At 39.0% G+C, this 71,586-nt stretch overlaps 4 protein-coding genes across 4 annotated transcripts in view; 3 read left to right on the forward strand and 1 right to left on the reverse strand.

The window, feature by feature from the left end:
• Positions 1–3,571: 3,571 nt before the first annotated feature.
• LOC122844100 (FH1/FH2 domain-containing protein 3-like) lies at positions 3,572–17,399 on the reverse strand. The gene is made up of 3 exons (XM_044139291.1): positions 16,871–17,399; positions 7,786–7,895; positions 3,572–3,740 (listed from the first exon to the last, which is right to left on the reverse strand). The coding sequence occupies exons 1-3, from the start codon at positions 17,033–17,035 to the stop codon at positions 3,572–3,574; spliced, it is 444 nt and encodes a 147-aa protein (XP_043995226.1). The 5' UTR covers positions 17,036–17,399.
• An 8,083-nt stretch (positions 17,400–25,482) lies between these two features.
• LOC122843921 (sodium-dependent neutral amino acid transporter B(0)AT1-like) lies at positions 25,483–34,925 on the forward strand. The gene is made up of 12 exons (XM_044139055.1): positions 25,483–25,888; positions 26,298–26,438; positions 26,746–26,883; positions 27,006–27,187; positions 27,283–27,393; positions 29,721–29,833; positions 29,922–30,050; positions 30,133–30,289; positions 30,375–30,579; positions 30,677–30,836; positions 32,352–32,514; positions 32,604–34,925. The coding sequence occupies exons 1-12, from the start codon at positions 25,684–25,686 to the stop codon at positions 32,808–32,810; spliced, it is 1,911 nt and encodes a 636-aa protein (XP_043994990.1). The 5' UTR covers positions 25,483–25,683; the 3' UTR covers positions 32,811–34,925.
• Positions 34,926–50,381: 15,456 nt separating this feature from the next.
• LOC122843922 (sodium-dependent neutral amino acid transporter B(0)AT1-like) lies at positions 50,382–57,062 on the forward strand. Its single transcript, XM_044139056.1, has 12 exons — positions 50,382–50,583; positions 52,663–52,803; positions 52,897–53,034; positions 53,133–53,314; positions 53,575–53,685; positions 54,195–54,307; positions 54,409–54,537; positions 54,633–54,789; positions 55,644–55,848; positions 55,924–56,083; positions 56,197–56,359; positions 56,825–57,062. The coding sequence occupies exons 1-12, from the start codon at positions 50,385–50,387 to the stop codon at positions 56,978–56,980; spliced, it is 1,854 nt and encodes a 617-aa protein (XP_043994991.1). The 5' UTR covers positions 50,382–50,384; the 3' UTR covers positions 56,981–57,062.
• A 7,117-nt stretch (positions 57,063–64,179) lies between these two features.
• Positions 64,180–71,586, forward strand: part of slc6a18 (solute carrier family 6 member 18) — a 7,740-nt gene continuing 333 nt past the window's right edge. The window contains exons 1-11 of the mRNA XM_044139059.1: positions 64,180–64,672; positions 65,197–65,337; positions 66,446–66,583; positions 67,015–67,196; positions 68,309–68,419; positions 68,517–68,629; positions 68,709–68,837; positions 68,932–69,088; positions 69,235–69,439; positions 69,519–69,678; positions 70,873–71,035. Coding sequence (XP_043994994.1) covers positions 64,531–64,672; positions 65,197–65,337; positions 66,446–66,583; positions 67,015–67,196; positions 68,309–68,419; positions 68,517–68,629; positions 68,709–68,837; positions 68,932–69,088; positions 69,235–69,439; positions 69,519–69,678; positions 70,873–71,035 — 1,641 coding nt within the window. The 5' untranslated portion in view covers positions 64,180–64,530. The remainder of the gene's footprint in view (positions 64,673–65,196; positions 65,338–66,445; positions 66,584–67,014; positions 67,197–68,308; positions 68,420–68,516; positions 68,630–68,708; positions 68,838–68,931; positions 69,089–69,234; positions 69,440–69,518; positions 69,679–70,872; positions 71,036–71,586) is intronic.

Raw genomic sequence — 71,586 nt, forward strand, 5'->3', positions numbered from 1 at the left:
AAAGAATTACAATAACTTCAGTTTAAGACTAAGAAATTCTATCTCACATTTTTCTTATGCAGCAGATTTTTACTTGGACGGTGGTTTCTCCTTTTTATTTTTAAGTTGTTTTATTTTTCCCGTACACTAAGCTACTGTCAAGAAAATATATTTTCCCCCCACTGATTCGTTTGCATTTACCGTTTACCAAACCTGTTCGTTCTCCTAACTTGAAGCACTGACATTGACAATTCGTTCAACGTTGAGAAGGTGACAAAAAAACGAACAATTTTTCCCCCCACATTCACCCCAGTGGATCCCTGAAGCCCCTCTAGCCTCCCCCTGGGTCGAGCCATTAGACGTGTTGACGTTCAGAGCTCTACATGTTTCTGTGCCGTCAACGCTTTCTAAAGATAACACCTCGCCGTCTTTCCACCTCTCTACGCCCTCCTAACGCACAACGACTCCGCCGTGAAAGAGACAACTAAAATTAAACCTCAAACAAGAGGCTCTCATTAGCAGAGGGGGAAATAAAAAAGATGCAAGAGCGTACAGGGGTATAAACAAGATCTGAACAGGAAAAATAATGAGCTCCTGGTTGAGCTAAAGCTGACACCTTGGATATCGGATACCCGCCCTGCATGAGAAAGACAAAACAGCCAGATTCCCTCGTGGGACAAAAAGCGTCTCTTTCTGTATGCGGAGTGGAGTTCGTCCCAAAAATGAACCTGGCCGTTTTGCTGACCTGACCACTGTTTCCCCTCGTTTTTTTGTTTTTTTTTCATCCACAACATAAAACCTCATTAGCTCTCATATACACTGCCACACCCTCACACACACACACATCAGAGAGCTTCTTTAATCCCAAGAAGGGGAGCCTGCATGTAATTTGATCTTTCTAAGAAATCCTCAGGAGAGTCGTGTTTTCCATAGTCATGCTCTGGTTTTTTTCTTCTTCTCACGCTTATGAAAAGAGGCGAGCGGCGCACCGGGGAAGGCCGCGGGTTCTCCCTCATGTCCGACATCGACGCGAAAAACCGCAGGCGGAACTGAGGCGATTTGTGGAAAACTCTTTTCTTGGGTTTGAAAATGCCTCGCGGAACCGTTCGTACGCCCGGAACTCTTTTCACGGCACAACCAATCGGACGAGTCGCTTAATCCCAACCCACGGCTCGCAATCGACTGCCTAGCGACCACGCCGCGTCCTCCCCACGCAAACAATCTGGACGTGACAGATTTTTCATTTAGCGGAGAGTCGGTTGACCGCTGCTGAAGGGATTTGAAGGTCAAGAGCCAGAGGGATTACAGAATAGTCAGATGCGTGGACGACTACAAGTTACGGGCCAGGAGATCTGCTGAGTGAATGGATCTGTTTAGAGTGTCTGTTTATTGCAACATTTCAAGCATACAGGCTTCATTTTATGGAGAGCTAAAAGGGACAAAATTAAAAACAATAAATACATCCGCAAATCATTAATTAAATATATCATGAATTAAAATAAATGTCTAACTGATATATTTGATTCTGGATCGGATTTCAGGTAAATGATTGAGAATTATCTCTACTGCTATCGATCCCTCTGATGCGATATATATTGTTACTGATTTATCGTCCAGCTCTACATCACCAGGAAATAACTTTGTAGGGGCGGAGTTAGAGGCGGACCTGTGGGCGGAGCTAATCCTTTTGAACTCCACTTTTTGATTCTTTGTACAACAAAATTGATAAATTAATTGTCTATTAAATACAATTCAAAATGATTATGTCATGGAACGGTTGGCTAATAATTTATTATGTATATCTTTTTATATGTCAGAAAAAATATATTTCAACCATTTAGGTCGATACTCAGTGTTGCTATTTCCTGAAAGCCTTCAAAAATATAATGCATCAAATATTATAAGGAAGAACCTTTTATCAGAAGAGACCAGAGGTTGGTTTTCCTCAAAACTTATGCATTAAGTTTGCATTACATACATCAGCGTGATTTATCAGTGCACGGTTACGACCGTGTAAACCCATGGGATCAGAGTTTACAGCGTACAGAAACTGAATCTGACATTTTTACTAGATGTTGCAGCACACATAAAATATCTAATATTCTAAAATCAATCTCATATGTTTGATGCAGCCTGCTCAACTGCGTTTCAAAAAATAAATTATATTATAATTTTCCTACATGAGCAACTTTTCTCTCCCTGACATCCGACGTCCCGGTTTAGAGCGACCTTTCACCTCGTCACGTTCTCAACCAATTGGCTGGAGCGATTCTGTGATCCAGATTTAGCACGGCTATCAGTGGCACGGGGAATGCTGGCCAGTCATGGAGGAAGCAGAAGAGAAGCGTTTACCAGGTAGAGAAAGCGAAAACCTGCAGAATAGCGAGCAGCATTTTGGTTCTAGTTTAAAGTCAAACAAATAAGTGTCCTTCCTAAACATTATTCAGAAACCTTATTGTGGAAAGTAGCAAGTGCTTGAACATTTATTTATTACAATAAATCTAAACAACAGCCTCAGATTCTTCATCTCATTTATTTTCAGTTTGTGTTTTTACATTTTTACTCCCCGTGTTGCCATCTGACATCTGCAAGGTTGGGTTTTTTTTTATTTTTTTTATTGCTAATTGGCTAGCATAAAAATGGATGGATTTTAGACTGGAAATGGAGATGACTAGTATGCTGTCCTCTGAAATTAAGTGAGTATTTAAGGATCTGCAACCTCCACGAAATACAAATAGCAACTGATGTTTATTGCTACATAAGCTAATGGGGATTACGGAAACATCGCTAATCATGGAGAAGTATAAAATGTTAAATAAATACTTCTTGTCGGGTTTGAAAAAGTAAAATAGATTCTTAACTCTCCCTGTCTCAACCATTTTTAATTGTCACTGATTGTGTTTCTTAAAGACATATCCAAAACACCTACAATCAGTAGCTAACAGATGCTAACGGTGTAAATAAAAATATCGCTAATCACAAGGAAATATAAAATGCCATTTAAATCCTTCCGAGTTTTGACAAAATAAAATAGATTTTAAGTCTCTCTGTCTCCCAATCATTTCTAAATTGTGGGTCTTAAAAACATATTTTTAAAAAAACAGCTAATATCAGTAGCTAACAAGTGCAAATAAAAACATTGCTAGTCACAAAGAAGTTTAAAATGCCAACTAAATCTTTGTCTCTGGATTTGGAAAAAAATAAATGAGATTTTAAGTCTCTCTCTCTCCCAGCCATATTTGAATGTTATTAACTGAGTCTTGAAAACATATTCAAAACAGCTAAAATCAGTAGCTAACAGATGGCCGTAGCTGTAGAGGAACTGGAGATCTGACTTCACCAATATTTGATTTGTGCATCTCTATTCTCTAAACTTCTGCAGTAAAAGGAGTGGTGAGCTGCAGTGTGTCAACACCTACCTCAAAGCTCTCACTGCTAATTTAAATCAGTTCACAGCCATTTGTTCTTAAATGATGGTAAAATTAGAGACATTTTCACACGCTAATCAACGGCGCACATGATGCCGCTTTTCAGGTCTTTAAAAGTAGGTCGAACACACGGTGTGACGTGTGTCTTTTTAGGAGACGGTGTTTCAGGTGACACGTGTGTGTGTGTGTGTGTGTGTGTGTGTGAGAGCGTCAGGAGAAATAAAGAGTGTCGCACAAAAGCAGAAACTCATCATACAGCACTCACCGATGCAGGCATGAACACGGACGGTCAGCTGGGTCCGCAATATAACACTGTGCTTCTTCCCTCTGGACCTGAAACAGTGGGGAGGACAAATCAACCATAAAAATGACGAATAAATAATTATTGATTTTTCTTTTTCTTTTGGACACATGTAATAATTTATGTTGCTGTGTGAGAAGTGACAGAGGTTTTGTATTTTGCAGTGACCTGCATCAAATTTGCGCCCCTATACTGATACACATCTGAACCTGGAGATTAGACAGCAGAAACGCAAGGAGACACAACAAACGTTTACACACATCCATCCATCCATTTTCTTTACACCCTTGTCCCCATTTACACACACACACACATATGCAAAAATAAAAAACACACACACACACACACACAAAAAACTCTGCATGCCAACATGTTGATGTGCTTTCACACTCAGCAAGACGTCCCCTGATCTTTCTGGACAAATCAGTGTCTTCCATCACCAACATGATAAAATCCAACAAAAGCAGGGAAAGCACCGCTCTGACAGTGTGTAGTACTGCTGCAGTGCTGCTACTTATGCAAAACGAACAGAGAAGCAAAATCTAAAGAAGAGAGCAGACGGATTTCTGTTATCAGCTGCGAAGTGAAGGAAAATATCAACACAATCCATCAAAGTATTCTCTATAGTCTGTTGCCTCAGCAAAGCAACAATAATGTGGAGCGGATTTTCAAAATAAGCAAAGAAAAACTTGCATAAAGTGGATAAAAAAAAAAAGCAGCATTAAAGATCAGAGACTCAGTCTAGTTCAGATTTATTTTTAATGTTTTAATTAATACAAAGGCAGATAAATAAACAGCTCAGAAGGAGGTCAGTGACATAATCTCAGCGATTTTCTCTCCCAGGCTGAGATGTCCGTGCCGTGAAAGGACTTTGTTTACTGCGAGCTGCGGTGAGCAGCGTCCCGCCACAGCTGGAGTCCTGACGCATATTTGACTTGTGGGAAAATTCGGAGTGAAAATCTGGTGACCAAAATGCTTTATCGTGTATTAGAAACTGCAGTTCTCTGGGCAACGGGGCTTTTTTTTTTCTTCTTCTAGGCCTTCCATCCATCTGAGAAGTTGAAATATTTAGTATAAAAATAATCCAGGTAAAACCATCTATTTTGGCGTGTGTTGTGTGTGTAACATAAAATGGGGTTTTTGTCAAATGCAGGTATTGGAATTCCCCATTACGTAACCGAACAAAGAGCCACGTCCAATCAGGAATTAGCCTCGCCACATGTTGTTGATTTTCAAAGTAGTTCCAAGATCTTAAACTAGAGAACACAAATTAAACCAAAAATAAAAAAATAAATAATTAAATAAATAAGTCATTCTGACTGTGAACAATTTACAAATTTGAAAAAGTGTCCATCTTAAAAAGTGACCATGGGGCAGGAAAGTCATACCAATACAAACCAGTCAGAAATACTTATTATAAATTATTATTCACCTGTCCATCCTCTGGACTCTTGGGCAGACGGATACTAAGAAATGTCCACATGGAAACAAGCACGCATACAAACAGACACAAAGAACATCGCTCATCTGGGGGACAGCCAGCACCGATCACGCTGCCGTCCCCAAAAAGATCAACATACCGCAACTCTCCACGAACACACAATGTCCCAACCGTGCCAGCAGCCCCCCATTAGCAGCTGCCGTGTGCATGCGTTTATTTCTAATACCTTGTGGGGACCATTTTCCTGACACATACTACGTTGTGCGGACCAAAGCCTGGTCCCCACAAGGGGAAGTGCTGTTTTGGGGTCAGGGGTCAGATTTAGGACTAAGGTGTGAATTGCGTTTTGGTTAGGGTTAGGGTAAGGTTTAGGCTGTAGAAAAGAATGGAAGTCAATGGAAAGTCCTCGCAAAGATAGCTGTGCAAACATGCGTGTGGGTGTGTGTGTGTGTGTGTGTGATACTCAGGGGTCTAATGGGAACACGCTTCAGGCGCAAAAAACAAAACCAGACAACAAAAAAGTTCCTCTAAAGTTTGGTTTAATTAATTAGCTAAAGATGGATGGGGCTGCTCGTTGTTAAGCTAGGAGTTAGCTAGCGAACGTGGTTAAACGCATTCATGATTGTTTAGGGCTTTCAAACGTTTTGCTGCTTACAAAGTATCTTTTGTGTAGTTTCTTGTGCAACTTTCTTAATTTTGTCTCATTTCAGGTGTACTAACTCACAAGTAACTTTCCAGTAAGATGTGTTAAGTCAATAATTCCTTAATTTTGACATAAAAAAGAAGCACTAGCTCCCCTGACAGATTTCTAATCTTTTGTACATGGGAAAAAATGTCTTGTTATAAGTGAAGGCAACTTGCCAGTGGGACTACAACTTTATCATCAATGTTAAGAAATTATTGACTTAAAACAAGCTCCAGTTATGTCTTAATTTAAACGTACTGAAATGTTTAGACTAGAAAGCAAGTCAAAATTACTTTGTGTCTTTGTTTTTTCCTGCAGTGTGCTCAATGTTTGTTTTTTTATGTCACTGAATATCTTCCTAACCTCACCAAAGTATTTCCAGTTATAGAGAGAGAAAACACACAAGCTATTAAGGCTAACTTTGCTAAAAGGACATAATTTGTTTGGGTGTCTTGAAAACGGGGCTGTGAAAATGATTTCTAGTCACTTGTTTTTGGAAGGCACATGTATCTGTAATGGTCATCGTTTCTAAGCGAGGACTCGAACGGGAGACTTAGAACCTACCCTACCCTAACCCCTAACCCTAACCCTAACCCTATGAAAACATTAAGTAAAACTGAGTCTAGCGGCTAGATTACGGCTGGACGATTCCCAACAGCGTGATTTCTCTTTCTTGTAAGAAGGAAGAAAGCGGAGTAAGTTGTCTTTGAGCCAGCTGACCATCAGTGCACGGCAACAGACGGGAGAAGGTCAGTGCTGCGCTACTCTTGACTCTTAATGGCTTTGGCCAAAAATGATAAAGATCTAACATTTAAAAAAATATATATATACTAAGACAAAATTATTTCAGGCAATGTCTGCGCAGAAGTTCCACTAAGAAATCTCACTGTTAGTTGCTACGATATTCAAATTCAGACAACTTTATTAATCCCAAGGCCGTGCATTCACCGCTAACATTGATCCACTAACTAGAGTCACTGACTAATTGAATAACAATGTGGCGTGAATAAAACAAAAGATAAACACAATAGAAAAACAATATTAGCAGACAGATAAATTAATAAATTTTTTGCAGTATTTTTTTTATAAATATGTTAAACATGAAATTTATTTATTTTATTTTTGTAAAGGTTCGATGTTTTTTATACACGTATATTAAACCTAAAAATAGGAGTACAATTGTTCTGGAATTGAAACATGAAAGCAAATTTCCTAGAGCAGTTGTGGGGGGGGGGAAAGCAAACAAACAAAAACTAATCAAAATATTAACTTTTCGGGATTGTTTCCGCTTGATTACGAAAAAAATAAAAAAATAAAGAGAGATGACTCCTCGGATTGTAAAAGGTCTCTGACTGTTAGTCTGGAGTATAAAATCCTAATAAATTACATTGGATTTGTGGTTGCAAGTGACAAAGTGTGGAAAATCTCAGTGGGTATTAATACCCTCGCAAATGGCAACGAATGTTCTCATAGTTTCGGGTTTTATAGCAAATCCTGAAGCCTCAAGGGAGAGGTTTCTCTTGGCTCTAAACAGAAACACAAACTGGAAAACTACGGCGATGTACGTGACGACGTTTTGTTGCTACAATTTAGTGTCAGCACAACCTGTCCTTTATACCTTCCAGTTTTCTTTTTTGAAATTATTTTTATTTTACTACACTAAAGACCAGTGTGTCGTTTATTAAAAGAAGAAAAAGAAACAAGAGAGAAGAGTTATTGCTCTGGAAAGGAAAGGAGGGCACATCTGACCTGCTTTACAGAGTGCTTCATACTTTCCATGAACTTGTGCTTCCCAAAAAAAAAAAAAAGAAAAGAAAAAAGTCCACATCCAGCAGCTTGTGATTCGGCTCGTTATGTGAGAAAAAAAAAAAAAAAGGAACTCAGAGAATATGTTTTGTGAGGGGGCAAAGTGGCGGAAGAGCCTCTGTGGTGCTGAGCGGAAGGGTCTTACCCTGCATCGTCCGCCTGAAACCCCTCCAGCTCGTCCCTTTGCTCGGCCAGCGAGGACTCCAGGTCCAGGTAGGTCCCATTGTGGGACAGCTGAAGTGTGCAATCGTCGAGCTGCAAAAACACGAGAGAGACACGGCCGTCATGAAACACGGAAACGGAACCAAAAACAACCGAAAACGTCTCGTCGCTTCCATTTCACCGCAACTCACACCTCGCTTCCCGGCCGCCGGAAAAGGCCAGTAAAGTCCATCTGGTGATTGACGCAGGCGACTCGACCCGCTTTTCCAGCGGTCACTTACTTATGTCTATTTATGTTTCACACCCTTGAATTAGAAGAAACAATGTGAGACTCTGAAATAAAGCCGCTCTATTGGGTCGAGCCAATGTCATGTACAAGTTGTCGGTGGAGGAGCGGCGGCCGCTTGCAGCGGTGGGGATTCTGCTTTTGGCATTACGGCGGAGCTGCTGAGGGAATTAACTCGTAATAAAGCTGCAGGGACGTGAAACCAAAACCAGAGTGCAACAAGGGGCAGCTCTTAGTGCATGTAAATACCAGCTGCGGGAAATGTGAGACTTGAATTTTGCTTCAATTGGTTTTAGGCGAGAAGATCCAGCATTTTTAGCTGTCTCTGCATCTGTGAACAGGGTGCAGGGGGTTTCACCCAAAACCTTTCTCACATGTGTATGAGTTAGCACAGTCTGTTTCTCGTAAAAAACAAAAACAAAAAAAAAAAAAAAAAACTAAGCTCAGATCTCGCACCTAGACGCTGTTCAATCGACAAAATAGAAAAAAAAAGCACCCCACCGGCGTGGATCTTTTATGAGCGCAGTCACCAGGTGGGAGCAGGTGCAAAGAACTATGGAGACGACTCACAAAAAGCAACTTACATCATTGTTGCAGACGAGACCCTGGGAGTGTTGTTCCCGGTTAAAAGCCGTTCGTATCAAACCTTCCACACCTGTGACTGGGTCGTTCTGATTCTGGTTCTGGTTCTGCTGACCCCAGAAGCAAATATGAGGAAGCAGCATCCAGCTTCTACGAACCACAAATCCAGAAGAAACGTCTAGAACAGCAAACAGCTGAAACACTGTCCAGAGTTGCTTTTGGTCAACATGATGTGCTTTTGCTTGATGATTCTGATGTAGACAGTTGACAAAATGTAATGTTTGTTGCTTGTTTCATAGTTGATGACTATCTGACGATTTAAAAAAAACAACATTTTTTACGTTGTAAGGACCTTTGTACCTCCTGGTCGCTGAAATGTGCGATACAAATAAACTTGACTTGGAGATCAGAGGAGTCATCCATCGGTATTTAGCAGGTCGGTGGTATCGTTGGGAATCTCACAAGCTTAGGTGTGCCACTAATAAACTCCCACCCACACACACACACACACACACACACACACATACCTCCACAGACGACCATTCAAGTGGCCTGACGACACTTTGTGACCAGGGCAAAACCTGCTCCTGCTCCCCGTCTGTCCGTCCCTCCCTTTCACGTAGAAACAGGGACGGACTATCAGACGGACTCGCAGCATAAATATAACTCTTGCTATATTTACTCTGTTCTGAGGCAAGCGTGCACTCGGGCCGCAGAGGGTGAGTGAGTCCACAAGGACCTCAAGTCAAATGGGGGCACAACCAAGACAGACACCAACGTTGGCATGTTGTTGTTTGATTTGAACATGTCCAGATCATAAACAGACAGGGCTTTTTTTTTTTCTTTTAGGACTTTTGACCAACGATTAGCAAATGGAACATCAGATTTCTGGACAAATATAAATAAATTGAGTTGAAATCGAATGTTGGGACATTCAAATTAAACTGGATTGAGAACAAATTGTCATTATTCATTGGTGCTGATAGACTGGGTGAAGGACGTTCACCATTTTTATCATTTTGTTAGATTTTCTATTTTAATGGAAATGTTCCTAATTTAAAAAGACTAAAGTCACAAACCCTAACCTCATAAGCACACACCAAAGTTGTTTTTCTTTTTTCTTTTGCTGTACAATTTAATCTTCCACCAGCACAGTTCCAGACATCCGTCTTTACCGAACTTGTTCCACAACGTTGACAAATACAATGCAGAGAACATATTATTAGCTTGCTTCCCCAGAAGCAGCCGGCCTGGTCGCTAAGCATATCTAAAAGAGAATCCCACTGGTTCTCCAGTTTGGAACTGGAGCATAATTGGGTTTGATGCAATCCCCACATCCGAGTGCCAACCTCAGAGTTAATTGGAACGTAACACACCACCCATAGTGGAGTCAGAATCCTCTTCTTCTGGAAGTTTCTGTATCAAGCAACACACCTTCCTTGGTTGTTGGTGGCTCTACAAGCAACTAAATTATTCGTATTTGTCTTGTAAATAATTAATTTGTAAATTTCTACAGAGTACCAATAAAAACAGGTACTTCTACTACAGATTGAGATGCAGTCAGCGTTTTTTCTCAGGTCTTTTTTTTAATCACTCTCCTCTTAAGTCAATCCAAGAAGGAGCACCCCTAATCTTACACAATAATCAGGCATAATGACAGCAGTCCTGCAAAAGTTTCCCTCTCTTTCCCTCAGAAGAACATTAATCCATCTGTGTCAACTAGCTAATCCACTTAGCAAAAGCACCCCTGATGCACACAGGTCCAACTGCAGAGATGTTTTGGCCCGCTAAACACCTGGGATTTGTGTATTTTCTCAAACAAAGCACACTACGGTAGCTGGCAAAACACAAAAGAAGCAAAGAATTGCAAAAGAAAATGGTTACAAAAGAAAAGCTAGCATACAAAAGAGGAACCCAGAATGCTAAAGCTAGCTTAGCATCATGTTCAGATAAAAACATTTTTTTGAGGGGGTAAAAGGGAGGTTGGTGTTCACGGCAACATTAGGTCAATGTTAATGGGAAAAAAAGTGAAGCAGTTTTTAAATTGTTTTCTGTGCACATTTCAACAAAAAATATTTACGGGTTGTTTACAGAAAGTGTCAGAATTTTATTCTATGGCCAAAATTATGCTGGTTTGCAGGGCTTTATGAAAGAGAAATCTGGGTTTTCATGCCTAAAATCAGATACAACACAGTGAGGTAAGGTGAATCCAAGTAAAGTTAATCCCAAATGTGAAGCCATTGTTGTTCACACTTTCTATGTGTGTGAGAACTGGTAAATCTGTCCAGGACTGGGACAAAAGGACTGGAAACAACAAGTGGGGGGTGGGGTGGGGGGTCATGTCCTGCCCCACTGCCCCAGTTTTTTTTTTTTTTTTTTTTTTTTGCTGCTGTGAGAATTAAACAAAAGCATTTTTAATCCCATTCCACAGTCGTTCTCCAACATCACCTGAATTTTCACCAGGTTTTTCTTTATAACTGTTCTCTTATTTTTTTTCTTTAAAGGTTTGATTATTCCAATTTTGACCAGTTCATTTGTTTGTTTGTTTTTTTCTCAATTTTTTTCTCTTTTTAATTTTTTTTATCCAAAAAGACAATTACTTGCAGGTTAAAATAAAAAAAGGTGGCAATAGTGGGAGTTCTTAGTCTTAATGACCTAATGCAAAGGTGTGAAACTCATTTTCATTTTGGGCCCAATGAAGATTATTAAGGCTCTTAAAGGGCCGGTTGTGCCAAATGTATTGATAAAACCATTCACAAACTGTTAATATATGAATGAATTCCTAAAAATAAATATTATTGTACATCTTTTCAGTCCCTCCAGGACTGCATAATTCATTTTGTAATTTTTTTGCAATTAAAAAAAACAAAGCGTTTGTGACACTAATTTGGAAATATTTGCAACATTTGCACTTATATCGATGACAGCATATGTGACTTTTTATTACTTGCTGTATGGATTACGGACTATAATCTGACATCAGTCGAAGCTGAGGCAGCTGTTCAGTACAAGTAAGAAAGTTTTTGACAATTTTTGAGAAAAATCTGCAATTACCTTCCAATTATATATTAGCTCAAAAAAAGTCAGAGGATCTGTTGATTTTGCATGAATTTCCACAATAATTCTCAAGGAGCCCGAGGGACTGATTGATTGATGTAATTTGGCAGTAAACAGATAAAAACAGCATTGATTTTATTGATAACTTTATGTTTAAGCACACTTAGTGTTTAGTCTAGAATCTAGGGGGCCACATAAAAAGCTACGGCGGGCCGGATTTGGCCCACGGGCCTTGAGTTTGGCAAGGCCCAAATGAACAGGAGGCGGGGGAACTAAAACATTGATACAGAAAATGTCAAGCGCAGATAATAATCGACTGAATTTTCCTTGATGGATTCTGACTTTTGACCTATTGAAAGACGCATCTCTACTGGAATCTGGTTGGCAAATCAAAGACGGAAGAAATCGACTCTCATTAATTGATGCATTAATGAGAATCTTGCAATTCCATCATTTTCGATGGACTCAAAACTCTTACATCATCCACCACAGCACCCGACCTCCTTCTCTTCTATGTCACATAATCTTTCAAATAAAAAGATCAAGAAAACGTCACAAACACACCTCCTAATACAGCGTCAACCAAAGCCAGTCTCTTCCTATGAACTCTTGTCTCGGGGGATGCAGGTATTAATATACCAAAAACACGTCTCGCTGTTTGTAGATGGAAGAGAGTCGGCTCCACAAAACGGGGGCCAGAGGAACATAATGACCGATCTGCTTTACACCCATTTAACCAATTTCTCCCAGAAGGAGTGAAGCAAAGGAAGGAAGAAAAGCAAAAACACAGGAGGGCGAGAGGCGGGATGTAATTACTTCCATGTTAAAATAACACCCAGCCTGCCGATGATCGTGGTCAGTCGACAGTTATAGATGCCCTTACGTAATTTAGCCGGCGACTTTTAGCGACGCAGGAGATTCTGTTCTAGAAAGAGCGTGGGGGGGAAGGCTTTTCCATGTGGCCATTAAGTCTCTCAGGGCTGCTTTAACAAGAGCTATTCGCTAATTCAATAAAAGTCGACCTCTGAAGTGCAGGATTTACTGGGGATTTTTTTGTGTTTTTTTTGTAGGGGAAGGGAGTTTCTTACTGTAAAAGTGTGCAGGGAAAGTATTCATGCCCCTTGGGCGCATTGTGTGGCATTACATCCACAGACTTCAGCGTATCTTACTGGGAAACTGTTTGGTGGACAAAAGCATAAACGACACTGAAAAGACAAGAATGCACAATTTTCAAATTGTTTATGACTAAAAATCTGTAAAGTGTGGCATGCATTTGCATTGGAACAGAGTTTGCAAAATGTCTTCAGGAAAAAAAAGATTTTGACATGGCTTTGAAATAATACTTTATTTGCTTGTTTTGTCATTTATTTTATTTTGATTCATATATTTTTAATACTATTATGCATTCTTGTACATTTTGTTATTGATCTCACCACCCCCACCAACATTTTTTAGCTTTAATGCCCATTTATTTAGATCAAATGAAGGGAGTGACATTTTGGGGAGCGCCTCGAGCTACGTTTGGATTCGTTACACACGACATTTAAACACAAGCTCATTCTTAATAAAAATCTTCAGAAATCACCTCATTAGTGGAGAGCTTCAACCTGTGTGTAATCGAACAACAATCGGCAACAGGAAAATCCTTTTTGAGGGTCGACTTTGAAAACAAAATAGTACTTTCTGGTGTACGTGCGAACCCATACCCACCGCGAGACATGACAGCTTGAGCGCCGGCGATCAAAACAATGCATAAACTCTACCTTGATCCCACTGAAATTCACTACAGTTTGCTGTTGTGATGGTACAAGATATGAAAAAAAGTACCACTGCAGTAGACCGAAACCCGTGCGGTGAGCTGGATCTCTTTGATGATGATTTATCCGAACTGTTCTGACAGAAGGGCAAGAGCAGCTTGGACCAAGCAACACATCCAAGGCTCTCCGATTTAGCCCTAGCAACCCGGGCTGTGTGTTTATGCTTGTGTTTGGTCAGAGAGGTGGAAGAGGACGTAGAGGAAGAGGACAGGAAAACCACAGCGCCCAAAGTGAGGAGAACAAAGTGTCGCAAGGATCCAGGCCACGGCCACAGGAATTCTGGGACAAGTGACCTATACTTTACATGCAGCCGAGCCAGTCGGCGCAGAATTCTCCCATCACAGCATAATAACCCAGGGAGAAAAGTTCAGGACGCTGAGGGTACAGTGAGAAGAAAAAGCCGCTTTAAAAGACTGAGAAATAACCCAAGAAGTGAAACAAATCACTTTAAAAAAAGTGTCATTTTTCAGATTTTTCCATGTTATCTCCAGAGCAAATCCTTAAAAAAGCCCCAGAGTTCGGATCCCGACTATGCGACGGGCAAAAGCGCAGCGATTCCATCCCATCCCTATAATCTAAGCACAATATCCAGTTGCCATAGCACACAGTCTTCCTCTGGGATGGGAATAAAATTGCAAACACAAACACAGACTGCACCATCTGTCCTTGCGTAAGTTGTAATCATAAGCTTTTCTGTGCTGTGGGCTATTTTTCATTTGTTTTGTGGCTTTTAAGGATCGGGCAGCACAAGATCCACTGGTTTTGGAAAAAGCCATTCCACTGTCGAGTGCTGGCTCGCCGATGGGGTCATCTTGGCAGCACTTCAAACTCCCGAGTCTCCTTTGATTTTCAGTTTAAACTTTACTGTCTGCTTATTTGAAAATCACACAAATAAGAGGGCGTATAATAAGGTCTGCATCACTTTGACGGCTCGCCTGGGTGAGTTCTGGGCATCGGCTGGTTACCGATGCTGAGGTACTAAAGAGTTACGATTTTAAAACCATTGGAATTCTCCATCATGCAATCCTACGGTGCAACGAGCTTTCAATGAGATGCCAGAGAATGTGCCGCCATAGTTTATGCTTTGAAGCATTCCCCACTTGTTGGTCAGCATTAGCAGCTAGGTTAGAGAGGGCTGCTACAGTTTATGCACGAGAAACAAGACTGACCACTTGATATTACACTGGACTATTGAAAGTATTTACTTGAAGGCTTTCTTCCAGGCTTAGCAGTGTGTTTACATGACTTTTTGGAGATTCCTATATCTGTGAGGTCAGACTCAAATCAATCAGCAATTATAAAAAGCTTGAATTGCCAATTGGTTGTTTTTGTTTTGCTGAAATGTTGCTAAATATAGGAAGAAATTCACAGAGTTGGCAACAGTGGAGTGACTATTGCCAACTGCATTGCCAGCTGCAAACCTGAAGACACGACCCGTTGGGCCAATCCTCTCAGAGTACAGTGGCTAGTTTTTAGACCTTGAGGACGTAGATAAGATCAGCTTCACACTCATCGGAGTCCCAAAATTAAGGAAATCAGATCCAATTTATCGGCTGGTCCATTTTTCGACACACCCTACTCTCTACTCTAATTTACCTACAAGGTATTCTACAGGGTTAAGCTCAAGAAACACCTATTGTGACCGACTATTCAGGCGCCGATATGATTTTTTCTCTCATGAAGATCGACTATTCATGTGAGAGTAAAAAATCAATCGTAGGAAATTGCTGGCGGTCTGCGAGGTCCGTTACCTTCAACGTGTTCTAACTGCTGTGCAGATCATCCATAAACTTGACTTGATGTTGGGGAATGTATAGAACATTCCAATACACTCTCTGCACTATCATAACCACAAAGAACAGCCAAAATGTAACATTGGGTAGGTTTATATTTCAGGTGCCATGCAGTAGAATTAGATTTTCCAGTGATGTATTCCACATTTATCCAAAAACGCCTTCTAATATCACGAATCCAAATCAGAAAATCGGGATCAGCAGGTCAAGTATTTTTTAAAAAGGGATTTTTTTCCCCTTGTTCATCAAGACATAAGAACTTCCACTGTTTTTTATTTCTAAAAATACATTAACTCAGAGCATAAACCTTTTTTTTTTTTTTTTTTAGCGCAATAACATATGAATATAAGGTTTAGGAACACATGCCATGATAAATAAATAGAAACCAACTTTGCCAAAGAACCTGCAGCAGAATCTCTGAGTTCTGATGTTATTTTAAAGCATCAGTCAGAACAGAAGCGGCCAGTCAGATCTCAGAGGAAATCAGAAATCGGTGTATCTCTAATAATAACTCTAGGAAAGGTTTGTGTTCATACCAGTATCAAGTGGAAACCATGTTATTTTTACTCGATTCTATCATCCCTGGAGAATGTCATACCAGCCCATGCCTGGTGTGATCATGTGTTCCAGTCAGCCTTGTCAGTGAGGAATGTACCGTTTTGTTTCAACGTCATCTTTTCTCCCCATCAAAACGGCCCTAAAGCTGCATCTTTTCTGCTCCGACACGCTCCTCTGACTGAGCCGATCATCTGGGATTGGGGTTGCTGGGCGCCTGAGCAGTGGGACTGTCATTTGGGGGCAGAGGAGTGGGACAGCTAGGGATATATATCTAGTCGCCCTGTTGCGTTTGCAGCCACCTGTTAGAGTGACGGGTAGAGCACAGATACGCAGCAATCGGGTTCACTTGGCTGGAGGAGATTTCAACCTGACGGGGTTCATTCTGAGACTGAGAAACCCCTAAAACGGCAGGGTCAAAAGGAAAGACCTTTTCTTTTTACTACTGTAGAACTGGTAAAGACAGTATACACATTAAGACCTGAATAAAAAGTGTACTTCATTGAGGAAAACTCCACTAAAATTGTGAAATTTCATTCCGGCTTTTGTTTTTAACGTGTGCCAACCCAGATTATCAGTGACCCCATCTCTTTTTATAACCTCCTGCGACCGCCCCTGGATATTTAATCTTTTATAAGTGAAGGCAGCGTTTCGAAGCTGCTGAAGGCTTTGTGGCAACCTTGTTTCATTCCACAGATTGGAGTCACTTGTGTTCTGAAAATAGCCTCTGAATACTGGCTGCTGGAGTGTATTTGCAGGAGCCTTGAAGGGGAGAAAAACAGAAGTCCAAAAAACTCCATGTGGTTCTGCTCTAACTTTTCCCCAAACACACCCAAACGTTAAAAATATAAACAAACTGATATTCTACAACAGATTTCTGTCAGATCAACTCATCAACACTCCTTGTTTCGTCTTGTTTTTGTTTGTTTCCATAAAGGAAGGTGATTCCAGCGCTGTTTACCAAAGGGATTATCCTACCTTGTGTGGAGCTTTGAGGAGCCGATGGACGCCCGCTAGCTGGTTGATGAGGGGGATGTCCTCCCGGAAGGTGTACACCGGGGGTCTGGTCGGCTCTGGAAAGTTAGTGCTGTTGAACGGATCGGTGTCATCTAAAAACTGAACCCTGCAGACGAACGTGGCCATGCTGCATCCATGCAAGTGGCTTCTTCTGAGGGGACGGACGGGGCAGGGTAGAGGGTAGGAGGGCAGTCGAGAGGTTTTGAGGGTGGAGGGTGGTAGGAGAAGCAGGAGCGCTCCTCAGCCGGTAACGACGACAAATCCCCGTCGCCAAGAACGCCCGGAGCGAATGTGGGGGGATGTCGCCCTTTCTCCGTCTGCGGCGAGGCTCGCTCGGTCCTGAGCGGTCGGGAGTTATTCTCGGAGAGGCAGGTGGCCGGTGATGAAGAGGAGGGAGCAAAGCGGAGAGTGAAGGATCAGCGCAGCCTGGCTGGGACAGCCGGTCTGCTGTCTGTCTGAGCCTAATCCATCCCACCCCTCTCTGACTGAGCTGTGTCTATTTTCCCCTCTGCCCTCCTTCTCCTCCTCACTCTCTCCTGCTTTCCATTGGCTTCCTCCATGAAAATCATCTGAGCACTAATCCGATGGTCATCTGAAACAACAACAGTAAAACATTTTAGACTGAATAACTGTAAAAATAATTAATAAATAACAATAATAATAATGAGAGGTTTCGGGATCAAATTTAGGCTTGGAAATTTTGTAATATATACTGCTTTATTTTAGTTGTAATTTATTCATTTATTTATGTCATTTATTGACACCAGAACTTTGTTTTTAACGTTATTCCTGTGGAAAACTGTTGATCTCTGGTGACATCTTGTGGCCACATCTTGCAGCTGCAGCCTCTTCAGTCTGTCATTACAGCAAACTGCGCTGTACTTTACTGGAATTTTCTATACTGGACAACAAAAAGTGATTTTTTTGCTTGATAATTTGAATGACCAATTACTGTATACCTCTTTACTAAAATTTTTTTATTACATTTTAAAGATAACAAAATATCAAATTGATTTTAAGTAACTTTGAATTAGTTTAAAAATATAGTTTTGAAAAAATAAACACAAAATAAAAAATAAATCTAATTCCTATGAAAAATCCGTCAAAATAGATGATTCTATCTTTTAAAAAAAAAAGAGTGTGAAAAGCGTATCAGTATCGCAATGCTGCCATCTGCAGGCTGCCTCGGGAAGCTATTTTGATTACGCAGGACTCACAAATTTATCAACAAGTTAAAAAAGATAAGCGGTTAAAGATTAAAACCTAAAAATTATATTTATATTTTTGACTCCATCAAGTTTTTAACCGTTTTACCTGAAGACATGAAAAAAGGAAATAGAGTCAGATCCAGCTTTTACAAACCTCAGTAGAAACTGGGTAGGATTACAGGTTAAACACAAAGCACAATAATATATATATATATATTAACTAATCAAAATTAATACTGAAGATGCTGGCCGTCTGGCAGCTAAATCTAGCGTCAACTTCCTGGTTAATTAAAGAGAGGAATTGGCAAAAATATCTCCTTCATACCACCAGGGGGCAGAAACCCTCTGTTTTAACCGCAGCTAAATTAAGTGAGTGGTTGGAAAACTTAAATTAAAACTGTGATTGGATTTTGTCACCAATCTGAATACAACTCCAATCACAGGACAATATTATGAAGATTGAATAAATAGGGCTGTTGAGATGTATTATTCAAATCCAATAAATATTTCACAGAATCTTTACCTGTAACAGACTTCATGTTTCTCACAACGACATGTTTTTATCTCTACTTTTGGCCTGAATGCCTAGGGGTGCAAGAGGATTTCTCAGGGCAGGAAGTTAAACTTTGAAAAAATATTTTCTGCTTTCTTTTGCGTTAACTGTACCACCTCAACAGTTTCCAGGCGACTGCATGGCGTAAATAACTCACTTATCAGAGAATCCTGTTTTATTCCTGTTTTACACCGGTGAGTAAGTGACAAAGTCCAGTTTCGGCCGATTTTGCTGAGGATCTGGAAATCTGTTTATGTATTTGGCAGCTCCTCCGTCAACCTTTGGACGTGTGGCTTATGGCGTTCCTCCTGGTCACACAGGCGGAGCTGGGTGAGGTTTTCTCGGATATTTTCTGTTTTGCATTTCTTTCAAAAATGAAATGTCGGCATCTTAATGACAGAATTTATGGATTCAATCAGAATGGCCGAAGCCCAATCTTATTGTATTTTTAGTAGTGTTTCAGAAGAGGATAGCATTTGCATTTTTCCCACAGAGTCCTTTTGTCACTCATTTACAGTTGCTCCTTACTTTAAGAGTTACTTAATCTTTCGAGCCCATTGACCTTCTGGTCGGGGGAGTGTGACCAAATCTAAATACATTTTTACGAAGCGAAAAGGTTAAAATATAGCTGAGGGATGCAGATTGTTTTATAACTTTTTTTTAGAACATTTCATCATCATAGGTTTGGGGCTTGGAGACAAGGCGATTCCTCTGGTTTTATTTATCGAGACGAACAACTGAATTTACCACAGCTGGACTCCATTTAATCTGACCAAACATCTCAAGGATAACCAGTGGTTTTGAGCGTTACTGTGAATACTTATGTAAATTAAATTTCTTGGGCGTCTTTTTTATTATTATTTTTGATTAATTTGCAAAACAGGGGAGTTGTGTGGAGTTTCGAGGAGAAAATAATTCAACACAACTTGGAACAAGTGTAGCATAGTGTGGAAAAAGTGAAGTGCTTTGAATTCTTTCCAACTGCGATTAAAAAATAAAATAAAAAATATTTCCATATTATTTATTGGACAACTTTAAGTATTTCTTGCTTTCATGAGACTTCAGTCAGAGGCATCTTCAAATTCGTTGCGATACAGATCGCTACAGGCGATCTTTCCTGCCCACCACAGCCATCACCATCAACAATATCTCTTCATACAACTGAGTCACAACAACATTAAATTGTCCCTTTGAGACCAATAAAGCATTTTATCAATTGAATTGAATTAACACAGTGACATAAAATCATAATAAAACACATTGAGGTTTGTGTAGGGTAGAAATACTTTTTTTTTTTAATGCTCTGCACTGATTTTCTTTCAGTGCTGGTGGGGATATTGTCTCATGTCTCTGTCATGAGACCGTCCTCTGAGGAGAAGCATGTAAATGTAAATAGAGCATGCTGTTGTTTTGAGTCTGTCGCCGTGTGATAGCCTCAAACACGGCCCTGAAAAACAGATCTCCCAACATGGGGGACAGGAAAAGCAAATAAAACACACAGCGACGGTACATAATGGCTCAGCAGCTGTTTATTTATGCAGCCTGTAATGTTTCTGACTTGTTTTGCTGCGTTTTAGACCTCCGGTATATCCACACAAAACAGGGAGGGAGGGGAGTACTCTCTTCAGCCAAGCACTCCATTTTAATGCTCAAAACTGATAAGGAAAAGTAGAAAGGTTAACATTTAAAAGGCTTGAATTAGAAATACTGAAAGCCAGCCTTATACAACTGGGATGTGTGACCGTGAGCCAGCATTTACATGCGCTTTGAAGCCATTTGTGTTAAATATTAACTCAGACGGATGAGATGTGTCTTTACAATAAAATGCTAAGAAACCAATTTAACAGAAATGAATGACTCGCACTTTAAGTCGTGGGTTGTAAATGCTTTTTAGGCGTGTTGCCGTTCTGCTGTATAAGGAGTGAAGAAATAACTGATTAGACGGATTCTGATCTTTGGGTTTTTATCATTCATGTGAAAGTTTGTGAAAAAAATGACAGTCGTGTTTCATCTGGTTTGGCTTTTTTTTTTCCTCCTACACATCTAAATGTTTCAGATCATCAAATATGTTGTTATATATAAATATATATATATATATATATATATATATATATATATATATAAAGACAATCTGTGAAAATAGAAGAAAGCAGTTTTTAAATGATGATTATATTAAAATTACACCATGTAACTTGAATAAACAGTTTTTTTTGTGTTTTCTTTTAACAAATTTGTTAAAACTATTTATGAGAGACAATCTGTGAATAAATGAAGCTTTTCCTCCTCCCTGAGTTACGATAGATTCTCCAAAAAAAAAAAAAAAAAACCACGGTCAAAAGCATCCAATCAGCACCAGGAGGAGTGTCTCACTGTTAATTAGTGTTGTCAATCAACCTTATGTACACACTGCTAAACGTGCTAACAGCAGAGAAACAACTTACTGCTCCATTAAAGATGTTTATCCGCCATCATTGGTGGCCATGCTAACTAGCATGAGCGGTGCACACACAAGGATGACTGACAGGACCACGATTTGATTTTGCCTCCTTATTAAATGTGATTAACCACGTTGTTCTGGGCAGATGAGTTCAACTGACCTGTAGCTTCAGTTAATCATTTAAATAGCACCTGCATGACGACGTGAAGTAGGATGAAGGATCTAAAACAGCCACAAGTCACAGCCGGAGCCAATATGACAGAAGACACTGAGATCCATCCGTCTGGAAAGGAGTACAAAGTCTCTTCCAAGAGTCTCATTTGTTATTGTGTTTAATACGTTTCAATAAAGAACTGAACTTCTTGTAATGGCGGATGTTTGCGCCCCTCTGCACCACATACATCATGCTATTTACTCAGTGCACAAAACACTCCCTAATTAAAACAAACACTAACCAGGCAGAGCGTGAGCTCCTACCACAGCTAAAAATTTAAATAAAGTCAAAAAACATGCTGCGCCTCGTGCCTTATCGTGTTTTCTTTCCTTTCAAACCGCTCCTGTTGTTATTTGGGGGATGCAACCTTTGGTTTCTCCTGCTCTGTCTCCACCAGCGTCATGATGCCACGTGAACGGGGGCTGTAAAAATGTCATAAATTCATTTTGCTGTCCTCTGCCTGTTATCCGTCTGTGGGCCCGAGCGAGATACGCGATCAGAGCCTTTACCGTTTTGTTGTCATCAATTTTAAAGGTGCTTTATCAACTTTTATTTGTTTAGAAAAAAAAAAAAGAAATCAACTTTCGTCGCAGCTCCACAGTGAAAATCCTTTTCAACAGCTAAATCTCCAAATCGAGGTGTTAGAAAACAACAGCCGCGGTTGGCATCTCAGGATTACCTTGTCTCCATAGCAACCATTAGAAGCTACTTTCATGCCAACCACTAACTGGGATGCATGTTGGGTGGGGGGAGCCTTGTCTGTTCTACCATGTGGAGTTTGTTGTGCCCTATTGAGGCTTTAACTGAATTTAAGAGATGACTTTTCAGCAACAGAAACTCTGTGCTTTAGAATGCATAAAGCTGTGGGTCTGTAGCTGGATCTTTAACAGGAAAATTATCCAATTTATAAGAGAAATTAGGTATTGGACACAAAATCAACCACTATCACATATGTCCCCCAGACTAAAATCCTTTGAAAGAAAAGATTGCGAGTAGAAGATAGCATTGAAGACCCTTGATGATGATGATCTTAAGAGATTGTGTAAAGATGAATGGTCAAAGTTCCCTTCCGTTGTTTGCTCTAATCTCGTGAAATGATACAGGAGAAGATTAGGTGCAGTCCTGCGGGGAAAAGTGCTTCTTGCCATAACAAAATGCATTAGAGGACAAAAATGCTTTCTAATGTGAGATTTCTAGAAGGTCTGAATGAGAGACGAACCAACTAAACAATATGTACAGTGGCAGAGGGAACCATTAGTAAATAAGCAGGTTTAGCTTAGAAGAATTTCCAGAGGTCTTCAACAAATCACTGCGACATGTTTTGGGAGTAAAGATGTTGACAAAATTAAAAGATTACCGACTTAAACCTATAAATCTGCTATAGTTTATGAATAATTCAGGTCTTCTTGTTGAGAACAAGTAGTGAGAATGTCAACTTTTTTTTGTTATTTACATTTGACACTGAAAAGAAAGGGCAGTGCACTGTATCATATGACTGGGCTAAAGTGCCTGAAACGTGCACATTCCTCTGGGGAGAGGGGGTCTGTGATGAGATTGGTCAGTGTTGTGGTCTGACCAGAGACCTCCCAGCATCAGCCCTCCGGACACCAAAGCATTTCCTACAGAGAGTTCACCAGAGAATAAGAAAATGAAAAACACGACAGTTAAAGAGGATATTCATGATGTTATGTTTTGCAGCAGGTGTTGCTTTAGAGAGGAAATAAGGCAGAAAATAAAATAATAAAAAAAAAAGGAAATGCAATAGCTGCAATTTCCACTAGAAATTTGTGCAATATTCAATATTCCAGTAATGTCAAAACAGTCAAAATGCTCAATTTCAAACCCTAAAGCCTAAAGGTAATGCTGTCATGTTGGGACTTTACAGAAACCGAGGCGATACGAGACAGTGTAAAATTTGCTCCGATCAAGTTAATTGGTTATCGAAACAATCGCCAAAATTGAGAGCGCGCCATACGTCTGTGTCATCATGACAATGGAAAAAGAAAGAATAAAATCAGCCAACAGTCGTATTTCCAGCGGCGTCAAGCTGAAGTGCTTAACATAAAACCGGGACTGCAGATGATTTACGTCTCAACTCACTGACACCATTTGAAGTTGGCTGTAATCGCCACCTTCTTGCTCAAAACGTCTTTTAAAAGGGAAAATTTACAAGGACCATAATGTGGTGCGTCATTCATCGTTTCCATATCAGCGTGTTGACCTCGCCTACCCAAGGTCGCCGCGTGTTAACTGAATGAACTTTCAGCTGCAGTCCGGCTCCACCTTCACGCTCGATAATAAAAGCACCGGGGGCTTCGCACATGTTCCTTCGCTGACTGCTTCGCTGAATGAGCACCTGCCTCAGCGAGATGAGATAACGAGGAAATTAAGAGCCGTAATGTTGAAATATACAAGCCACTTTCTCATGTAGTGTTATGTTACTTTAAATTATCATGACAAATCTCTTTGCCTTATAGAACAAACTTATGTCCATCATGGGCAAGCGTTTAGTCTAGCTTTGAAGGGAATGGAAACCTTACAAATATCTGTAGCTGGTATCTTACTGTAGTGCTTGAAATTTGATCCTTTTTTGTTTGGCACAGTCATGAGTCTCACTGTTGATCAGTTATTTCACTTGCTTCTACTTAGCTCACTTTCAGGCAGGTTTAGATGGGGATTATTTTTCAGCTATTTCAATGTAGATTTCTGTTTTTGAGATCGCACACCTGTTATGACCAAAGGACAAAGCTTCAACCACCCATTCCAGTCACCTTGGAAGTTTGAACTGGGATCTGGGGTTTGAGGTCAGACCCGAAGTCACAACTTTCTAGTTAAACCAGAATTTCAACGTGGTTTGTTTGCAGTAGCTTATAAGCGAACGCTACTTTAAATGTAGAGCTCTAGGTGCTACATGTAACACTGATTTTAGACGTACTCTTACGTGCATGTCTTGTAAATTAAGCGTTTCTATTTACTTACTTACTATTCTTGACGCGAGGAGCGACCATATTGAAACGCAAAGACCGCCTTTAAAGTCGTACCTGGGAGCTAGCCGTCGTGTAGTTATAAAATCTGACTGGAAAGCATCCCCGTTGACTTTTCCAACTGGGAAGTCAAAATTTTACAGTTCTGAGTTCAACTGGAAAGGAGTTCATGAACAACTGAATAGCTGTTTTTCCATTGACGATATCCACAATTTCACATTTCCCAAGTAATTTTACTCAATAGAAACCAATTTCAAAACTCATTTTGCAGTAAAATGTTTCGGGAATGTGATGAGGTGGGTGTTTTTTTTGGGGGGGCTGTATTGACATTGGTTTATTCGCAAAACTACAACAGAAAAACTTTTTTCGCATCACACGAGTCACATGATCAACAACCGGATGTTGCCACGGAAAAGAAGAAAACAGGAAGTAGTTGGATGATGATGGCGAGGGATGATTTTTAACCTTATTCAAATGGGATTTTAATTGTGTTTCTAATGAAATAAAAACGTCACAATTGCAAAATTATGCTGTCGTTTTTTTGACATTAATGGAATACAGACAAAGTTTTGTGCATATTTGTAATGGCTGCAATGTGCCCAGGTTCTGCAGCTGATGAGCCTAAACCGTCATCCCAACACAAAAATGGACGTGTTCTCAAACTGACGTTGCATTTAAAACACAAAAAATACAAAATAAAAACATCTTAAAGGTGACTTTTAGAGACTCAGTTCAAATAAGCCCCATGCTAACCGGTTGGCCCAAATTTGGTTAATTATTGCAATATATAGAGACGCTGAAAATATTTGCTCGCACACATTTGGTCGTGACAAATTACACTACTGGTGAAGCGACATGAGTGCTACACAAAGAGACTGGACATCAGCTTTTTTTATTTAAAGAAAATAAAAAGCTGTCCCTCAAAAATGTCTTAGCATTGGACTTTAGTCTTTCCGTGATTGGTCTTCTTAAACTTAAAGCGCAAACTCATCAGCAGAAAGACGTAGCTGCCAGCAGCTCCTGTGATGCATTAACCACTATCAATGAGGTGTTGCTGTTTTTTTTTCTTCTTCTTGTTTCGCCCGTGCTGACGTTGCATAATGCAACACAGACGGTAATGAGCTACTGATAACTGCAGTTTAGGTGCCAGATGTGGCAGTCAATACCGCACTGACTCTTCCATCTGCAGTCAGAAGGGACTGAGGACTCAGAGGGAGAGAGTCAGCAACCGTCTCCAGAGAGAAGGCTGTTTCTCAGAAAGAAAGAAAAAAAGAAGAAGGATACGGCAGCTGGGAGGGTTTGCAAAAGAGTAACAAGTGGTTAATCAAATTTAGGAGCTACTTTTTTTTTTTCTTGGAAGTTTACAAAAGGAGACACAATGAAGCTGAAGCTGAAGCTGCCAAATCCGGGATTGGATGACAGGATCCCATCCCACGGAGACCTGGAGAGGATGGAGAAGGACGAGGCTGGGGACAGACCCCAGTGGGACAACAAAGCCCAGTACCTGCTCACCTGCGTGGGCTTCTGCGTGGGGCTCGGCAACGTCTGGAGGTTCCCGTACCTGTGTCAAAGTCACGGCGGAGGTAAGAGGAGAGTCGTAGCATCTGTGACTTTAATGGAAATGCGTGGAGTTCGCTCTATTTGAAGAGATTTCAAGCATTTGTAATTAAGTGTTCATAAGAAAATGTCATTCCAAGTAAGTTTTAAAAAGAACTTTTGAGTGAAATTTTAATGTCCATTAAGTTTTTTGTGTGAAAACTTAATCCATTCAGAAAAATTGATTGATGCATATAAAGTGAAAAAAAATTAATTACTCTAATTTGTTCCAAGGGGAAACAAAAATGTAAATCATGGTTTATAAAATAACTTTTTTTACAGGTTTGTTTATAACTGTTTCATGACTCACTGCTCAATACAAAAAAAAGAAGTGAATTAGTTTGTAGAAACACGCAAAATATAAACACTGTTTTTTTTTGTTTTTTTTACTTACAGGAGCGTTTATGATCCCGTTCCTGATCCTGCTGGTTCTGGAGGGAATCCCACTGCTGCATTTAGAGTTCGCCATCGGTCAACGTCTGAGGAAAGGCAGCGTGGGCGTATGGAGATCCATCAATCCTTACCTGGCAGGAGTTGGTGTGTACAAAAAATAATAATAATAATAATAATAAAAAACATTAAAGCAACATGTGATTTTGAGAATTGTAGTTAGCAGAACAGCTTCAAGGCACTTTGTGTCAACATCCCTTACTGTTTCTTGTAGTTGCAACAATTCTAAAGTTGCTAAAATCTCGAGGATAATTTAATACAATTGGGTGTTTCTTATTAAAAGATATTGAATTACACAGTAACTCCACTAATTATGATTTTGAGTTACTTGGTCAAAGCGAGGCTGGAGGGACGTCAGTAGAAAATGTTTCCCTTGTCTTTCATTGGCTTTCAGGCATTGCCTCCATGCTGGTGTCCTTCCTGGTGGGTGTCTACTACAACACCATCATGGCCTGGATCATGTGGTATCTCTTCAACTCCTTCCAGGACCCTCTGCCCTGGAGCCAGTGCCCACTCAATGCTAACAGGACAGGTAGGTGCTTGGAGCGGAGCACCCATTTGCTTTTATGGCGCAGGGGTAAAACGTTTCCTGCCCAGGCTGTTGACACTCGGTTTCTGCTTGACTGATCTTGAATTTTTACCGCCCCACTTAAGGATACGTGGAGGAGTGTGCGCGGAGCACCACCGTCGACTACTTCTGGTACAGAGAAACGCTTAACACTTCGACAGCCATCGATGAGTCTGGGGGACTGCAGTGGTGGATGGTTCTCGCCCTCATCGCCGCCTGGACTGTGCTTTACGTCTGCTGCATCAGGGGCATCGAGACGACCGGCAAGGTTTGAAGGCCGTGTTGCATCTGAAAAACTCTTCTACTGCGGTGACTCCTGTGTCACTGTTTAAAAATCCATCTCTTTTTTTAATTTTATTTAAGGCTGTGTACATCACCTCCACTTTGCCGTATCTCGTCCTCACCATCTTCCTCATCCGGGGATTGACTCTAAAAGGCTCTACAGAAGGAATAAAATACCTCTTCACACCAGATGTAAGCGATATTATCGCCTAGTAACAAAAAAAGGAAGTTTTACTATTTTTGATAAATGTTGTGTGTCTTGCTTTCTTGGCACTATGTTGGTGTAGCAGTCTTTTGGCAATGATAGCATTCTGTTTGGGCGAAGATCATTTTCCTTGGTCTGAAAACTGTCTTCTGAGGGTTTTTAGGTGATTATCCTTCTGAAAGTGCTAGTAGATTAAAGAGTGAAACAGTGTTCAGATCTTCCACCACTTCTATGCTGGGTTTGACTTCTTGTTCTGCTAATCTGCAGCAGGAGAATGAAGTGACCACTGAGTCCAGTTGTTCCTTTAGCGATTGGTACTCTCATGTGGTAGCCTTATGCTGCCATTTAGCCCCAAGCAATTGCACAGTGTTCATCCATTGCATGCTTATTTATCTCCCTTTGTAGTTAAGTATTTGAAGCAGCATGTAGGTAAATAATGCTAAAACAATGCTCAGATCTCACAATGATTTAGTCTGACTGTAGGAATTTTCCCACGGTTTCGCAATATGCCTTTTTCCCCCATTTTGGGGGGTTTTTGTCCTCAGCTAGCCTAGTCTTACGATATACTTTCTTTATTTTTAAAAATGAGACAGGACAAGACATATCCATGAACATTCTGATGTCAATATGTTCGCTTCGTTTTCAATTCTAGTCCCATTGGCAAGATATTTTGACAGATTTTTGACAGACTATGATTCCTGACCAGCTATAATTTTGTGTTAAATTGCTTAAGTACAGTCAGGAGTTAATAGACTAATTTAATTTACGTGGCTATCAAGAATTTGTTATCTGATTTATTGCTATTTTAATAAATTACCCACTTGGAAGTTTACAAGGCTTTGCGGTTTTGAAATATTATTTAGTGTAAGCTATTGTTCCGAGTTAGACTCATTGACAGATATGGACAATAAGATAACTGACTTAATAGCATAAATATATGCTTTTAAAGCTAATAAACTTAAAATCACTGCCTGTTTGGGCAGCCATGTTGGATTTTAAACTTCAACTTCATGGTTTTTGTTTGAGATGAAATTAAAAATGAATCTTGAAAATTTAAAGTGCGAGGTTCAAGCTCAAAACAGCATGTCGTTAAGCTGCATCACAGCAAAGGATGGGGAAAGCGAACGTAACAAACACACAACACATTTTATGACTTATTGCTATGCTCATCTATCAGTTGGTAAATGATAAAAGTTGGCACCTGCAACCCTATATTTACAAGATGGCCGTAAAAGTGCTATTAATCTTATCTGGACAGGGCCCGTATGTCCAGAAATGACCCGCTATCCTCTTACCTTTGCGATAATCTTAATCTAGGATGAGAAGAAAGTTGAGATAACTACCAAATGATAAAAAGATGACAATACTTATCAAGGTCCCTGTCATGAACCTTCATTTCAAAACTGATAAAATCTCATGTTACCTTGAAAGATGAACCAGTAAGCTGAACCAATGTACTGGTAGCTAACTGGTGATGGTCGATTCCCCTCGTTGCCTTTTGTAGCTTTGTAGTTTGGATAATCCCATTACCAGTTTCATAATGTACCAGTACATTCCGTACCAGCTTTGACAGCTGACAATTGAAAGTAACTTCAGTGTTTCACCCAGTGTTTTATAAACCTGGCGGGCCACCAGGCTTTACTTGTGTCCCTACCAGGCTGAGCATTGCTTATTTATTTACCGCAAGTCTTTTTAAAATGTTTGCATTTTTTAAGATTTTAGAGTTGGTGTTCAGGTATTAATCTTCCAGCCAATAACACATAATTATCAAGTGATATTTTCAAATTTCCTGTCAACTTTAAATATTTTTTAACTCAAAAACACGACGAAGCTTAGTAACATTCTGCAATAAGAAAAGTTCAAAAAGTAGTATCAGCCAACAGAAGTTTGGTCTGATCAGCAGCTGCCCTCCTATTTAACTAGACTCTACCGGACCCCAAACATTTTAGATCAGAAGGAACAAAATAATATTGATTAAGAAATTGCTTTAGGTACATAGTTAAATTATAGAAGATTTCAAAATTTTTTATAGGTATTTATCTTCATTATTACAAAGAAAAGTAACTTAACATGAAATGGTTTACGAAATTGCAACTTTTGTGTACAAAATGGATCTAAAATTGGCAACCTGATGTCACTTAGAAACAAAAGCAGCTCATGTTATTTAGCAAATTCATACACTGCAACTCGTTTTTTCTGCTGTGTTTAACAGCAGAAATTTAGGTGTACCATTATACCTAATTGTTAACAAAGTCAACATTCCAAGAAGTAATAGTAGTTTTTCCTAAGAAATTTTTGATATATATTTTTTCAGGTAAAGGAACTAATGAATCCTTCAACCTGGCTGGATGCAGGAGCCCAAGTGTTTTACTCCTTTTCGCTGGCTTTTGGAGGTCTCATCTCTTTCTCCAGCTACAACTCTGTGCAGTAAGTGAGCTGGCGGTTCAGAAAAAATGAGGGGGACATATTTTCTCCAGCCCACCTCACACAAACTCCCTCAAAATTCTCATTTCAGCAATAACTGCGAGCAGGACGCTGTCCTCATCTCCATCATCAACGGCTGCACTTCGGTGTACTCGGCAACGGTTATTTACTCCATCATCGGCTTCAGGGCAACACAGAAATACGATGAATGCTTCGGAGAGTGAGTCAAATACTTCCAAAGTGAGCTTGTTTTATTCAAACTGGATTCAAATGATAGTAAGGTGTTTGTTTGTTTTTTACAGCAATATCTTGAAGTTGATGAACGCTTTCAACTACCCTGAGAACAACATCACCCAGAGCAACTACAACGAAATTCTGACTTACCTCAACCACACGAGTCCGGATGTCATCGAGGGATTGTCCTTACAGACCTGCAACTTGCAGACTTTCCTTAGCCAGGTAAGATCATGTGTATTCTTCCATTTTTAAAAAGAAAAAGAAGTCTTCCATGTATGGCAGAATAATGGGGTCTGTGTTTCTGTAGGGTGTGGAAGGAACAGGACTGGCCTTCATTGTCTTCACAGAAGCCATCATAGAGATGCCGTTCTCCCCTCTTTGGTCTGTTCTCTTCTTCATCATGCTCTTCTGCCTCGGCCTCTCGACTATGTTTGGCAGCATTGAGGGTGTTATAGCTCCTCTGCTGGATCTCAAAGTGCTACCCAGGAGTTGGCCCAAAGAAGCTATCAGCGGTAATTATCTCCTAGTTTCATTGATCAATTCAAAGTCAAACTTTCTCCATATGCGATCTGATGACAAGAGAGTGACAAATAATGTTGTTTTTTTCAGGTCTGACGTGCTTCGTATCCCTAGCTCTTGGACTCATTTTCGCTCTTCGCTCTGGGAACTACTGGCTGGCTCTTTTTGACAATTTTGCAGGCTCGATTCCGCTCCTGGTCATCGGATTTTTTGAAATGATTTCTGTTGTCTACATCTATGGCATGGATAGGTGAGTCACGGGCAGGCAATTGTGACTTTGCCCACAAATGTTGATATTTCTACCATTGGACGTTAAAGGTTTCTCTCTTCATAAGTATTTAAGTCAGGGAATGGCTACAAGATGATAGCTACTAGCTGAAACTGCCCATCTGTACAATCAGAGCAACAAATTAGAAGTTTAAAAAAGCTGGAGCTATGATAAACATGTATGGTCAGGGGCCCCAAGTATATCTTTATCTCCAAAGATCACTGTATGCAATTTTTTTAGTGAAACATTATGCTACTGTAATAAGGCTTTTTACAAGGGTTATATTACCTAACACCAGTTTGCATGAGCTAGCCAAGAGTAATTTAACATTTTATTGTCAGAAGTGCACCAAAGTTGGCTGAGAAGTTTATATTGTCACTCAATATGGGATTTGACATCCCACCAATAAGGGTAGCTTGGGGTCTCTGTAGAAGTTCACGCTGCAGTATGTTGTCATGGCAATGGCTAATCTAAGAAACAAACCAAACAGTGCACGTTTCTGTCATGCTGACAGGGTCTATAATTCTCCCAGAGGGGCCACCAAACACTGATAAAGATAAGAAGGTCAGGCAATGAGCAGAAGAAAAATTAAATACAGTGAAAAGATATCTTCTGTTTTCCTGCAATAATTAAGTTGATTATTAATTACAATTGCACTGATTATTTAGTGATAACTCAATTCATAATTTCTTTCCAGTTCTTTTTTTCTTCTCCCTTTCTATATATGTAATATTAATTAGAATGTCAGTGCCCCTTATAGGTATTTGGTCACTTAATTTTTCTCCAAAAATATCGGCAAAATTGCATCTCATTATTATGAACCCACATGTCATGACTTGGATGTTTAGCCACATCTCTATTAGTCTGGATTTAGAAATGATCCATTCAAGATTTTTGCTACAAAATTTGCCTGCCTGGCCTGAACATTTTTTATTATTTTTTTTATGGGGAATTCAAATAACACAATCGATGAACACAGTGTATCATTTGAATGGCCAAAGTCAAAAGTACTGCCATAAAAGAAAAAGAAGGGTGAGACTAGTTCTAGTCAATGGTGGTGTCTGACGGTCAGTAAGATGTTTTTACAGTTCAAACAAAGCAGGAAATAGCCAAGTGTCAGATTCTGTCCTTGTAGAGGAGATAATGTGTCAGAGATAGAGATAAGAAAAGTACAGAATGTGTCTTGTAGCCATTTGGAGAATGTGGAAAATACAACTTGTGTTTCGCTTTGTTGTCCCGACGTGGGGGGTTATGAGTTCAGAAAGCATTTATTTTTAGCTGTTTCTAAAAAGGTAATAGTAGCCAATAAACATAAACATTTTTGAAAATCTTAAAGTCAGACATTGTAAAATGTCATATAAAGAATGCAAAGATGTTTATTTATAAATCTGTTGAACTTCTTGAGATACATTATCGGGCAAAAAAACAACAAGGTTGACTTTTACGACTTCCGTCACACTCACCTCAGTGCATCTCTCTGTTATTGCTTTGGAACAGGTTTAATAAGGACCTTGAGTTTATGATCGGCCACAAACCCAATATCTTCTGGCAGGCAACGTGGAGAGTGATCAGCCCCCTCATCATGATTGTCATTCTGATTTTTTACTTTGTCACCCAAGTCACGAAGGAACTCACCTACCTGGTCTGGGACCAGGAGGCGGTAAGTTTGGCACTCCATGGGTTACAAATATGCAAAGATTCTGGTTATAAGAAAACCTTGGTTTGATAAATCTTCTGCTCTACTTACAGGAGAACTTTCCCACCCTTGCTGAGCGTTCCTACCCACAATGGGTCTACGTCATGATCTTCATCCTGGCTGGAATTCCCAGTTTAGCCATACCCTTCTTTGCCCTTTACAAGCTCATCCAGAGGAAATTCTGCAAAAAGGACTACAGCGACAGTACAGTGGACACAATCTCTGCCAAAATACAAATGAATGACAAAATGAAGTTTTAGATAACTGTTCTTCGTTTGGCTATTTAATATCAACAAACTTGTAAATTATGTTTATTGGACTTTGCTGGTGTGTTGTAATGACACAACAATACGCCGACGACTCACTGTTATCTTTGAAAGGCAAAGATAGAGACTACTAAATGCTCCACAAGAACATTGCCATTGCCGCAAGAACGACGACTACGTTCTTTCAGGCCAGGCCAATTTGTACTTAACAACCCTTGTGCACAACTTCTAGAAAGCCATCATAGTTTTCCCAACAATGTCTGTTAAGAACAAGTTTCAAGAAATCCTAAACCAGAGCTGTAAAAGCAGAATCATGTCACTTTGTTCTTGCATCCATGGGAGAGCGAACAAATGGCTCTGTTCTTACAAAGTATGTATTGGCCTTATGTTTTAGTGTTTTTACTAAAGAAAACATCCAATTACCCCATGGAATGACAGCAGTAAAGATATTATTGACTAGGTTAAGGTATAAAGGGGATTGTGAATAATGCTCTTGTGTAGTATGAAAACGTGTTGCATTTTGTGTACAACACTGGCAATACAAACAGCATGAGCGGCATGGGCTTGTATATAAACATGTACTTAAAGACAAACTAGTTATATCTCTGTATGCTAGTACAGAATAAACATTAAAATGAGACACTGAGCTCTGTAGAACCTTTATTTTTTAAATTGTTTGGGATAAATAAGAATTCGTTTAATGGGAAAGTCACATAGCAACACAAACCAACTGTTTGAGTTGATAAAATATCAGAAACATTGTTGTAAGCACTAAATTTATTGATCTTGTTTGTGGGTTCTGGTTGATTTGAGTGGTACTGTTGACATTTGGGAGCCTGGTTTGTAACATGAATTGGGGTTTCTGTTAGATATATTGGGGAGGAACCATGCTGTTCAGTGTTTCGCCCAAGCATGAGCGGGTTTGTATTGTCCATGTGTTGGCTTTGCAGTGGAGGGGGGGGCAATCAATCCAAAGTACATCTTTCACATTGCCTGCTGAATATATGGGTTACCCCAATAGAACCATGAGTGGGTTTAGTCATGAACAGAACATGGGGGGATATAAAGTAATATGTGATTTGTTCGGTAATGTTGCCTAGGGCAGTGTTTCCCAATTCCAGTTCTCGGGGCCCCCCTGCCTGCATGTTTTAGGTGTTTCCCTTCTGCCACACACCTGGTTGAATCTTTGGGTGATTAACAGGCTCCTGCAGTACTTGGTGGCTGCAGAAGATGTCATGCAATCATTTGAATCAGCTGTTCTGGCATAGAGGCACATCTAAAACATGCAGAGCAGGGGGCCCCGAGGACTGGAATTGGGAAACACTGGCCTAGGGTACTAAAATTGAGACACTTTGAATGTTTGGTCAAAAATCATTTACATTATTTTTGAGTCACATCAGTTTACTGTAGGTTACCAGCTCACTTCACGAATCATTTCCAGAGAAGTAGTTTGTAGTTTGATCCTTTAAATACACCAAGTATTGCGCTAGTGTGGGAAATTCTCTTTTAACTGTACCCGTTGAAATTATTGCTTAAGAAACACCAATGTCTATTTTAAACTTTAAACTACTTCAACAAATCTTTGCAGTTTTGTTTTACTTGTCATTAAAAGTAACATTACATGTTGGATTTGTCCAGGTATTTTCCACTTTCTGCACATTGTATTCTGCACTAAGCAAAAAAATTGAAACTCATCTTGTGAAACCAAAACTGGCATCATCTTTGTTTGCACAACCAACATTTTGGAGTTATTTGCTAACCCTAAATGCTTCAAGTGCTGTTCCAATAATATGCAACATAGCTTAGCTAAACCTGATAGTTAAGCTAGGCTTATTAAAAGTTCAATAATTGAAATGCCAAAATTTTATAACAGTTTTTGGAGTAAATATCTTAAACTAATAAAAATCCAAGTTTGTTTTTAAGCTAGTTCAGCTGCTTGTAGTTCAGACACATTAAGCTAGCTTGCGGTTTATGTGAGCTTCAATGCAAAAATGCAAAACAGACATAAAACAACCTTATTTCTATGTCTTATTTCTATTCTTTTGATATTTTGTTTAAATTGTTTTTTTCTAATATGTTCAAAATGATTGTTTAAATATTGTACATAAGCTTTTTAGATGGATAGTTGCTGTTCATATGTTTGAACACACTGTTTTACATTTCTGTGATTGGAAAACTGTAATATTACTTTATCTAAGGGATTTACTTTTTTTAGGCACTACTTTACAAAAATTAGTCCCCGTGTTAATTTATTTCAGGTCGCACGTACTGTATATTGCCGCTCCACATTTACAGTTGATATGCCATGTATGTGCTCGTTTCCTCAGATATGAGTCAAAAATTTTAAAAAATACGCAGAAAACAATGAAATAGTGGTTGTGCTTCTTAAGCATATGTTGCAGGTGTAGAAATTGACCAGAAAAAAACATACATTCATTACACCTAAAAGGAAAACATTTAGGGGTGGGGGGTGAATGAGAACATTTAAATAAGGGCCAAAAATGAACAAATACATGTTTTTATTAATATTTTAGTACACCAAATTTCAAATATAAAAACTAATTTCCTTCATGTGTCAGTATGGCTCATCAGGAAGATGAAAGACCATGAAGACTGTCCATCATGAAAGGCCAATAATGATGAACATGATTTATAGCAGCGTTGGCCCCGACGACTTTGATGGGGAGAACTGAAAATACATTTATGATGCGCTGCTACTCTATTAGTGGCACCAATAACAGCATCAGTAACTTACACAATAATATTTTTACACAGTAAAAATGCCAGTGTTAAAATCTCAGGTGTAGTGTTAAATAAAGAGTGTGAGTGTTGTTTTGAGACCACACAGCTTTAAAATAACACTGCCAGTGTAAATTTGCTTTGTTAAATTCCAGTGTTAATGGACCTTACCAGAGGGGCCGCTTTTCACTGGCTGATGCCCATTCTACGTGGTCACGTGCATGGCCGTTTAGCTAAGTACAGCATAATAGCAGTACTGATACAACTTCTACACTTTGAAGCCTGTCTGCTACACAGTCTTACGTTAGCTAAACAGCTCAATATGCAATGTGTACTGTATCTGACATACACTAAAGATTTTATCTTAGCAGAAAAGGCTTTGGACTAAATTGTTACTCGTGTTAGCCACTCTAGCACAAAGTACAGCTGGTCAATCAACCTTCACTGTATTCAGGGAAGCGGTGATTAATCGAGAAATAAACATCAAGCCTGGAAACTTGATATTGTAACGGACTGAATGTTATGTTTTTAACATAATTTTTGCTCGTCTTGGTGGTTGCCACGGTAACAGGTGTGCTTAAACTACAAAGAGAGAGTAAAAAGGCATGAGTGGTTTTGAGTTGATCTGTTCGGGTTATTTTACCTTTGTTTACATTTGCTGTGGCTCATTACAGCCGCTATAGTTTCTAAACGTTGGACTAATTACCTCGTTTGTTTTTGACTATATGTCATTCACAACAAACATCAAATACAACACATATATTTAATAAAATTTTAACAAACAAATAGCTTCTTTACCTTAACAGAGCTCTTTGGTTCATCTTATCAGTCTGTAGCTTCTCATATTGAGGTCATCAAACCAAATTTCAGATCTACCGTAACTGACTGACTGACACCTGCTGGCCTCAGGTTTGCAACCAGCTTGTGACTGAAAAACCAGTAACCTCCTCCCAGATGATGACATGAACTTGTTATTTCCTCTGTCCACTGTAGTAGCTGATATATTGTGAAAATCCGGTAGAAATGATGCACTAATGGAGTCATGTTTACGTAGAAACAATGCCCTATGAGGCTTTGCTTGTGAGACTTGCGGTCACTTGGGTCGGTTGTGGGCGGAGCTTGGTAAGGTCTATTGGTTGGTGTTGCTTAAGCCCCGCCTTCCCGTAACGACTGCAGAGCACGTTCTACTTTCTGTCTTTGCCAGCAGACAGTCGAGATCGGTATGGCTTCATTTCGCACACGAAAGACACAATTCTTTCCTAAAGGTAAGCTAAATATTCATACATGTCCATTGTTTCGTTGGAAATGTGCTTTTTAGTTTGAGACTTCAAAGAGCGCACAATATTTAACCCATTTTGCATGGAAAATTCAAGGCCCCGCTGTTTTGCCAAATCTTGGCGAACGGTAAATTTGAATTCTGTTATATTTGGTAAGTTCTAGTTGTCATTTTAAACCATGGATAATACTTGTATATCTGTATTATTTGGAATATTGGCGATGTGTGTATCTAAAAAACTAACTTTGCAAACGATGTGGGGATGTTTTTTGGGGGGTTTTTTTAATTCCGTGGCGAAGTTGTTCGTTAGTCAAGGAAGCAGTTCATTTTCCGTAAAATAAAATAGAAAAGTTTTTAATCTAACATAAATGTCGAATGTGTTTGACTCTTTATATAATTTATTGACTCATTGTGGCTGTTGTCTGGTTCGTCAACTTTGCAATAAAGTGTTGCTAGGGAAGGCTACACTTTTGAGAGGGAACGCAAAAGAGAGCAAAAACAATTTATTCCCCATGTCCACTAGAGGGCTCCATAGACTATACCAGTAGCAAAGAAAGAGTATAAAATGCCACGTGATATGATAGCAGATTCTGACTAGCTAGCTAGCTAGCTCAACACTCTAGCTTAGATGAAGTTTATTTGGTTGACAGAGCTGACATGTTCAAAGTGATGGTGGAAGTGATATATCTGAAAAAACATAACTATTAACATATTGATTATTCAAATAATTAGTAATGGGTTTTCTATTCATAACCTTTGCTTAATTGGTGTGAGATTGTTTAACGCCTATGTGAAACAGGAATATTCTTATTGAATTGTTTTTTAGAAGAGTCCCTCCTGTTAATGTCTGCATCACCTATGCCCTGGGAATTGTCACCCTCTTTCCCAATTTGAAAGATAATTGCTCACCGACTGGCTATGTGAGTACCTGAAAATTCTCTTATTGGGTCATAATTTGGTTGGATGTCTTTCTTTTTTACAATGTGGATTAACCATGTAACTGTCCTTTTGAATACAATGTCATTGACATTTTGTGGTTTCTGTTCTGGGACAGTACAAATAAAGTGCATCTATCTCTGGCAGGAAATCACATGCATTATTAAATCATTTCCATTAAATCAGTGTAAAAAGGTCTTCAAACAATATTATCGTTTATCACAATAATTTTTGAGACAATTAATTGTTGAGCAAAATTTGTTATTGTGACAGGGCTACTACAACTAATAATAATTATTAATATGAACTAGTTAAATCTTTTTTTCCGGGAGTACCCGGAGAGAACCCATTCATTAACATGGAGAACATGCAAACCTGCCGTACTAAAAATCAGCAGAGAGACGGAAACAACAGGCTGTGACTTAACATAAGATGCAGCAACATTTTTTAGTGTGACGTCTGCGTTGACTTTTCGTCATTTTAGCAAGACGTCGTTTTTCCTCATTACAAATTTCACAGCCGGGTAAAAGTGGGGCATCGGTGTATCTGTAATGTTTCGCCTGACGCTGCAGTTCAGCAGTGGTTAAATGAGTGTTTAATTGTGTCCTTATGTTTAATTGTGTCCTTATGGGAGCAAACTTCCCCAGCTAGGGAAGTTTGCTCTTTAGTAAAACTAGAAGAATTTGAAAACTGTTGAAATTTCTGCTGCATCTTCTTCAGCTGGAGAATCCAGGGAATCCTCCTCTGGATTCCCAGCTGGAGGAGAGACGGTGCACTCGCTCTGAGAGTTTATATCCTCAGAGCGACCTTCTCCAGCCGGAGAAGGTTTAAAAAGATATCGATCAAATTCATCATACTCAGTGCACTCGTCTCGATAATTAGCCGTCTCAAATTGGACACCAGGAAGCAGATGGTTAACAACTTGTCTTACTCCCGTGGTGATCAAATACCCCGTGGCAAATCTCAAAGGGAAGAAAAAAGTTGCTAAAACTTTCTCCATGTTGACAATCACAAAACACTGCTGACTGTAGGAGAGCTGCTGATCTAATGACTGATGTTTAGAGATGAAAGCATTCATAAGTCTAGATGTTCTTTGACATCTAGACTTATGAGTCTAGATAAGACATCTATGATGATGTCATCTTCTATGTCATAGAAGATGTCATAGCAACAATGACCTCACTGTAGTTCTGGGGGAATGTCTTGCTTCTGGTCGTTGCTATGGAAACGGTCAGGTCAGTTCTGCATGACTCAAACTATAAACCCTTTGCAACTGAGTCACTTAATCAATGAAGGCGAATGATTAATCATGACGGACGTTGGAAGTTTATATTTCAGGAGGCTGGAGATTAAAACAGGGATTTTAATAGTTAAATATTAAGTTTAGATTGACAATGGTTTATTAAATCCATTAAGTTAAGTAGGTTTTTCATCTTTCTATCAGGTTTAAAACTTTGAATCATACTTTACTTAAAAAGATCTTAAAAGTAAAGTTAAATGTAACTTACAGGCATTTGCTGGCTGCTGTTGCTGTAAAATGTGACAAGACATGTTGCCTGCTTGGAGAAGAGCTACAAATAAATGATTTTGGTTTAATAATTTTATAACTCTGTTACTACAGAGGAGGGCTGAGTCAGCAGATAAAAAACTACAATGATGGAGGAACTCTGAGTTTCTCCAGAAGGAGGCTGAATGTTAGAACTACAGAAAGTCTGGGCATTTTATAACTGATTTAACCCAACCACTGTTACACATGGGATTAGTTTGGACCTTTGAAATGAAGCTCACTGAAAATTTCAAAATAAAAGCCTTAACATTTTTTACATCAAGTAATTGCTATTTTGGGTTTATGTGACTGGTTTAAACAAAACCACTGTTAGACATTGGATTAATGTGGCCATTTAATATGAAGTTTATGGTTTTTAAAATAAAAGCCTCAATATCCCTTAAGGTTAGTGGTGGTGCAACATTAGCCTGCATTATCTTCTTCTCTCAGGTTAGGGAACAGTTCATTAGCATTAGCCTTAAATAAGCTTTTAGCTATTTTATTACTTACTAGCCATGTTTAGTAAACTGAATGGAGTAAGTAAAGTACAGACAACAAACTAGTAATGCCCCACATGCTACTGACATCATTCATGCTATTAGTATTTTGGTTAATTTCAGCTGATACACTTACTTTAACATACTCAATGGCAGTGTTGGAGAAAGTACTAAATAAATGTACTTATTTAGTACATTTATTTAGTACAAATACACAGACAAACATATACTCTAGTAGAAGTGAAAATACCACATTAACATTGTTACTTGAGTAAAAGTAAAAAAGTACTGGCTTTTAAAATACGTAAGTATTAAAAGTAAAAGTACTTTCTGAATGCATTATCTAATCTTTAATACAATATCATTAAGCATACCTATCGTATTTAATGTTAATACATGAAATATGTGCCATTTTAATGAACAATGCCACAAATGAAGCATGTTTTTATTGTGTTTACTCTCTGTGACAGTTTAGGTTTAGATTTGTGATTCTATGCATCATAATTTCAGGGATGGAAACATCTCGTCTCCTGTCCTCACATAGCATGAACTTCATTTTTTTGCCACTAATGGCCTTTATTTTTAAAGAAATCCAACAGAAAGGGATGAAAGAAGCTGGATGAGGGAGAACATGCAACCAAGGAGCCATGTAGCAGTTTGTAGTCAAAACCACCTAACCTGAGACCAAGTCAAGACCAAGACCAGCACCCTGTGCTACATGACACAATAAAATGAAATGCACCTATCAAAATTGCTTCTCAAACTGATTTGAAAAATCCACATTACCATAAAAACACCTAGATATTAAATACTGAGAGCTGAAATAAATGTAACAAGTATCATTATCAATTCAAACTCTTCTTCATTCTGCTTTGCTTCCATCTCCGTGGCACAATCCACGGTGGTTTCCTACCATCCCTAAAAGATACCGCCCTGGACGTTCGCCCACATCACCCATGTCAGAAACCACAACTGTCTGCTCCATTAAACATAGAAATTAAGGCAAAGCACCAATGGTAAACAACGCTCAACTATGAATACTGTCCAAGGTGCAAAAAGCAAGAAGTCACCAGGCAGAAGGAGAACCATGACTGTTCTTAACTCCTTCACATTTTAACGGAAAAAAAGCGCAATGCGACTTGGATGTAACGACTAACGCGACGGTTTTGTAGAAATGTAGTAAGTAGAAAATACAGATACTTACTGTAAAATGTGGTGGAGTAAAAGTGGAAAGTATCCATTATTAAATATACTTAAGTAAAGTACAGATACATGAAGTACTTAAGTACAGTAACAAAGTACTTGTACCTTCCCACTACTGATCTAATGTGCACAAAATCTTTTTTACTTTGGGAGGAAGCCGGAGTACCGGAGAGAACCCATTCATTAACATGGAGAACTTGTAAAGCTGCTGTACTAAAAATCAGCAGCGAGGCCGGAAACAACAGGCTGTGACTTAACATAAGATGCAGCAACGTTTTTTAGTGTGACGTCTGCGTTGACTTTTCGTCATTTTAGCAAGGCGTTTTCCTCATGACAAATTTCACAGCTGTATGACATTGGGGCATCAGTGTATCTATACTGTCTTGCCAGATGCTGCAGCTCAGCAGTGGTTAAATTAGAGTGTTTAATTGATTTCTTATGAGAGCAAACTTCCCAGCCGGGAAGTTTGCTCTTTAGTAAAACTAGAGGAATCTGAAAACTCTGTTGAAATTTCTGCTGCATCTTCTCCAGCTGGGGAATCAGGAATCCTCCTCTGGATTCCCAGCTGGAGGAGATGCACTGCCTGAGAGTTTATATCCTCAGAGCGACCTTAAAAGATATCGATCAAATTCATCAAATTCAGTGTCATCGTCTCGATAATTAGCCGTCTCAAATTGGACACCAGGAAGCAGATGGTTCACTACTTTTCTTACTCCGTGGTGATCAAATACCCGTGGCAAAACTCAAAGGCAAGAAAAAAGTTGCTAAAACTTTCTCCATGTTGACAATCGTAAAACACTGCTGACTGTAGGAGAGCTGCTGATCTAATGACTGATGTTTAGAGATGAAAGCATTCATAAGTCTAGATGTTCTTTGATCTATGACATAGATCTATGTCATAGAAGATGTCATAGCAACAATGACCTCACTGTAGTTCTGGGGGAATGTCTTGCTTCTGGTCGTTGCTATGGAAACGGTCAGGTCAGTTCTGCGTGACTCAAACTATAAACCCTTTGCAACTGAGTCACTTAATCAATGAAGGCGAATGATTAATCATGACGGATAAAGTTTATATTTCAGGAGGTCGAGATTAAAGCAGGGATTTTAATAGTTAAATATTAAGTTTAGATTGACAATGGTTTATTAAATCCATTAAGTTAAGTAGGTTTTTCATCTTTCTATCAGGTTTAAAACTTTGAATCATACTTTACTTAAAAAGATCTTAAAAGTAAAGTTAAATGTAACTTACAGGCATTTGCTGCTGCTGTTGCTGTAAAATGTGACAAGACATGTTGCCTGCTTGGAGAAGAGCTACAAATAAATGATTTTGGTTTAATAATTTTATAACTCTGTTACTACAGAGGAGGGCTGAGTCAGCAGATAAAAAACTACAATGATGGAGGAACTCTGAGTTTCTCCAGAAGGAGGCTGAATGTTAGAACTACAGAATGTTTGGGCATTTTATAACTGATTTAACCCAACCACTGTTACACATGGGATTAGTTTGGACCTTTGAAATGAAGCTCACTGAAAATTTCAAAATAAAAGCCTTAACATTTTTTACATCAAGTAATTGCTATTTTGGGTTTATGTGACTGGTTTAAACAAAACCACTGTTAGACATTGGATTAATGTGGCCATTTAATATGAAGTTTATGGTTTTTTAAAAATAAAAGCCTCAATATCCCCTTAAGGTTAGTGGTGGTGCAACATTAGCCTGCATTATCTTCTTCTCTCAGGTTAGGGAACAGTTCATTAGCATTAGCCTTTTACCTTAAATAAGCTTTTAGCTATTTTATTACTTACTAGCCATGTTTAGTAAACTGAATGGAGTAAGTAAAGTACAGACAACAAACTAGTAATGCCCACATGCTACTGACATCATTCATGCTATTAGTATTTTGGTTAATTTCAGCTGATACACTTACTTTAACATACTCAATGGCAGTGTTGGAGAAAGTACTAAATAAATGTACTTATTTAGTACATTTATTTAGTACAAATACACAGACAAACATATACTCTAGTAGAAGTAAAAATACCACATTAACATTGTTACTTGAGTAAAAGTAAAAGTACTGGCTTTTAAAATACGTAAGTATTAAAAGTAAAAGTACTTTCTGAATGCATTATCTAATCTTTAATACAATATCATTAAGCATACCTATCGTATTTAATGTTAATACATGAAATATGTGCCATTTTAATGAACAATGCCACAAATGAAGCATGTTTTTATTGTGTTTACTCTCTGTGACAGTTTAGGTTTAGATTTGTGATTCTATGCATCATAATTTCAGGGATGGAAACATCTTGTCTCCTGTCCTAACATAGCATGAACTTCATTTTTTTGCCACTAATGGCCTTTATTTTTAAAGAAATCCAACAGAAAGGGGATGAAAGAAGCTGGATGAGGGAGAACATGCAACCAAGGAGCCATGTAGCAGTTTGTAGTCAAAACCACCTAACCTGAGACCAAGTCAAGACCAAGACCAGCACCCCGCGCTACAGAACACAATAAAATGAAGTGCACCTATCAAAATTGCTTCTCAAACTGATTTGAAAAATCCACATTACCATAAAAACACCTAGATATTAAATACTGAGAGCTGAAATAAATGTAACAAGTATCATTATCAATTCAAACTCTTCTTCATTCTGCTTTGCTTCCATCTCCGTGGCACAATCCACGGTGGTTTCCTACCATCCCTAAAAGATACCGCCCTGGACGTTCGCCCACATCACCCATGTCAGAAACCACAACTGTCTGCTCCATTAAACATAGAAATTAAGGCAAAGCACCAATGGTAAACAACACTCAACTATGAATACTGTCCAAGGTGCAAAAAGCAAGAAGTCACCAAGCAGAAGGAGAACCATGACTGTTCTTAACTCCTTCACATTTTAACGGAAAAAAAGCGCAATGCGACTTGGATGTAACGACTAACGCGACGGTTTTGTAGAAATATAGTAAGTAGAAAATACAGATACTTACTGTAAAATGTGGTGGAGTAAAAGTGGAAAGTATCCGTTATTAAATATACTTAAGTAAAGTACAGATACATGAAGATTGTACTTAAGTACAGTAACAAAGTACTTGTACTTCATTACTTCCCACTACTGATCTAATGTGCACAAAATCTTTTTTTTACTTTGGGAGGAAGCCGGAGTACCGGAGAGAACCCATTCATTAACATGGAGAACTTGTAAAGCTGCTGTACTAAAAATCAGCAGCGAGACGGAAACAACAGGCTGTGACTTAACATAAGATGCAGCAACGTTTTTTAGTGTGACGTCTGCGTTGACTTTTCGTCATTTTAGCAAGACGTCGTTTTTCCTCATGACAAATTTCACAGCTGTATGACATTGGGGCATCAGTGTATCTATACTGTCTTGCCAGATGCTGCAGCTCAGCAGTGGTTAAATTAGAGTGTTTAATTGATTTCTTATGAGAGCAAACTTCCCCAGCCGGGGAAGTTTGCTCTTTAGTAAAACTAGAGGAATCTGAAAACTCTGTTGAAATTTCTGCTGCATCTTCTCCAGCTGGGAATCAGGAATCCTCCTCTGGATTCCCAGCTGGAGGAGAGAGCACTCGCTCTGAGAGTTTATATCCTCAGAGCGACCTTCTCCAGCCGGAGAAGGTTTAAAAAGATATCGATCAAATTCATCAAATTCAGTGTCATCGTCTCGATAATTAGCCGTCTCAAATTGGACACCAGGAAGCAGATGGTTCACTACTTTTCTTACTCCCGTGGTGATCAAATACCCCGTGGCAAAACTCAAAGGCAAGAAAAAAGTTGCTAAAACTTTCTCCATGTTGACAATCGTAAAACACTGACTGTAGGAGAGCTGCTGATCTAATGACTGATGTTTAGAGATGAAAGCATTCATAAGTCTAGATGTTCTTTGATCTATGACATAGATCTATGTCATAGAAGATGTCATAGCAACAATGACCTCACTGTAGTTCTGGGGGAATGTCTTGCTTCTGGTCGTTGCTATGGAAACGGTCAGGTCAGTTCTGCGTGACTCAAACTATAAACCCTTTGCAACTGAGTCACTTAATCAATGAAGGCGAATGATTAATCATGACGGACGTTGGAAGTTTATATTTCAGGAGGCTGGAGATTAAAGCAGGGATTTTAATAGTTAAATATTAAGTTTAGATTGACAATGGTTTATTAAATCCATTAAGTTAAGTAGGTTTTTCATCTTTCTATCAGGTTTAAAACTTTGAATCATACTTTACTTAAAAAGATCTTAAAAGTAAAGTTAAATGTAACTTACAGGCATTTGCTGCTGCTGTTGCTGTAAAATGTGACAAGACATGTTGCCTGCTTGGAGAAGAGCTACAAATAAATGATTTTGGTTTAATAATTTTATAACTCTGTTACTACAGAGGAGGGCTGAGTCAGCAGATAAAAAACTACAATGATGGAGGAACTCTGAGTTTCTCCAGAAGGAGGCTGAATGTTAGAACTACAGAATGTTTGGGCATTTTATAACTGATTTAACCCAACCACTGTTACACATGGGATTAGTTTGGACCTTTGAAATGAAGCTCACTGAAAATTTCAAAATAAAAGCCTTAACATTTTTTACATCAAGTAATTGCTATTTTGGGTTTATGTGACTGGTTTAAACAAAACCACTGTTAGACATTGGATTAATGTGGCCATTTAATATGAAGTTTATGGTTTTTTAAAAATAAAAGCCTCAATATCCCCTTAAGGTTAGTGGTGGTGCAACATTAGCCTGCATTATCTTCTTCTCTCAGGTTAGGGAACAGTTCATTAGCATTAGCCTTTTACCTTAAATAAGCTTTTAGCTATTTTATTACTTACTAGCCATGTTTAGTAAACTGAATGGAGTAAGTAAAGTACAGACAACAAACTAGTAATGCCCCACATGCTACTGACATCATTCATGCTATTAGTATTTTGGTTAATTTCAGCTGATACACTTACTTTAACATACTCAATGGCAGTGTTGGAGAAAGTACTAAATAAATGTACTTATTTAGTACATTTATTTAGTACAAATACACAGACAAACATATACTCTAGTAGAAGTAAAAATACCACATTAACATTGTTACTTGAGTAAAAGTAAAAAAGTACTGGCTTTTAAAATACGTAAGTATTAAAAGTAAAAGTACTTTCTGAATGCATTATCTAATCTTTAATACAATATCATTAAGCATACCTATCGTATTTAATGTTAATACATGAAATATGTGCCATTTTAATGAACAATGCCACAAATGAAGCATGTTTTTATTGTGTTTACTCTCTGTGACAGTTTAGGTTTAGATTTGTGATTCTATGCATCATAATTTCAGGGATGGAAACATCTTGTCTCCTGTCCTAACATAGCATGAACTTCATTTTTTTGCCACTAATGGCCTTTATTTTTAAAGAAATCCAACAGAAAGGGGATGAAAGAAGCTGGATGAGGGAGAACATGCAACCAAGGAGCCATGTAGCAGTTTGTAGTCAAAACCACCTAACCTGAGACCAAGTCAAGACCAAGACCAGCACCCCGCGCTACAGAACACAATAAAATGAAGTGCACCTATCAAAATTGCTTCTCAAACTGATTTGAAAAATCCACATTACCATAAAAACACCTAGATATTAAATACTGAGAGCTGAAATAAATGTAACAAGTATCATTATCAATTCAAACTCTTCTTCATTCTGCTTTGCTTCCATCTCCGTGGCACAATCCACGGTGGTTTCCTACCATCCCTAAAAGATACCGCCCTGGACGTTCGCCCACATCACCCATGTCAGAAACCACAACTGTCTGCTCCATTAAACATAGAAATTAAGGCAAAGCACCAATGGTAAACAACACTCAACTATGAATACTGTCCAAGGTGCAAAAAGCAAGAAGTCACCAAGCAGAAGGAGAACCATGACTGTTCTTAACTCCTTCACATTTTAACGGAAAAAAAGCGCAATGCGACTTGGATGTAACGACTAACGCGACGGTTTTGTAGAAATATAGTAAGTAGAAAATACAGATACTTACTGTAAAATGTGGTGGAGTAAAAGTGGAAAGTATCCGTTATTAAATATACTTAAGTAAAGTACAGATACATGAAGATTGTACTTAAGTACAGTAACAAAGTACTTGTACTTCATTACTTCCCACTACTGATCTAATGTGCACAAAATCTTTTTTTTACTTTGGGAGGAAGCCGGAGTACCCGGAGAGAACCCATTCATTAACATGGAGAACTTGTAAAGCTGCTGTACTAAAAATCAGCAGCGAGACGGAAACAACAGGCTGTGACTTAACATAAGATGCAACGTTTTTAGTGTGACGTCTGCGTTGACTTTTCGTCATTTTAGCAAGACGTCGTTTTTCCTCATGACAAATTTCACAGCTGTATGACATTGGGGCATCAGTGTATCTATACTGTCTTGCCAGATGCTGCAGCTCAGCAGTGGTTAAATTAGAGTGTTTAATTGATTTCTTATGAGAGCAAACTTCCCCAGCCGGGGAAGTTTGCTCTTTAGTAAAACTAGAGGAATCTGAAAACTCTGTTGAAATTTCTGCTGCATCTTCTCCAGCTGGGGAATCCAGGGAATCCTCCTCTGGATTCCCAGCTGGAGGAGAGACGGTGCACTCGCTCTGAGAGTTTATATCCTCAGAGCGACCTTCTCCAGCCGGAGAAGGTTTAAAAAGATATCGATCAAATTCATCAAATTCAGTGTCATCGTCTCGATAATTAGCCGTCTCAAATTGGACACCAGGAAGCAGATGGTTCACTACTTTTCTTACTCCCGTGGTGATCAAATACCCCGTGGCAAAACTCAAAGGCAAGAAAAAAGTTGCTAAAACTTTCTCCATGTTGACAATCGTAAAACACTGCTGACTGTAGGAGAGCTGCTGATCTAATGACTGATGTTTAGAGATGAAAGCATTCATAAGTCTAGATGTTCTTTGATCTATGACATAGATCTATGTCATAGAAGATGTCATAGCAACAATGACCTCACTGTAGTTCTGGGGGAATGTCTTGCTTCTGGTCGTTGCTATGGAAACGGTCAGGTCAGTTCTGCATGACTCAAACTATAAACCCTTTGCAACTGAGTCACTTAATCAATGAAGGCGAATGATTAATCATGACGGACGTTGGAAGTTTATATTTCAGGAGGTTGTTCACAGCTAAAGGAAGGTGGAAAATGTTCTTAATTTGTTGCTAGTGAGGGACTAAAACCAATCAATATTAGGTGGGGACAAGCAGGGTGACATTCCTTGGCAAAGTTGGATCTGCACAGCCCTTCCTCCTCTGCTTTGGAGAGAAGAAGAGCAGTATTCAGAAGTTCTACATCATCCTGGATCAGAAGCCCATTCCTTGTGTGGCACAGACTGCAGTGGCTGCCTTCGATGAACTTTTAAGGCACACTTTGTGTTTGCTGTGTCCTACGATGCAACCCTCCTCAACTTCTACACATTCATCCAAACAACAGTTTATGGGATTGATGCGGCAACAACAAAGGAGAGCCCCAGAGTCGAGGAAATCAGAGTGAGAATTAACTCTTAAATATGCCATCATGTTACATTTGTAAGGTTCAGCACAGAAATTCTTCAACTCTTTTTCAGCATTTGAAATTTAGTCATGCTTTGTATCCAGGGTGTTTGAAATGTGGGGAACAAGGCTGTTCATCTGTTTTTTACATGTATTCTGGGTTCAAAAAGTACTTGATGAAAGCACATGGAGGTACTATTGCTATAGATTCTGTTTATGTGGACAATGTTGGAGCAGATAATGTTGAGACTGATGATGTTTGTGGTGATGACACATTGAGTAGTACTTCTGTTAGTCAACAAAGTCTTCCTAAAAAGAGGCAGTTCATGGACATGTGTAGCTCTGTTGTTGCCCAAGTTCAAGCAGCTGGAGTTTCTGAAAATATTGTACAGTCTTTAACTTGTTCAATGGAAGAGGTTGTTAATGATGTTCATATTCACTGCTGTTCTTACATAATCTTTCATCTGAAGTGAATGAGCAAACCTTAAACAAAGTCAGAGAATGTTTTGAGAACATGGAAAATCTATTCACACACCTTACCACTGTTTTGTATGATCTGTGCATTGAAGGTCTGTAATACTGAAATGGGTTAAATAAAAGTTGAACTTTCCATTTCTGTGTATTGTTTTGAATATTTTTTTTTACCACTGGATTTGGTTGATTTTGACACCTTGTGGGGTCAATTATTTACCTTTTTAACACGATATTATATTTGAGGTTAACACTACACTGGTGTTACTTTTGACATTATATTTTAACACCAACACCGTTGTAATGTTAATGTGACACTCGGTATTGTTGAATATTAACAAAAACTTGGTGTCAACATTTTAACACTTTGAAAAGTGTTACTTTAACACCAGCTGACTTGGACACATAAAGACACTTTGTGGGTGTTAAAAATTAACACTGTGGGTGTTACTTCACTACCGGCATTTTTACTGTGTATGTAATATTTGCATATCTGATCGTTTTGACGAAACTGGAAGCAGGCATGAAAGAAATGCCTATTTAAATATTATTTAAATTCTATTAAATTAAATAACTGCATGCAAAACAAATCTATTAAAATTCCCAATCATCGGATGTTAGATGTATTTATAAATTAAGTATTTGTATCTTCTACTGTAATTTTAATGAATTTTTGCTTCTGCTTTGGAAGATAATTTAGTTTACAGTCGAGTTTGTGAGCAGGTTAAAAATTACCGTGAACAGTTCAAAAAAATATATTAACAGAAAAAAAACATATATACCAAAATAATAACATAGTTTAAGAAAACATTTGAATACAGATTTCAAATAAAGATATGTAAGTGTAATTATTTGCATTTTAAAAAAATCCAATGACACTCATTGACGGATAATTGTTTGGTGTATATTTCATGAATTATTATTAGTTTATCTAAGTTATTATATGAAATGTTATTTCTGTATCGTAGCACTTTTACCGCCCAATACAAAACATGCACACATATGTCTATTAAATATGTGAAGACAATATGAATTATTTAAAGATTTGATCAATAATTACCTTTTGACTAATTAAAATCAGGCTCTTCTTGCTCCCAACATGTGTTTTGTTGTTCAAAGGTTTATGCGTAATCCAGGACTTTATTTTTAGCTCCAGTGAAAGCCCCTGTCCTCCATTGCATGAAAAACCACTGAGTGCTCAAAAATAAATGCAAAGCTTTGCTATTTGTTTATCTATTCATGGAGCAAAGCAGTAAAAGACCATAAATTTGTGTCGTGACCGCCAAAGGCTGCAGTGTAAATAGCAACTTGCTTGCACTCCACACATACACACTCAATCCGTGCATCGGTTTTCACCATGAGGCTGGTGATCCCTAACCCGGGCCTGGAGCTCCGGATCCCCGACTACGACGACCTGGAGAGGATGGAGAAAGAGGATGCGGAGGGGCGGCCCCAGTGGGACAACAAGGCTCAGTACATTCTGACCTGTGTGGGCTTCTGTATCGGTCTGGGGAACGTGTGGCGCTTTCCTTACCTGTGTCAGAGTCATGGAGGAGGTGAGTGATGTGAATAACGGACTGAAACACTAATTGTAGTGTTGTTGTTTTTTTTTGTTGCTGTCTTTTTTTTTATCTAAAAGGCTGAAATGCTGACAAAAAATCAAAAAACAGCTGGATTTTTCTTTCTGTAAAGAAAATGACTGGTCCAGTGAACCTACAGCCAAGCAAAGAGTTAATAAATCACTTATGTAGAAGTGCAAAGCACTCTGCTCATGAATTGGCCATGAGGTTATTTTAATTATTCTCAGGCTTTCGATGCCTTTGCTTAAACATTAAAGATAATCTACGTGCGTGTTCCCCTTGCATATGATTTAAGTGAGAAATTAATATTGATGCGGCACACTGAGCCACAGCTGGACTGAGTTTCGTCTGGGTTTATTAGTTCAATTCTGCTGTAACTGATATCTAAAATACTGACAAACAGCATTAATTTAGAGACTAAATAAGTAAATATGTCGCGCATAAAGGGAGCACTTCATAAGAATAAGCCCTACACAACGGCTAATCTTTATAGTTACTCACGATTAGCTGTGACTGATTACCGATATCTGATGTGTTCTTTTGTTCAAACAGACACGTCCTCAATAAATGCTGCTTGTACCTGCGAGGTGATGGCGGCTTCCTGTCGGCAGTATCATATCTAAACAATAAATGCCTTATTCCTCACTTTACACTGCATAAAGCCTCAATGACTAACCAGGACAATGGCCTGAGATTACCTTCGCCACGATGCCTCATTATCAAACAGATATATGATAATGTTAATATTGACACTCGGGTGTCAATATTAATTACAAACAATCGCTCTCCAGTCATTCAGAGTTTGATTAAAGCTCAACATATTTATGGTTTGTTACCATGTTTTTAGATATTTTGTAATTTGGTTAGAGATAGGTTCCAATTAAATTCAGTAGATGAAAGAACACGTTAACTTGAATCGCTGTAGATTATTTTCTAGTCCTAAACAAGAAACACAACAAATCTTTTCACTCATCCATTAAGAATCTGCAAGAGAATAAATAATATTTGTTAAATTTTGAATTTAAGTGCAAATAAAGTTGCACATATAACAGAGATCAGGGATTTACTTTGTATTAATAATACTGCAAAACGACAGAATTGGTTAAAAAAAATATGTATCTCGAAATAACAGTAGAACCACTTCAACATATTATTAAGAAGAATGAAAAAGTAGCCATCCAACAAATCGCTGAAGTAAAAGTAAAGAGAACTGTATGTGTAATTACTGACTCAATGTTTGATTGTTTTGCGAAAAAGGATGTAATCAGACAAAAATAATATATGTGTAAATTCTGTATTTTAAAGACTAAAATTAAAAATAAACTATTACACCACTTCAAAAAAATTAAGGAATTCAGGTAGGAAAAAAACACATATTTCCCATCAGAAACCAATGTTTCGATGTTTGAACGGAGCAAAGTACCTTCAGTGGCAATAATGTTTACAAGGTGAATCAGTGTGAACAGGAAACAGTAAATGTTTTTAAGGTTCAAATGGCGAACATCCACAGTGGTTGAACTCCAGCCTCGTCCAAACTGATTAGGTTTTATAAGGCGACACAACAATCGGGCAAATGACTGGGCTTTTGGTTCGTTTGGATGTCAAAGAAACATTTTAGAGCTGGTATTTGAGAGACGTGATCTGACATGAGATATGTGATCTGGTTTAAATTGGTGACAATGTGGCCAGTTGATAAGGGCATCCTAATTCAATGCGTTGCACTGTTGAGTGACGTCATGCTTTCTTATTTATTTTACATTATATTTGGAACTCCTATTTGCACTTTATGAACCATTTCAAATAAAGTTTGTTGCAGTTTGTTTTTTACATTTGACCAAGATAGTCAGTTTCAGCTTCCTTAGTATTTATTTACATTGACTCCTATACTTCCAATTGCACTGTTAGGTTATTTTCACCAAGCTGTTCGCTATGGCTATTTTTCAACTACCATCCATTAAGCATTCCACTGAGAAAAGTTTAAATGTCTTTCACCTCAAAATTCCAAATTATTGTGAAATAAAAGTGACAGCTAGCATGGATTGCTACCTTTTCCAGGTGCCTTTCTGATTCCCTACCTGATCCTGCTGGTGCTGGAAGGAATGCCTCTCCTACTGCTGGAGTTCGCCATTGGTCAACGTCTGAGGAAAGGCAGCGTTGGGGTGTGGAGGACCATCAGCCCCTACCTGACTGGTATTGGTGGGTACAAAAAGATATATATATATATATATATATACATTACATTTCACTATCTTGGTTTTGTGTTACATCTGTCATGATGTCCGCACCAAGGTATCGCCTCCATGCTGGTGTCTTTCTTGGTTGCATTGTACTACAACACCCTGATAGCCTGGATCCTCTGGTATCTCCTCAACTCTTTTCAGCAGCCTCTGCCATGGGCGCAATGTCCACTGAATGAAAATGGGACAGGTATTCAGTTACACCTTTTCAGACAACATCTGTCCACGTCACCAGATACAAGATATCATGACTGACTATCTTTATGTTTTTTTTTTTATCTTATTCAGAATTTATATCGGAATGCCAGCGGAGCTCCACTGTGGATTATTTCTTTTACAGAGAGACTCTGAATAGTTCTGCCTCCATATCGGAGTCTGAGGGAATCCAGTGGCCAATGGTGGTTTGTCTGCTGGCAGCGTGGACAATTGTTGCGATCTGCTGCATTAGAGGAATAAGCACTTCAGGGAAGGTTAGTTCATTTAAAAAAAAAAAAAAAACATGGCAAATTTTCATTTGTCGTAGAGAATGAGGGAACAGTAGATGAGATGAGTCTGATCAAAACCAGTAGAAAGCTTCTCTTGTACAAATGTTAACTTTTGTGACACTTCCTCCTGCTGGTGTGGAGGTTCAAATTCAACGTAGCAGCCTGAATTGTTTGTTTCTGCCTTGGGCCAAACACGCACTCTAATAACCACTTATCCCAGGTTTTTTCTCTCATCATGACCTCAGGCGGTTTACGTCACAGCAATCCTGCCTTACATAGTGCTGGCGATCTTCCTGATCCGAGGAGCGACCCTGAAAGGTGCCGTGAGCGGGATAAAATTCCTCTTCACACCAGATGTGCGTTTTATGCATTTTCTTTTTTAACAAACCAAACATTATTTTGTGATGTCACAAGTCAATGCTACAGGAGGCGAGAGCAGATACTTTTTTTCCCCTGATATAACAAGTTGGTTGCAGGGCGGTTTTCTCAACGTAGCAAGTTAATTTTTTGTTTTCTCAAGATAGTTTTCCAAAGCTTTCATCAAAGCAATGAGTTACTTTCCTAAAGGTTTTCTCAAGACAAGAAAAACATCAGGAAATTAACTTAAGATAACGAGTTGGTTTTCAGATGATTTTCTCACGAGTTTTCCTGAGAAGAGCCTGAACAAACTTTGTCAAAGTCACGTCAAGGCCTTTCATTTGTTTGTGAGATCACAAGATGATTGAAACATGTGTTAAACCCGATTCAGACTTTCAAATGAAATCTGGAAACTGACTCCTTATCTCGAGAAAATCCATCAGGAAAAAGCGTACGCTGTCTGCTTCTGTACTCTGCCTCATCTCTTCACAGTTTCTCTCTCTCTAAGGCGGAGGAGTTGATTAAACCAACTACTTGGTTGGATGCAGGAGCTCAGGTGTTTTACGCCTTTGGTTTGGCATGGGGAGGCCTCATCTCCTTCTCGAGTTACAACCCTGTTCAGTAAGACGTGGACATTTTGTGGAAATGGCGCATCTTTTCTTCCTAACACAGTGCAGTTTCTGAGTCTCTTCCCTTTTCTGTACATTTCTTTCCCCCTCCAGCAACAACTGTGTGCAAGATGCTGTGATCCTGTCTGTCGTAACTGGACTCACGTCGGTCTATGCTGCCCTGGTGACCTACTCCATCATTGGCTTCAGAGCCACTGAGAAGTACGACACCTGTATCAGTGAGTAAGTACGGTACATTTTGTGTACAATACAAAGAATAACCAACGCTTTAATCGCTTCTAAAGTGGTTCCAAATTCTCTTCTGCTTTTCGTTTTAGAAACATTGTGAGGTTATTAAATACGTTTGATCTTCCTGAAGACAACATCACATCAAGCAACTACGATGTAGCCTTCAATCACCTAAACCGCTCCTATCCTGATGTCGTGCTTGGACTGAATCTCCAAACCTGTGACATGCAGAAACTCCTCAGTGAGGTAAACTCTTAAAAAATAATAATAAAAGAAAAGAAAAACCGTTACGAGATTCATCCAGGAATCACCATCGGATGATTTTTTCAAAATGATTAGGAGCTTCACAAGTCAAATATTTTAAAACCAGATTTTTTTTCCTAATTAGTGAATGCAACAAATTGTTAATAGTTTGTGCTAAACGTAACCCTCTTCTGTGTGGAAGATGTTACCTAGGGAAGAACACTTGAATATATCTTCTTCAAAATGTCATCCAGGTGTTTAAAGTCAATACCAGAGGACACACAAAATCTATTTGAAAGGAACGGCAATTTATGATTTAAGCTTCTACAACAGTAAGGTGCTGGTTAGTCTAATAAACACAGATAATACAAAGTGAACACACAGAACCCTGAAAAGAACACAAACAAAACACAAGAAAGACGTATGAAGCTCAACGACAAGGAATTAACTAATAGGACTACACGTTGACGACAATAATAAAGGAACTGAACATGGAAAGCCTGGAAACGTAACAAAATGATCAGAACACAAACATAAATGAAAACTAAAACACAAACCCCTGTGGATCGTATGTTCTTGTTGATGAGACTAAAACATTTTTAGGAACACTTTTTCCTAATAAAATTAGCATAAATATAACATCTTGTTTCCAAAAAGTCACAGGTGCAAAAAAATCTTGCTGTGTTTCGGATCTACAATAACTTCTACATAAATTTGTATTAGTAGGCCAAAATTTGATAAAAACTGGAGTCCAATCCACAAGTACAATCAGTTCATCTTTAAAAAAAAAAATCAGATTTTTTTTTTTAATGCCATAAATAATTAAAGTGATGATCAGTTTGTGCTTACTCATTCAGGGAGTGGAGGGAACAGGTCTGGCCTTCATCGTCTTCACTGAGGCCATCACCAAGATGCCCGGCTCTCCGGTCTGGTCCGTCCTCTTTTTCGTCATGCTCCTCTGCCTGGGACTCTCCACGCTCTTCGGCAACATCGAGGGAGTGGTGGTTCCCTTGAAAGACTTGCAAATATTTCCTAAAAAGTGGCCCCACGAAGCACTCACTGGTAACCCGACTTTTTCCGGAAGCATTCGTTGTCTTTGAACATGCCCTCCACTGGTTTACTGTAAGTCTGTTTCAGGGCTGACGTGTGTCGTTTCCTTCATCATCTGCCTGCTGTTTACGCAGAATTCAGGCCTTTATTGGGTCTCTTTCTTCGATAATTTTGCTGGATCAGTTCCTCTGCTGACCATCGGATTGTTTGAGATGATAGCTGTTGTCTACATTTATGGCGTAGACAGGTGAGTTGACCTTCCCAAACTATCCAGTCAAGACATTAACTTTAAAATTCTTCCAAGTGTGCCAGTTGTTGTTTTAAAAAAAAGGATATGCTTTACATTTTCTTTTAAAACAGGTTCAACAAGGACATAGAGTTCATGGTTGGACGCAAGCCGTCAATCTTCTGGCAGGTTACGTGGAGAGTCGTCAGTCCGCTGATTGTCTTGGTCATCCTCATTTTCTATCTGGTTACTCAAGTACAACAGAAGCTCACCTATTTAGTCTGGGACCCCAACTCTGTAAGATATGAAACTTTGTGACCAAGTTGTATCTCGTCAAAGGAACAGGCAAAGCTGGTTCTTTTTGAAGTTGGGTTATTTGGACTAGTATTCATTGGTCTGTGCCTTACCAGGGGTTAAAAGCAGTCAGAGAGTTCTTGGAGAATCAAGGCGATGTTCTCGTGAGGATGTCAAACTACAAGCTAGTCTGAACATTGTCTGTTCGACTGCTAATTAATATCATCTAAAATGCCACCAACACAAATCTTTAAAAAAATCATATTAAGTTGTGTCTCACTTTCTGTTATTTTTCCGTGGAACAATTGTTTCCATCTTGTTTAAAAGTTTGCGATTGTTTTAGAAGTTTTGAATTTAGAGCAGTTTTATTTCCTCTATGTCTCTTTCTTTAAGTAAATAATTATAATAATCCGTATTATCAACATTTCACCAAAGCATGCGCTGAATGATAAAGTTTTGTGCTTACAGGATGCGTTTCCCACTCTGTCGTCAGTGGAGTACCCCTCGTGGATCAACGCAGCGATCTTCCTCGTGGCAGGAGTCCCCAGCCTGGTGGCTCCTGCGTACGCCTTATGCAGATGGATTTATGTTTCATTTAGAAAAAAAAAAACTTTCGGATCTTAAATCCAGCTATGTTTTTTTTTTTCTTTTTTAATAACGTTATCCATTTCACCTCATGCCCATGTGCTGCTTTGGTTAACAGATTAGTATTTGTACAGTGCAGACACTGTTAACTCCATTTCAATGTTGATCACAACCTTGCTGAATTTTTTAAAATGTATCTTATAGTTTTTAGTAAAAAAAAAAAAAAAAACTTCTGCTGATTCATTTTGTGAAATAAATGATGCCAATTCTAACTGCTGTTTGACTCATTTTGTTACCACAACAGCAGAAAAATGTATGAAATGTAAGGTGAGCTTGGAGTGTTATAAGACCTGAGAATACAACAATAATCAATTCTTATTATGCAAATGTTCACACAAAACAGCCAGAAGATGCAGTGCATAATCTACGCCAAAAGATGGTGCCCTAATGTTGAATGAACATTAATAATGAGGTCAGAGCAATATGCAGAACAAAGCTGTGATTGTTTTTTTTTTTTTGCAGAAAATTCCCTAGCCTTTTAAAAACATACTCAGCATTCCAAATAAACAATGAAAAACATTTAAATAAATTAAGATTAACAGGTTAATACTTATGAAAACAGCACATTTTTGTGGAATGGAAGAAAAAGCGCACATGGTGAATAACATGCAAAGTGCCTTAACATGACACTTGTTACAAATGGCTGCTAAATAAATACCTTCAGTTAAACCTCCGTTCGTGTTGAACATCTCGATTAGGTGTGCGATCAGCGTCTTTGACTAAAATATTAACAGATTTAAGCACAAACAACATGGAAGTCATTTAATTCAATCTCAACAGCAAACACAGGGCTTCACTTATAACGGCCTACTGTTTCGTTAATACAATAATCAATAGAAAGTCACAATGAAACGTTGTTTGAGCCACACTGAACAGTCGGTTTTCCTTGTCAAGCCAATGTCCTGGTAATGATTCACACACTTAAAGATAAACGCTAGATAAACTGACACACTTGACATGCATGTTCATACACTGGCATGCTACGTAACAAAAAGCTTCCTTCATCACTGACTGACTTATTATGACTGTGAGGACTCAAAGCCTGAGTATGAGGTGGGACTTACATAACCTGGCTCAAGACTATATGCACAATGTAAACTGGACCTTCGGAAAGTATTAAATATTAGCTGTTTTATCAAGCGCACTAGTTTGAAAATGTCGTGTGATAACATTTAGGCTGATATGTCAATCAACTCAGTAAAAAACGAGAAGTTCCACATGACTTGTGGGTGAGAAGTTGTCTTTGTAGAACCTGAATTTAAGTTTGTATCCGACCTTAGCTGACTTAGGTACAATAAAGATTAACGTCAAACTTGCTAGCAAGCTGGTTTCCCTAACTGTGAATGATTCGTCTAAGCCAATGGTGTCCAAATTCGGTCCTCAAGGTCTGGTAGATGTTTTCGTTCTTTTCCTGGTTCAACACAACTGAGACAAATGATGGCTTGTTAGCTGACCTCTCCAGAACATTATGACGTGCTAGTTAGAGTGACTCAATCAGCAGTATTAGAGCAGGGACACATCTAAAAGTGGCCGGACACCCCTGAGCCAAGCTGTGTGTCTTTCAGGGCAAAGACTTGCATGCTATCCTTTTTCATTCAACTAACATATGTATTTGGGCCCATCTTATGGGTTTTGCTCAGTTGGATGGGTAGAAAGTCAACCTGGATCAACAGCTGAGTTTTTGTGTGGATGTTTGGTTGATTCCATGCAATGCATAATGACAAAACCATTTGGTCACCCTCGGTCACGAACTCCATCATTGGAGTGACACACAAGTGTCGCATTTCTCACCACTGAGAAATACGACACTTGTGTCTCAGAGTAAGTGCAAGTAAGACTAATGTTTGCCTTTATGTGGTTTATTCAAATTTAGAACAAAACTTATCTCAAGGATCAAATAAATAATTCACCCATACTTTAGATTATAGTATGTATACTGTATACTATATATATATATATAAAAAACCAGCTTGGTCAATTGGAGTCTTGAGTTCGATTGGTTAAATAATTATGTGATGTGTTCCTGCTTCAACTACCAATTCCTTTAATTCAGGTGTGTTGAAACAGGCAATCAACTAACTGACTTGTTAATGCCACTGATCAAAAACTTGAAGGTTTTTGATCTAGTTAAAAACCAGACCCTTATTCAACTGAGGACCTGTGGCAAGACTTATTGTGAACTGATCTTCAGACGCGCTCGATTGAATCTAAGGGGCCTCGATGACATTTCTAAGAAAGTACTGGAAAAAAATACCTTAGATATGAAAAACTGTTAGACATGCACAGAGATGTAACATCTATAGACCAAAACACTGAAGCCAACAGCAACTAACTAAAAATCAGTGACGTGTGGTGAAATTCATGACTGGTGAGGGACAAGCTCCTCCAGAGTCGGATGTACAAATCCAAAACTCAATACTGAAGTTTATAGTTTAATTTTGACCATAACTAATTAAAACAGTTGAGAATGCCTTAATCAATTCAACAATATAATAGCGAGAAAAGTGAAATAATATTTTATATAGTCACTTTTTATTTGAATGTTTATTTGGCTGATCCCTCTCTTCTAATTAAAATAGGAAAAAAATTGCATATGATCTCACCTTAATTTTGATACGAAGTCCGTGTACCTATCCTTCTCCATGAAAATGTCACTCTGTAATAAAAATAAGAAGCAAAACGTCATTCTCTCTCATTTTTCTTTCAATCCTAAAAATCTCGCAGCCAGAGAGAGTGGCCTGGAACGGTTCTGTTTCTTTTCCTCGACTGTTTTCAGTCTTCAATGCGCAGAAGAAGAACACCTGTTGCTCTGTGTGTCCATCAGTGAGGCGCTATGCAGAAATGCTAAATATGTCACTCACATTTATTAAATATATCTGAGAGGCTGTGGAGAGTCGACATAGAACTTGTGCAACTAAACAAGTGATTGCCTCAGCTGTCCCCCTTGACCAATCTATAGGAGACAAGCGTGAAGGATAAAATAAAAAAACTGAAGAACTTTACAAAACTTCAAAGTGTTCAGGGGTTTGATGCTCCTCATTCCTTCACATACATGACGCTTCTCCGACTGCTCCATTCACAACCTCACACCAGTAATGTGACAAAATGTAATTAAAACAGCGGGCATTGCAACACAATATACAAACTGTACAAAAAATGTTTTGTGACAGAGAGGAGGAGAAGGACATTTTAAAAATCAATCTATTAGAACAACTAAAAGTAGTTTTTGTTCATCAGTGTGTGGAGTACATTTATGGAATGGATTGAGTGATGAGTTCACAAAAAGAACATCCATCCATCCATCCATTTTCTTTACACCCTTCTTCCCTAATGGGGTCAGGAGGGTTGCTGGTGTCTATCTCCAGCTGCATTCCGGGCGAGAGGCGGGGTTCACCCTGGACAGGTCGCCAGTCTGTCACAGACAAAAAGAACAAATGTAAAAAAAAATTTCCTTAATGGGAAATATGCTGAGTAAGATGAGTGCCATTGATGAAATAAAAAAGTGTTTAAATAATTGCACATTTAAAGATGAGAATGTGAGATTTAAGTGCCATGTAAGGTGGAAATAATTTACGTTTATCTGGTGTTTGGAGATTTAATTGTTTCTAAGTTGATGATTACAAAAGAGGTAGGAACTCATAAGACCTTGTACCGTCTACCTGCTCCCTTTAAAACAGATAATATAAAACTGCATGTCAATTGGGTGTGATAGTTTGTTGCAATTTTAATTTCTATTTGTTTGTCGTCTTTCTTGGTTTTACTTTTGTCTGTTTCTAGGAAGAGTTTCCAGCACCGTATCCTCCGGGGAGCTACGCCGTCATCTTTCTGCCGGCGGGGTTGCCCAGCCTGGCCGTGCCCGCGTACGCATTATGTCGGCTGGTCTACGTTACGTGCAAGCAGAAGGAGAAACCCAGTGAGAAATCGGGCCAAAATTCTGAAAAACATCCCAACACCATGCACGAAACTGCTGCTTTATGAGTTTAGCTTCATCTTTGGCAACACTTTATGTATTAGTGCAAAGCGTGTTTTGCCTATTTATTGTCATAGATACATTTCTGTTTTCTCGGTCAACTGTCTGCCTCCCCACAACACTTATAAAGTGACATCACTTTATCCATTTTCTACACCTCGAAAATAGGTTTTCCTATTAAAACACGCATGTCTTATTGCCAGGCAGAATAACATTTTGGAGTGAGCGAATTAAAATGTAATATACACTATGTTTTGCATTCAACGCAACGTTTGTTGCCATCATTTGAAACGTAGAGGATGTAGAAGAGTAAGCTGTCCAGTAGAGGGCGATCTTACAAAGACGAAACCCGAGGGTGAGCAAAAACAAAGAGGCATCTAAACACAACCATGTGACATTTGCTTGAATAAACAACCAGAATGTGTTCATTTCAAAGACTTACAGGCTCTACAATAAAGTACAAAGAAAAGTTTGCCAATGATGGAAATTCACTACTCATGCATTAAAAGCTTACATCCAGCTCTAATTGCTCCTTTGTGCTGTCAGCTGTTGGGCGTCACTCTAAGGATTTCTGTCAACGGTTGCACACACAAGTAACCCGTTTTTTTCTTTTTGTTCTGTCTTTGGCTTCTGTCTGAGCAAAACTCCCTCCTTCTCGTTCCCCCTGCAAAATGAAAAGAGCTGCCCCTGAGCAGCCTGATTAAAAGAAGCTAGCTCAAACCTGATCGTCGGCAATGTGCACACACAGCCTCCACGCAGGTCTACTGTACATGGATTTTGTAATAAAATATTTCATCACATGAATGTATTAATAATAAATACATAGCGTCCTCCAGATGTCTTTTTTCACCTCCTTCACCATCCTCCCCAGATGTGTGGTGTGAGGAAATGCTCAGGTTCTCGACTGTTCATATTTGCAGGTTTATCTTATGACTCCCTTGGGGTTTAAGTTCTGCTTGTCGCTTTCTGGTTTTGTTGTCCCAGTCACGTTCCATGAGCGATTCCCAGTATTTGTCCTGCTCTGAAGTGTTTACATTTTAATCATTTTCCCTCTGCTCCCTGTACTCATGCTCCCCACACAGCTGTTACTCATTGAGTTCATTCAACGTCCTCACTTTGGTATTCATTGCTCTTGAATTTCTCATCCTCAAATTTTCCATCTCTTCTCACTGGAGGGTTTCCCCCCACCCCCATGTGTTTCTGGTCCTGCGTTCTTCCTACTGTTTGGTAAGTTCTTCCTTCCTGCTTCCTCGGGACATTGCCTACTTCCTGTCTGCAGTTGGGTCCTTCAATTTCATTAAATATGGCAAAGTAGGAAAGAAGTTATTTTCTTGTAGGCATTTTCTCAGTTTTAGAGATCAACACACATCTGGAAATTTGGCTAAACCCCCCGGGGACAGAGAAAGTTTTGGGTTATTTCAAAAATGTCCCTAGACACCATGGACAATTTAAAAATGTAAAATAAAGTTATTTCAATAACATAACATTTTCTGAACATTATACATGTAATTGTGGGGGGAAAAACACAATATTGTCTATGAATGTTGGATTATTTTCCCCCCCAGTGATTAAACACATTCGAACGGAAGAATGCATCAGCAGTAGATGTTTTCAGCCTGAAATTTCTTCTCTTTCTGAACTCCACTCAATTCTGAGAATAAGTTGTGGTTATTTTTGCGACACCATTTCAGCCACAGATTTTGCAACATTGTTTGCTGAAAGACACGCGGAGAGAAAAGAACCAAAAGTTCAGGGAATCGAACTGAAAAACAGTTTCCTCGACGTGTTGCACACGGTTGTTGGCCGACACCAGTTTCTGGTTCTTTGAAAGCAAAGTGAGAAAAAAAAATGAGAGAAAGAAAAACAAACACAACCAAGGTTAAACATTTTCACATTGGTCTGCAATAAAATACGAGGCAATGCGAAAAAAAAAAGAAAGACTCACCCAGATGAGACACCATGACAAACCAGGGCATGGAAAATTACAAGCAATTTGCACAATTTTGTCAGCTTGTCTGACATTTATTCCAGCCGAGCTACAGACAGTAAAAAAAAAAAATTTAAAATCAGACATTGAGTGCCAAATGTGGAGGTTACTGATTAATTCGTTTTTGATGTCGTTCCGATTTTGATTACAAATCAGTGGATGCCGTTGAGTCTCATAAAAGATAGAAATTACGGCTTGGGGAAGCTAAAATAGTTCCTGGTGGAACCTTTGAGGTAATCCTTTTTTTTTTACTTCTGGATTCATTGATTAGGCTTATTTTGTTCTAATTTACTGATTTAAAACCCATTCTGTGTTTAAATCTAACTGCTGTGCTACTATGGGAGAGTTGCAGACAGTAGTGGTTGTGGATATGGCTCACCTCCCAGGGTAGAATAGCCTGGGGGGCGTCACAAGCACTGTTAACCACTGATTATAATGTTGGTATTTTAGTGAAGCTTTTGGTTCCAAGCTAAATCGAAAGGCCGATAAGTGGATGTTTGATCATCTGCATTCATGCAAGATCTGCCAATGTTTGCAAATTTGTAATTGAGGGTAGACCACAACTGATCGCTCCACCATTTTATGCAACACATAATGCATTTTACAGCTTTGTGTATCCTGCATTTTATTGCACTACTAAAAACCTAGCAGTTTTATCATCTAGGCAAGAATTATGGTGTTTTTTTTTTAACTATTACACAGAAATAAAAAAAAACATGAGTTAAAAGTTTAAAAAGTGACACTTTTATCTAACCTGAAAACGGACATCGAAATTCCCACTCCCCATAAAGTAACAAGATGACAGCTTTTCTGTTTCTCCTGCTTGATACATGTACATAAAGTAGCAACAGCTGCTTCACTGGATTGGACATTCTGATCTGCGGTCTGTCCTGAACAGCCAAAACCACAATAGGCAATTACAACTTGTCCTGTACTGCAGCTGCTGAACAGATCAGCCGTAAGCGGGGAAAGTAAAGAAAGAAAACCTTTAAAAATATATAGAAAAAAATTGCCTCATTTGTGTAAAGTCTTTTTTTTGTTTTTTTTCCTTTTTGTTACGTTCCGACTTGGCCGGAATGCACCCAACATTCCCGACCAAAGCACGGACAGGGCTCGCGGTCGGGAAGAGCTGCGGTCACGATGCCTCTGCGCGATCGGTTTTTGCTCACACAGATGTCGTTCACTGCAGCGCACAGCATCACCAGGTTATCCATTAATTAGCTGGGAACACTCCCATTTTGAACACGGAGGGAGGCTACACCACTAAATCACTCGTGCTGTGTGCCCTCACTCCCTGTTTGCAACCTGATTTCACCATAAAAAAAAACAAAACAAAAAAACCCAATAAAAAGCTGTTGCTCTCGAGTCAGGAGTAGTAGTTCCATTGGAGGAGAGTCAGATAAAGGACAGGGAGTGGAGCTCCGGGCATCACTCTGACAAGACCGCTTCGGACTGAGCGTGGGAGAATTCTGGACCAAATCAGAACCACCTAGATGAGGGGATAAAACCTGGGTTAACACAGCTACTGCGAGCCTTTGTTTTATTGGGAGGATTTATTTGCATTATCCAAGGATGGGGGAAGCAAAGAATTCTGCTACGGAGGAGAGACCCAAATGGGACAACAAGGTCCAGTACCTGCTGACATGCATTGGCTTTGCGGTTGGGATCGGGAACGTGTGGCGGTTTCCCTACCTGTGCCAGATCTATGGAGGGGGTGAGGATGCTGCCTTTGAGTTCCTCGTATCTCATGCCTGTCTGGATTTCTGACATCAGGAGGAAAGGTGTTCGGATCAATGCACCCGACTTCTGTGTTTACTTCCTCATAGTTCCCAGGGTGGTATGTTAAAAGCTGAAGAGTTCCAGAGAACAGGTTGAAGTTGTGTAAGCAGGCATTTCCAGTAAGAAGGTGCTCAGCCTCTATCAACTTTACATATTGACTCTCAGATTTAGATTCGCACAGGGAGGATTTGACACTCTTGGGTTTTTGTGTAACTGCCTCAGAATGATTAGCTGGTCACATAGCCATTGAAGTGTTCTTGGGTTCTTGGTTACAAATCTACAGTTTTCTCAGAGAATCTCTTCAAAAAAAAAAAAAAAAAAAAAAAAAGCCCCTGTTTAATGGCACAAAACAAAACACACACTTTATAATTCAGCTCAAACATATCAGAGTTGTTATGATTTATTGGATAACGATAAAGCCTCCTAGCCTTGAGATCTCTGTTTCCATGGTGTTATCAGGTGCATTCCTCATCCCGTACCTGATTGCGCTGGTGTTCGAGGGCCTCCCCCTGCTGTACCTGGAGCTGGCGATCGGACAGAGGCTCCGCATGAGCAGCATCGGCGTTTGGAACAACATCTCCCCGCTGCTGGGTGGAGTCGGTGGGTGGAAGTTCAGCTCCGAATCCTGCGGGATGCATCCTTGCTTAGTATTTGTTCGTTTCGTGGAGTTAAAATTCTAAAACCATTTAAGACAGGTTTGTCCAAAGTGTGAGCCGGGGCCACTCTTCTGATTTTGTGTGACAGTAAGTGGAAAACGAGTCAAATTTGCCATCAGGTGGCCGATGCCGACGGAAACCTTTTAGTCTTTAAATTAAGGTAAACTTTTCACCCAAAAATTAACTTTCTTTTTTTTTTTTTCTGACACAGTAAGAATGCCGTACGATGCAAAGTATTTATCACTCCCTTTGCATTCAACGAATAAGTGACTTTTACTCAATGGCAGACTTTAATAATGCACTCAAATCTGATTTTAATTACTTTATTGAGCTCAGTCAAATACAGTAATACAAACTGTAATTGGTCAAATTATAGCCTAAATCGACATAGTCAAATAAAGGATTTGACTGTGTTTTATACAGCTATAATAAAAATAAGAGTTATTTTTATTATGAAAATAATATTTTCATAATTTGAAGAAGTGAACCAAATTATATTCTTTTCCCGGAAAATAGACCTGATTTTTATTTTATTTTAAATTGAGCCAAAAGGTTTTTTTCGTTTGTTTTTTTCCCTTGTGGGTGTTTATAAATTTACGATTTTGGACACTGCTGACTTAAGATGATTATGACTGAAACTTAAACCCAATGTAAACTACAAAAATACCTCAACCTAATGACTTACTTATCTAATAGATTATATTTCAGTTAATAATTAAAGCAAGGTAGATATAACTCTCTGTCCATTGCGTGTTTTAGCTCTAGCAATGACCTCCGGTTCTGATAAACCTTTAGGTTAACTGATATTAAATACATTACAAAACAAGCTTGAAAATGCTTATTGCTTGTTTGAGCCAAATGCTAAAATCCCAGTTTTCAAGGCAAACGTTGCACATTTTGATAGCAGCGCTTTGAAAAATTGCAATAAGTTTGATAAGAAGTTGTTTACTTGTAGTATGAAAGCCCGTTTCTTGTACAGCTACACTGTTTCCTCAGGCTCCTTTGGAAAAACTCCTTCTGACTGACTGTTTTTTTTCCCCCCTTGTGCTCAGGCATTGCCTCCATGGTGGTGTCATTCCTGATCGCCATGTTCTACAACACCATCCTAGCCTGGGTGCTCTGGTACTTCTTTAACTCTTTTCAAAACCCTCTGCCGTGGAGCCAGTGTCCTTTAAATGATAACCAAACAGGTGAGAAAAAAAATGTACATGTTGGTGTTGTGTTGTTGCTTTTGATATCTTTTATTGAGCGTAGTGTAATAATAATAAAAGAATAACGATTCACTAGGAGGTTTAAAGCACAGTGGTGCCAGTGGAAGTTGTCCGAGAGGGTGGGGGAATTTGCTTTGAGAAGATCGTATAAGCTGAAAACTAAAGTTAGGGATTACCACTTTACAGCCGAGTTAACCATCAATCTTTGAATGGAAATTATTTTTAATGGATTTATTACACTGGCATGTGAACTGCTTTACAACACCAAAAGTTATTGATTTAAATGTGCTTTCTTTTAAACCTGTCCTGTAAGGAAATCTGAAGACATTTTAAATAAAACATCACCTAAAGTTTTTCTTTTAAATATCCCAGTTATTGTCTTATGGTTGTGCTGTGGTGTGTTCCTATAGCCTACAGCCTTGAGTGTGAGAAGAGCACTTCGGTGAATTACTTCTGGTACCGCGAGACGCTGAACATCACCGCAGACATCAATGTCAGCGGCTCGCTGCAGTGGTGGATGGTCATCTGTCTGGCCACAGCCTGGTCTATCATCTACATCTGCTTCATCAAGGGCATCGACTCCATGGGAAAGGTCAGCGCACAAAATCTGTGCGTTAGCATGGGCTGCTAACTGGTACCGAGGCGTAGCCAGGTTTTAAAAAGTCAAGATTTCACAACTTTATGAGATTCTAGAGAACCTGTCGAAATATTTCCCATCATTTCATGGAAACAGTTGAATTAATCTTGTTAATGTAACTCTGGTTTAAAAATACAGTGAGGAAACTACGAGCAGTGTGCCACTTACTTGATCTGTTTCCTCAAACTAAATACCAGTTTTTATACTCTGTAAAAAACAGAGAAGTACTACCACACTACATGCTAGTTATTTTTACGCCTTCACCAATTTGTCCCTTTGTAGTTTTGGTCATTTTCCAGTGGTGGGCACATGTTAGCGAATTGGGTAATGGGCTAACTGTGGAGCTAATTTTGTGCGTTAGCATTTTTTGCTAATTTTGAGAACATTTAGTGCAGTTAGCCTCCTCTTGATTGTTTTATACAATTCAATTCTGATTTATTCTGCTATTTTGTGAACTTTCTGTTGAATAATGCTTGTCATCTGTGTTGAAGTTTTCTCAAACGCCGTTAAAAATTCTTCTAGTTGTAGACATTTACACTCATGCTCTTATTTTTAAGTGGGTGAAAACTATACTCATGAGTTTCGCTTTTAAGTTTTTTTCCCCCCAGAAAACTCTGAGAAAATTGCAAATAAACAACAAATGAATGAACGAGAAGCAGAATAATTCAACACTTCCATAAACAACCAGGAGTATTAATCAAATACATGAAAACATTCACGTATATGAATTGGATAGAGAGCATCCTCACATTCTCACCGTTGGATGTCAACATTGCTGAATGTAGCGCTTCAACAGAAGATCCTGCCAAATACCATTTTGGCATAGCTTGCCAAAATGGTATATGTTTGGCAAGATATAGATAGTGATCTGTAATACTTTTAGATCACTGTAAAATCAAACAGTTAATAAATGCTATGTAACTTTTTTTTTTCCCCTGAAACAATAAAATTATGGTAATTGACTAAAGGTTATCTGATAGCATTCCATGCCTACTGCTGATGAATAAACTACCTTTGATTTAATAGAAAACCAGAATCTCTTATTGAGAGGTTTTGAACCTTTTCAGGCTGTGTATGTGACGGCCACATTCCCTTACCTGGTTCTGACCATATTCCTGATCCGTGCCCTCACTCTGCCTGGAGCTACTGACGGGCTGCGGTACCTCTTCACTCCTGACGTGAGTTTACCCGTGACATGACATGTTTCGTATTCTAGACAAAAACAAAAGAAAACAAAAAACAGATGTAATTGATATGTTGTTCTCCTCACGGCAGTGGGAAATACTTAAGAGCCCCCAGGTTTGGTTAGACGCTGCAACCCAGATCTTCTTCTCTCTTTCTGTGGCTTTCGGAGGTCTAATAGCATTCTCCAGCTATAATGCAGAGAGGTGAGGCATCAAACCCCTGATTAAGTTGAGAGGCAGAAGGGGAGGCACCTCCGCTTCATTTCATTTTCTTGACTTTTAGGAATGACTGTGAGAGAGATGCTCTTGTTGTGGGAATAACAAACAGTGCCACATCCCTCTATGGATCCATTCCCATTTTTTCCATCCTGGGGTTCAAAGCAAGGACTGGCTTCAACACCTGTCTAGAAGAGTACGTTTGCATGGATATCTGTGGTTGCTTCTATGGACAATGAAGTGTGGTCCAGCGAAATTTGTAGAAATAGCGTCTCTAATCTCGTCTACAGGAACATCCTGACTCTGACTAACCACTTTGACATCGCAGAACGAAACATGACACTGGAAAACTACGACCAGTGGTTTGATTATTTAAATCTGACACATCCAGGAGAAATATCTTCTTTGCCCATAAGGGTCTGTGATCTACAGGAGTTTCTTGATCAGGTACTCGTGTTTTCTGCACTCCTCTTGTTCAATCATGCCACACACTATGATCCTCTGTGCTGCTCCTTGTCCTGTAAAAGACTAAACATTCTTTTTGTACGTGATGAAGCATTTTCTTCTGCCTGACTTTAATCTCCCTCTCCAAGAGTGCTTCTGGAACAGGCCTGGCCTTTATTGTATTCACAGAGGCAGTCTTAGAGATGCCTGGGTCCCAGGTCTGGGCCGTATTGTTCTTCGTTATGCTCTTCAGTCTGGGACTGTCCTCCATGTTTGGCAACATAGAGGGAGTCCTCACGCCCCTCAAGGAGCTCAAACTGGTCCCAAAGTGGATCTCCCATGAAGTTTTGACAGGTGATTCAGCTTGTATCCGGTCTTATTCATGAAGGAGCTGAACTCCCTCTCTGAATTAACATTTCCCTCACTTCTTTAGCGATCGTCTGTTTGGTCTCGTTTTCGGTTGGCCTCATCTTCACCCTGGGTTCCGGTAACTATTGGGTGGAGGTCTTCAACAGCTATGTGGGATCTGTACCCCTACTCATCATCGCATTTTTTGAGATTGTCGGGGTCGCTTACATCCACGGAATGAAAACGTAAGGATTTCTCCATGTTCCCCATGGCCCCTTTTACAATCTTGCACAACTATACAATTTAAAAAAACTTGAGTTTGGTTAATTATGCCTTTATTGCAACAATGCTTCTTTGTGATAAATTTTATACCAATGGAAAGCCTGTTTATTGGCTTTTAAATGACATCACATTGGCAAGGAAAATTCACTTCCACGTTGACAAAGTATTAGAGCCAGGTTAAGACAAAAACATTTTAAACTACAAGAATAGAGTCACAATATTACAGGAATAAAGTCAGAATATTGTGAGAACAAAGTCATAGTGTCACAAGAATTACGAGAGTAAAGTAGAATGACAATAAAGTCTAACTAATACCATAGTAGCATAAATAGAAAAAAGTGATAACGAGATTAAAATAAGACAATGAAGTTGGAGTAATACGAGAATAAAGTCAAAGAAAATACCTAATCTTGTAATACATCAACATCAGTGGTCATGAGATGGTCACATCAGAAGGTTTTTTTTTCTCATCGAAACAACTTTTTTCTATAAAAGGTTTAAACCAGCCAGAAAGATTATTCCATATCCATCAGATAGGACGATTAAAGGTCAAATGAAAAGATAAAATTAAAATTTAACAGTTTATGATTTTGACAAGCAATGGCATGTCAGAGTACCTTACACTATCACTAAAGTCTGGCATCTCCTCCTGATAGTCACCAGCTTGGTCACACGTCATTGTGGGATGGCATCCTATTCTAGGATTCAAATTTCCAACAAGTCATCCAATGTAGTTCTAGTGATTCCGCTGGCATGAAAAGCAACACCCAAACTGAAAAATGTGTTCACTGGAGTTGAGGTAAAGAATACAAGCCCAACCTTATGCTCCACTCTAAATTCTGAAGGTGGTCTCTGGGAATCCCGGCTTTGCTTGGAGAAGGCGCTGACATCTCGGAGGTTCGAGTTTGGTCCCTAAAAAGGGAAGATATGGGATATTTTCATATCTCGCTGCTCCACAAAAAGATTTTTGACATTGACAGACAGGATATGACAAGTTTTCATTACATCGTCCTTAGGAAGTGACATTGAAGGGCCAACAAACAGACTTTGCTTAAAGAATTATTACAGAGAACCATTGTTCAGGAAGAAAAATCAACCAAACATGAAGTGCAAATTACATAATCCTATCTTCCATATATCTCCGTTTCCTCTGACAGATTTAGTGAAGACATTTACTTCATGACCGGGAGGAGGCCCAACATCTACTGGAAGGCATGCTGGATGGTGATTAGTCCATTGATGCTCCTGGTGGTTTTTGTTGCTTACGTAGCTCTCCAGGCTACTGCATATCCAACATATCCTGCATGGAACCCAGATTATGTAAGCAATCATACTTACAGTTGGAAGATTTTAATTAATGACTTTAATATGACCTACACACACACACACACACACAAAATAAAAATCTCAACAGACTCAACTTACCAAATTGTTGTTAATAGAAAAAAAAAATCCTTGACCAACAAAATAGAAACATTTTCTTTCAGCTAAAACAAAGTGAAATCTATTTATCTCTTGCCTCAAGAAAGTGATATCACCAACGTAGCTAGCTAGCTTTAAAGGTAGCCTATAGTGTGCGTCAGGTTTATGCTATGCTAGTTCCGCGCTCATTCTTTTGAAAATAAAATAACTTGCTGATTTCTGAACAGCCCAAATTTTCAAGAGCGATATTTTCTTTTAGTTTTAACTAATGTACAACCACGAAAGGTAATATTGTACCTAACAGACCGTTTAACCTAACCATAATGAGCAACACGTCCTACTTTCAGAAGAAAGTGTTTAGCATAGCTTAGAAAAAAAGCTATGCTAAATTTGTTGCACGTTATATTTCAGCCCAACCCAGGTAAAGAGTATTAGTTATGATCAAAAAG

The sequence above is a fragment of the Gambusia affinis genome, linkage group LG14 (genome assembly GCF_019740435.1).
Source record: "Gambusia affinis linkage group LG14, SWU_Gaff_1.0, whole genome shotgun sequence".
NCBI lineage: Eukaryota > Metazoa > Chordata > Actinopteri > Cyprinodontiformes > Poeciliidae > Gambusia > Gambusia affinis.

Excerpts from the sequence above, each read along its gene's own strand:
- LOC122844100 (XM_044139291.1), bottom strand. The coding sequence starts at position 17,035 with ATGGCCACGTTCGTCTGCAGGGTTCAGTTTTTAGATGACACCGATCCG. Across the intron at positions 7,896-16,870 it reads TCCTCAAAGCTCCACACAAG|CTCGACGATTGCACACTTCA; the intron begins GTAGGATAATCC and ends GTGTTTTTGCAG. Across the intron at positions 3,741-7,785 it reads TTTCAGGCGGACGATGCAGG|GTCCAGAGGGAAGAAGCACA; the intron begins GTAAGACCCTTC and ends CCACTGTTTCAG.
- LOC122843921 (XM_044139055.1), top strand. The coding sequence starts at position 25,684 with ATGAAGCTGAAGCTGAAGCTGCCAAATCCGGGATTGGATGACAGGATC. Across the intron at positions 27,394-29,720 it reads AATACCTCTTCACACCAGAT|GTAAAGGAACTAATGAATCC; the intron begins GTAAGCGATATT and ends ATATTTTTTCAG. Across the intron at positions 29,834-29,921 it reads TCCAGCTACAACTCTGTGCA|CAATAACTGCGAGCAGGACG; the intron begins GTAAGTGAGCTG and ends TTCTCATTTCAG.
- LOC122843922 (XM_044139056.1), top strand. The coding sequence starts at position 50,385 with ATGAGGCTGGTGATCCCTAACCCGGGCCTGGAGCTCCGGATCCCCGAC. Across the intron at positions 50,584-52,662 it reads GTGTCAGAGTCATGGAGGAG|GTGCCTTTCTGATTCCCTAC; the intron begins GTGAGTGATGTG and ends TACCTTTTCCAG. Across the intron at positions 56,360-56,824 it reads TAGTCTGGGACCCCAACTCT|GATGCGTTTCCCACTCTGTC; the intron begins GTAAGATATGAA and ends TTGTGCTTACAG.